Genomic DNA, 70255 nt, shown 5'->3' on the forward strand with positions numbered 1-70255 from the left:
TGGCCCTGAATATTAAAACTTGGTACACCGTGTGCTCTTTAACCCTTTGAAGGGCAGGTTTCCTGGAATGTTTATTCAAAATTCTAAGTCAGTGTGTTCTAGAACTCTGCTGCTTTCTATTACCAGCAGTGATTGTGACATCACCATTAGAATGTCCAGTCAAGAACATTCTACTCGAATATATTTACAATCCTACACCTGATAGGGTCAAAGGACAGGAATGGAGACATCAGCAGTGCTTTTTGGCATCGTCCATCGGGTACAGAGGTGGACCGTGCCTGCCCGCCCCCTCCGCAGCGGCAAGAGGCGGCCATTTTGCGCTTGAGCGGGCCGCAAAACCAGGGGAGGATCTCAGCACCGTTTAAGCCTTTCCACACAGGAGGGGAAAGCCTCCGTTCCCTGAGCCTGCCTGTTCGCCTCTGTGCTGATGATGCTGTCCAGTGTAAAAGCCTCATTTACAGTCCCGCGCCGGCTGCTTTCTGTCTCCTCAGCCAACAACGCATGCTTTTGTCATTATACGTACAGATCGCTTAAATTTGAATACTTTGGCTGCTAAATTCACAAAACAAAATTAATACTCATGTCAGCAAGAGACCCTTGGAGCGCTCCAGTCCAGGCTTGGCACCGTACCGGATACAGCTGACAACCTCTCTCTCTCTCTCTCTCTCTCCCTCTCTTTTCCTCTCTCTCTCTCTCTCTCTCTCTCTCCCTCTCTTTTCCTCTCTCTCTCTCTCTCTCTCTCTCTCTCTCCCTCCCTCAACTTGGCAGTGGATGCAATACTTGAAATGGCTGAACCATTTCTAAAAGGTGTTAGAGCTCTGATACACGCTCAGTGGCTTTACGATGGTGAAAAACACGGGTTTGAGGATTTTTTCCAACGCCTCCTCACACCCACAAACTCGAATGACACTCAAATTAGTCCCCCAGCTTGGTTTTTGTGTGGTTGTGCGTTTTAAAATAAGAGCAGTACTTCACAAATGCGCAGCCACAGCCAGTGTTGGTAGCACAGGACGTAAATTGGTATTATTATGTTGTGATGTCATATGTTAGGTTCCAATGAAATGGCCTAATTTAGGGTTGCACTTCAAAACTAAAATCTGATCTGATGGGGAAACTAATCTAGCAGCTGTCCCATCTGGATCCAGCACCACGTGGGGGTGGATTAACGCGGTGTCTCCGCGAAGCGTCGTGGCTAAGGCCGACAAGAGAAGAATCCGACAAGATGGCCGCCCGGCTAACACTGGCTCCAAGGCTAACCGCACCGTCTGACGCCCCCCCCCCCCACCCCACCCCCACCCATTGTCTGATATTAGCTTTGAAGCGTGAGGTGGAGAGCTGGCACGGATCGCAGATAACACCCACCTGTTTCCCACGCCGAGAGGACGCGTTCCTGATTCGACTCCCGCCACCCGACCCCGGCCTCAGGCCGTCAGACCAAAGCGTCCGACGCCTCACTCAACTCAACTAAAACAAGTATCCGCACATAATTATTTTATTTCTTTTAAATACGCCCTTTTTTTGCAAATTGAAAACACGCTCATTTCTAAAAATACGCAGATGTGCTTGCAGATAGTGCTTTCCAAAGCCCAGCCCCGAAAAACACCTGCTGTCATTTATCCGAAGCGTTATCTTAGTACACGCCCCTTTTTCACACCTTTTCACACCTTTCACACATCTCTCTCGCGAAGCACCTCTCGCACGTTTATCTCTGCACGGTGGTTTTTCGCAGGCCAATAGAAGTTAAATAAAGCCGTTGCCTTTTTAGTGTGACTTTGAGGTTGTTTTTTTTTTTGTTGCATGTTTGCAACCAAAGTTACCGACAATGGGATCGTGATCCTGGATGCAATCGACTCTCGTCAACGCTTCGACCCGTGAATACAAGGAAGTGCTCGATTTTTTTTTAATTTCTCGATCGCGAAATCGAACTCGCCAAGCTGTGTAGAATAAGCACGGCACTTTGTGTTTTGGCACGCCCAAAGTGTTTATTTAATCCAGGCCAATGCGTAGGAGTATTTCATTTTGTAAAAGTATTTATTTTGTATGACTTTCCCCACCTCCTACCACCCCCTCCCCAACCCTCAACCTCCAGTTGTTTAATTTCAGTTTTAGTGCAGATGTCTTGTAAGTTTTCTCAATGAGGTTTCACCTTATTACTTTTCAAACGTCTGTGAAATACTGTAGACTTTGAGAATGCTAGTTAAAGACTCAAAGCCTGACGTGAGTTATGAATTGTTTTCTTACGAACGTGACACTCTATACATGTACCACCTGTGCTTGCAGCCTGTTCAGACTGCACCAGATGTTAAATTCAAACAGTTACAAAGTACCAGGCCTAGAGACAGGTGAATGTTGTACGATGAAGGCTCAGGCTCTGTGCTTCTCAACTTTAAGCCATCGTGTCCGCGAGAACAAGTTGCCTAGGAGACGCACACAGAATGTGTTTGTAAAAGCCGGAGCCCAGTAAGTGCTCAATTTTAACCATGAGTACCATGGCAGTTTGAAAGGGGAACAGACAGTCCAATCACTAACCATGCTTGTTTTTTAATGGAAAAAAATGGAAGAGGGTTCATATTTTCATAGTACTTGCAAAAATTTTTTGGCAGACACGAACATTAGCGGTGTACTTTTTTAAACACGTGCTGAGGCTGTAGGGCTTGAGAGCTTAATTTATGACTACTGAACCGAGTAACCTGTTTTTCTGCTTGCTATTATCAAGAACAATAGCGACACATACAGAAATGAAACAAAAGAGAAAAAAATGAAGGAAACTTTCAAAAAAAAAAAAAACTCCCAAAACTTTATCTGAGGCAGCTAGCTTCCTCATCACAGCTGAGAGTGTCCAGTTTATCAGATTTCTTTGTTTACGTCTTGAGGCCTGCCTTCCAACGGCAGCAAGGTCTTTGACCTACAAGCGGAATCCAACTTCTCAGTGCTCTTATATTTCTTACAGCTGCTGTACATCATGGCTTCGTTTTTTAAAGGAACATGGGGAGAAGCTCCACTGTTTCACATGATATTATAGACATCCCACTGAAAACCTCCGTTTCCAACATATGGCTGTGTTAGATTCGGCAACAAGGACAGTTGAATTCAGTATAATTTCGAAATCAGTATAGTTTTGCCAAAGAGACGTACTCATTACATTGTGCACTGTCCTGTGTAACAGCTATCTAGCAAACACATCCTACTCAATCCCCAGGTCCTCACAAAGACGGTTGAAAACTAGTGGTATGTATCACAGTATGATGAACTCACAATACAACATATAATAGTTTAGTATTGTGGAAATGTACAATGTGTTCTCCAAACCTTTCTTGTGTCATAAAAAAGCACCAATTCTTCTGCATTTTTTATACCTTAAACAGGGTTTTTTCTTGGGGGGGTGGAGGGTGACAGGACATTGAGAGTATAGTGTATAATTAACAGTATACTGCATGTATAATAAACTGTTTATGAATGCAAAGCGAGTTGTAATCAGATAGGAGAAGCTTGAGTGTTTCATTTTGGCACTTCTGCCACACCTTTTCAAATTGGTGTGGAGAGATGATATCTGCGGTTCATGTGTGAATTCTGCTGCCTAGCAACATGAACCAAAACACAGATGCACCAGTCCCTTATAGGGACATCGCTCAAAAAAACACCAGTTTCTTATTGGGATATCGCTCAAATACCATCGAAACTTTCCGAAACTACCTCTTACCACCCTCTTCTGTTGACCTCCATCTATGCGGAGTTGATCACACTCGTCGGTTGCACTTCAAACCTGGAGAACATTCTAGACTTTTCCCTGCACCTGCGCTAGTATGTTGTCGATTTGACATAATCGTGTCGAGTCATCACCCTTCATTTTTTTAACGCAAATTTTTTTTTTCTCTCAGCCAGTTGTACCTCAAGAGCCAATGCCTGCACCTGTCTGAAGATCACTGTAGGTGAAGCCTGTGAGCTAGCAACTCTTTCCTAAGCTACCTGCCACGCAGTACCACAGGACAGCTGGCGTTGATCAGCAGTAAGTTGATTTTCTCACGGAGGGCAGTGTGTGGGCACCCAATGAGCTGCCTGGCGGAGCTGACGCACTCATATCCAGGGGAACCCGGACTTAAACCGGCCCAACCACTGGTGGGACTGTCCCCGCTCTGTCTCACTGCAGTGGGCGCTCAGTTCTGATTGGCTGCAGACATGGCCTAGATTGCAGATCATTCAGCTTTACCTGCAGTTACGACAAGAGCCTTTACTGACCAAGAAAACCTCTGCGTTGTTTTAAAAGTAATTTCTTTTTTTTTTTAATGATGTGTCACACAAGTCCTTGGACAGGCATTAGGCATTTCTGTCCTTGAATTCAGTCCTGTGTTACAGTCCTCAGCTACATTCTTATCCACTGTACACTATCTTCAAGAGAAGCATTGCCTTGTATTCTGTCTATCCCAGGGGATGGGGGGGTGAAGGGGGGGGCTTAACTGGATACATTGTCCCAGGCCCTGGAAGGGCGGGTGGGGGCAATACTCTGTGAACTTGTAGCAAATATCATTGTCTCCGGCCGGGGAATATTATAATAAAATCATATTTTCCCGGGAATTTCACAAGCAGCAATTAGTCTCGGCTCCCCCCCCGCATTTCATCGCGAAGTTTCCACGGGGAGGCAGCTCTTCTGTCATCCCCGAGAGCTCGGCGAATCAGCCGCGCGGCGTCCTGGCGTGGCTCGGACCCGCGTTTCCCCCCGCCGCGTCGCTCCCCCCACCCTCCCCCCACCCCACCCCCGGTTCCCCCGTTTCCCAGGTCCTCACATCTGCGGGGCGCGGGGCTCGGGGCGCTCTCCAGAATGTGAGAATTTCGGGCCCCGGCTTTTCCCAGCAGTCGCTCGCGGGATTCGCGGTGGACGGGGGTCCCACGCCGCCCCTAATGTGGAAACAGTCTGGGAGTATTTAAAGGGCCTTCTGGTGCAGGGGAGATCGCTTATTGCTTTACCTCACGCAGGAGAGGGAGGAACAATGACGCTGCGCAGGGCTCGAGCTCTTCGGGGGCTCGCTAAGCACCGTAATTATTACTGACTAATTGGACGCTGGGAAAAAAAAATCGCTCTCTTTTAAGCGATTACTGCTCAGCGAACGTAAAAAAAACGTTTATGTTCGTCGAGGGTTTGCACTGTACTCCAGAACTGAGGCAAATAAACAACAACTCGTGGGACTCTGTGTCTCTTTCTCGTGTTCGTTCTTTTCTAGCATCTGCTCTCTCTGATCATCGCAAACCTCCGGAGATCCCTGACTGTGATTCCAGGCTGTGCCGGGGCAGATTTCCTTGAATCTCTGTGAGTTCTGTTCCTAGACAAAAAAGAAGAATAAATTCCAAAACTTGGCTCTCTGGACATCCAGTCATTCCCCCGGTTTAAATGGCTGTGTAACCCTAACCCACCCCCAACCCCTTCAGCTGATGTGTCGAGCGTTCTGGAACAAAATGGCCGCCGTGCATCCAAGGGACCAACTGGACAACGACCCCTCTCTCCTCTCTCCTTCTGGCACAGACACTGCAGTCCTAAGAGTCACTCCCCAAAATCCTTCAGAGAGCTGAATGTCACCCCCACTTTGATAATATTTTAGGAATTCAGGGTTCACGTCGCTTTGAGTAAAGGCATATTAGAATTACTCAATCCTCCTCTCATGTTCTGAGTATTGTGAGAGAAGTTCTCCTTATCTCTGTATTCAGTGTAGAAATGAGTTCAAGCTTGGGACCTTCCCCAATGGAATTTTTTAGTTTGCTTCTGGAGAATGGAGTGAAAAATAATGTTTTTTTTTTTTTACCCAGTGTCATTCTCTTCATTCTTCAATGGCACTGTGTGTGTGTGCCTGTGTACATGCATGTGTGCATATGTGCATGTGTATGCGTGCGTGTGCACGTGAGCGTGTGTTCTTAAAGGAGTGCATCCCAGTATGTGCTTTACAAAGGGAATAAGACAGCGTAGTCCTTCTCCGCATATAGTATTCAATCCCTCCAAACGGTCTTTACCATTCCATGGCTCTGGTGAAGCGGTAATGAGAAATATGAGCCAGTGCGATTGTAAGGGGATACATGCGAGGGTCACAACGTTGCAGACAATGTGGGGGCGGAGCCAGACCGCGAGAGAGAGAGCCCTGGCAGCAGTCTTACGCCGCGAGCTGACCCGAGTCAGACACCGACTGATCTACGCGTACGCCACAGACCCGGTGCGCCATCTAAAAAAAGGAGCGGCGGAGAATCTCCATTTTGTCCGAAAAGCACAGAGCTGTCACGGTTTTCACGTTCTGGGACCAGAGTAACCTCGTGCCCTCCTTGGTGTCATTTTCCCACTGGCCGAAAACCTCGGATTGGTCGGACCATCCATCATGTGTGAAGAAAAGCAGAAGCTTTAACAATGTGGTCTGGCGCTAGGAAAGCCAGCGAAAACAGAAAAGCACACAGAGCTAGAAAAAAAAACATGATATTCTCTGAGTGATTTGTGATTAGAAGTTGGAAAACATAAGAGCCTTATCTTCTAAATTAAGGCAATGTTCTCCTTTCCATACCAACGATAACAGCTGGTGACTACCAAGCGTTAGTCTTCGCACTGTTCTTCAGATTTGTACTTTCCACTCACTGCCTCTCATAGATGATGGTGCTGCCTCGTTAAAATCATGTGGTAGGAAATGACATGCGTCCATTCTAAAGACAGAGTGATGTGCCAACGCTGTGTCTATGGGAACAGGTTGAAGACCAGTTACTGTTGAGGTGCTAGGCAGGCTCGTGTCCAGGAAGACCCTCTTATTCTCAACTGCTTTACTCTCAAGTGATGGAAATTGGCCTATCAGAGCAGTGTCCCTCAACAGATTAAAGGCTGTTTTTTTTTTCTTGTGTAATGCTCTGGTCACTTGTGTTGTGGCTCGGGGTTGCCTAGTGATTGGTGTCGAGCTCAGAGTGGTATCATGGGAGGATGAGTTCATTTGTGTTGCGTGAAGCACGCTCCCACGGGCTCAGCCTGTACTTTGACTTTTTCAAAACTACTGATTCCTTTATTGCACCAAAGCTCTTGGAAGAGTACATTGCGTGTGTGTGTGTGTGTGTGTACGTGTGTTTGCGAACAAGCGTGTGCACGTTTGTGTGTAATGTGTGTGTTTTGCTTTGGGGTGATTTCTCAACATCACCGTGTGTTAATGGATGTGATCACATTATTCACGGGAACCTGCTAAATATTGAAATGACACCTTACTCTCTAAAAATATTTCTCAGTTTACACACTAAAATAACTCCACATTCCACACAGAACTTCTGGTTTCATCCCTACCACCAGAGGGCAATGTCAGAGGATCACATTACTTCTTACTGTTCTCTTGCAAAGTAAGGGAAGTTCCCAACCACAAATAATGCTGGATGCACACAGGATTATCCCAACCGGCTGAATCATGCCAAATGTCCTATCCACACACCTCAAGCACAGTCTCGGCAAGGTTGACGAATGCCAAAACCACCACTGACAAAACACAAAAAACACACTTCTATTCCAGACACTCCATGTGTCCATGTTCTATTAATTTGGCCTAGTTTACATTCCCCTAATGATGTGACTGTTACTGGCAGTTGTCTGTGGATTCCGTGCTCCGTGTCCCCACACTACGATGTCGTCTCTGTTGGCTCGTTTACACACCTGCAGTAATCAGAGAAAATCGGCGTACAGGTGTGCAAGATCCGATAAGAGAAGGTGACAGCAAATGAGCGTCTTCTCGCCTTCAGAGATTCTGAGTCATCCCCGCGACTTCTCAAATGAGCAAGAGTCTGTTATCTGGAAGAGGTGTGGCACATACCTTATCTTCGCCGGGCGCAAATGACACTTGTGTGTGCCTGTTTGTGCAATGCTTGAGTTCCATTATTGCTCAGGTACAGGTGTGAGGCTGGGGCTCTGTAGAATATTCCAGGTTGTGGCAGGACCCTGTTTGCCCCCGTTTGCCAGATTTATGGGTGTAGCAGAGTCAAGATTATCACATGTTGTAGGTGGGGGGGCGGGGTCTGGCTTGTCTGCACTACCAGGCAGTAAATCAGAACGGGGGGTGGGGGGGGTGGGGTTGGGGGCAATAGTTACACAAGGCGAAAAGAGGTCAGCCATTAGGATGCACATTAATCAGTCTGCCATAATAGTCTGTTTCCTCTGTCATTTTTACTGCTGTGTGTGATTTAGGTCTCATCTATAATAGTGTCTTAAATATTTTATGAGATGCAAAACTACACCTGTGCATATTTGAATCCTTGTGTGGGTTTTTATATATATATATATATCTGTGTCTAGGAAGAAAATTGGCACTTGATTTCAGGAAAATTTCAGGAAATCTCAGAGAAAGAACAGTTGAAATTCTGTTAAAGCATTCAATGTTTTAGCTGGCAAAATGAAAATGCAATGAAACATTTGTATAATTAGTTGGCTACCTGAACAGTTGCCTTAGCGTACAGCTACTGCAACGCAACACACGCAATCCTCAGTGGGCTCAGTGTTTATCTGTTTTACAAAACAGACAGCAAAAATAAAGAATGAAAAACTCACTCCAACAAAAACTATTGAAAAGGGATCTAACCTGGCAGAACTTTGCATCTCCACAGTAACTGTTTAGAAGTGTTGTTTTTAGAAAGAATATCACCATGTGGGAAAACCCTTTGGTTACTTATCTGGGCGAAAAGTGGAGTGGAGATTGGAAGGGGACACAGAACCAGTCAACTCCCTTTAGATAAGCTCTGCAGCAATTAAAACAAGTTCAGCGTGAGGTAAGGCCAGGGCCTTCTCCTAGAGCTGGGAACAAAGATTTTATTGCTTTAGTAGTCCTTGTTTAAAGTATTTCATCATTATTATCTTTAAAAAAACATATCTACATGTCTGTTATTCTTTGAGGTGTGATCGCCGCAATCCAAAAATATACCTGTTTGTGTGCAAGTTCTGAATGTTCTTGTTGGCTGGAGAAATAAACTTTTGGGGCAAAACTGTTTGACTATTTATATTTGGCTATATTTATAACTCCACAAACATACCACCTGCCATACACTGGAATGTCATCGTACTCAGTTAAATGGGAAAAAAAATGTCCCCGTCACTGAAGATCAACAAACCACCATTGAATCACTGGGCTATTTAAAGCTGAAGCTCTCTAACTGGTCATTCTGTGATCTCTTCCGTCGTTTCGTCTGTGAGAGCTACAAACCCGTAAAAGCGTTTCATAGATTATAGCCTGCAAAATTTCAACGTTGAGGCCTCACCAGACGTCTGAGATGACTGTCAACTTAGGCTGAGATCTGCGATGGGCTGCCGAGATGATACAGAACATCCAAAAAATGTTAACGGACGTTTTGCTAGTGTGATAGTGCCACTCAACAAGCCGAGAGAGATCCCTATAAGTGTTTGTGATGCTATGTTGTTCTTGTAATGTAACAAGATCATGAATGTTCTGTTCTGTTCAAATACATTTTGTTTGTATGGTTCTTACTGAGACTGCCAAAAATATGCTCTACAGGAAAACAGGAAAACTATTTTTGGCGAGTATCATCCTTGGCATCACAGTTTTGAGTTCATTATCAGTTTTTCATCAGATTGAGCCTGGAAGAGGAGTCATACATATATATAGAGTCAGTATAATGGTTCGGGGGCAGGGCTTGGAATCTAAAGGTTGTAGGTTCAATTCCCATGTGGAACACTGCCATTGCACCCTTGAGCAAGATACTTAACTGAATTGCTTCAGTATGTATCCAGCTGTCCAAATGGATACTATGTAAAAACCTGCAAAAAAAAGCTCTTTGAGACTCTCTGGAAAAGAGCAACAGCTAAATCCCTGTGATGTAATGGCAATGAATGTCTGCTTCCTGCAACGTGTACATATTTTGAGACAAAACTGCGCTGTGAGTCATTTTAACATCGTTTTAGGTCCAGCGCAATTTAAACAATGATTCTGTGTACTTTATTTGATCTCCATATTTAGTTAAAATATTCTAATCATTGTTGCCCAGCTCATAAATTGACCGTGTCAATGTAACACGGGTCATTTATAATGTTCTGTTCACAACGGTTTTCAAAAAGTCTGGTTAACACAGAAACGGCAAAACAACACGTTACTGGATGATTGCATGAGGATTTTTATGGGAAAATTTGTGGGAGTTCGGCAATAGGGTTTTGAAGTGAAAGAGCATCAGCCAGAATCTCGTATTACTGAATTAAAGAAAATTATATTAAAAGCAAATCTCTTCATCGTCTTTTGTTTGATGTTGCTTTTTTGTGGCTGACCTGGTTAAATTAGCACTCTTTCAAATAATATTTATAGATGTGGCCATTATTGCAAATAGAATTGGCATAAAACTATACAAACCTGTCTAATGTTATGTAAAAAAAAAGCCTGTAACCGTGGACAACATTCAAAAGTAGGACATAGAATGTCAAACGCTGTGAAAATAGAAAGAGTGGCAAAAAAAAAGTTGCAAGAGGGAAGAAAAAAAGGGTTGAGAAGCCAAGGGGCTCTGGCAGAGGGATAACTGACCCTGGGTTTCACAGATGGAGGATCGAGGAGGGTTTTTTTTTTTTTTTTTTTGGGAGAGTTTAGAGTGCTGAACGCAGCAATTCCAAAGCCTGGCTGTGCTGTGTGAACTTTCTGTACTCCTGTTTAAAGCCCTCCGTGTTCTCTCTGAAAGATCCGTGAGCACACGTCTTATTCAGACACTGCCTCACGATTCCCACCGGCCCGTCCAATGAACTGGGCCGAGCCAAATCAGAGGAATTTTTGCTTTTCTTTATTTTCTTGTTTGACGTTCCTCTTTTGTGTTCAAGTGTGTGTTGATATTGGCTGAGTGTGATTTTCCCCAGTGTTTTCAGAACTGGTCTTGTGATGTGATGTCATTGGTTATATCTACCACTGTGCCACCCCCTCTTCATTGTGTGTGTGTGTGTGTGTGTGTTACATTTAAAGTTGCTGTGCTCATGTTAGTGAGATTTTTTTTGTCAGGTTGATATTTTTTTGTCAGGTTGGTATTTTGTCATATTATGTCAGTTGGTATACTTTACTCCATTGCATTACATTACAGGCATTTAGCTGATGCTCTTATCTAGGGCAACTTACACAACTTTTTACATAGCATTTACATTGCGTCCATTTATACAGATGGATATACGGAAACTTAAGCAATGCAGGTTTTAAGTACTTTGCTCAAGGGTAAAGGCAGTGTCTTGCCCAGGAATCGAACCTGTGACCTTTAGGTTACAGGACCAGTTCCCTGCCCATTACGCTACACTGCCGCCCCCAGTGTACTCCAAACATGGTCTGTCCGCCTGGACGGCAGAAGACATAAAACTAACAAACTCTCTTTCCCATAATGCAATGATAAACACGGATTCGCAAACAGGGAAAGTGGACAGGTGTTTGAGGGGAGCGCTCGTTTTCGAGTAGGCGGACCAGCAGCCTGTGAGAAAGTGATCTGTGGGGGCGGAGGGGAGCCCCTCTGATTGCACACAGATGTCAGAGAGACCAAAGGCTGACCGGAGAACGATTTCACTACACCCCCCAGGCTCCGCCCATTCTATCGTAGGACCCCGCCCCCCTCGACATCCAGCACAGCCCGGCCTGAGGTCCGTTCACAGCTCCTGACTGGTTTGGGGATCGGGGTCTTGCAGATGTTTGGGGAAGGCGGCCCAAACCTTCGGCCCGCGCTGAAGCGAAAGAGAGGAGCGAGCACAATAAGACCGGGACACTGGACAGTGACCAAGGCCCCGCTCTGAACCAGCTGCTCACGCGCTCACCCACGCGCTCCGCGTCCACTTGCACAAACACAGCCCCGCAGGCATGCGTCCCTATTCACCGTCAAATGAAAACACTGCACAGTCTCAAAAAGCTCAAGAAAAGAAAGTGAGTTTGGTACAGAATGTGCGTTTTGCGAGTGAGATTTAGGGGAAAAAAATGGATGCAACTAATTCTTGCTCCCCTGTCGAGTTTGAGAAAATTAGAACGTCTAAACTTTTTTGTGTTTTCCCTCAAAAGACCTTAATGAGTTCACTGACCCGGCTGCCCTCCTCATACAGATTGCAGTGTTCAGTGTCAGTGGCCTTCAGCGATGTTGTGTGGAATAATGAACACATTTTTCAGTTGAAACAAACCCTTTCCTGACCCTACTGCCAGCCCCTCTGTACGGAGGCTAAGGGTTTGGCTTTTTTGTTTGATTGTTTTTAGGATACAGAGAAAGGGGATGTGGGGGAAGTAGGCCTAATGGTGAACTGTGAAAGATGTAATTAAAAGTGAAAATTTCACAAAGCACTAAAACATCCCTGACCTGAGAGAGAGACAGCCGCTTATGCAAAGTGAAAGTGAGTCTGTAAGGGTGGGGAGAAGAATCTTTTACAAGCTACACAGTTTAAGGACGAGAACTGACCTTCTGTTCTCTCTGAACTTGTCAAGTTATCATCTCTACGGTGATAGGGAATAATATAGTCCACACTTGATGATACTGATCCTGTTTCTGAACCTGAACTTACAACCTTATTTCCCACAGTTTAATAGCTGTTGAATGTTCAACAACGTTATATTGCCGCAATATGTTATTTGGCTTTGAAGAGTAAGAGTCGACAAGGTTTTCATAGGAAACTCTGAATATGGATGAGAACTGACCTTCAGACCCTTTTCAGTTTGTCATATTTCTAGCGTCTCAACATTCAGCCACTTGATTGGTCCACTCGGGGCGAAGCTGCCACTTGACGTGAAGGGAAAACATATTTGCACAGGTGAGGAGAGGCGGTTTTTCCCAGCAACACAGTTTAAGGACAAGAGCTGACCTATTCCCTCCGAACTTACTGTATCGTTTTGCCATCAATCTTCCACGAGCGCAGTACTCAATTCACCAAGGACCTCCCCTTCCACTGGGAGTCATGTTAAGTTATTCCATGCAGGAATAGCTCTGAGAAAAACAATATTAGTAAGCTGTTTTTTTCTACTTCTAGCAGTCGAGAAATGGCTTATAAAAAGAGGGAAGGAGGTGTCCAGGTCTCCTTCCTCCAATGAGCTGGAGTGTGTCTACATCACATGACATAGTTTAGTTTAGCTTCTTGGTAAATTTAACAGCGGCCTTGCTCAATATAGCACAGTAGTTGCACCAGAGTTAGCTGACTAGCTAATTTGCATTTGTAGACTCTGGGCACAAACAATCCCACTGGAACACAGTCCAAAAGACATGTCAGTACCATACCAGTTCCAGGGAAAATGTGTGGTGCCACTGATGAATAAACAAATTAACAAGTCAGAGTTAGGATTACGTTTCTCACAGTCCTGTGTGTATAATGGATTTTGAATTGCTACCAGTGTTTTCCTGGCACCCCAGCCAAGCCATTTTTTTTCCCTTGTCTTGATGTGTTTTAGATGTGAGGCGATTGGACCGTGAATTACATTTTAATGTCTGTGTGTCAGTATGTGCTTTTTTTCGGTGCATTAGAAACTGGGCCCACGCTGACCCATCCGAAATACCCGTTATTTTTTAAAACGTATTTTATCTCAAGATTTACAGCGACGACCCGAACCATACGATAAGTTTATTGTCCGTGTACCCGTGCTCCGAAATACTTCTCGGGTTGAATTATTACGCAATTCGCTGCAGATAACTCCTTTCAGTGCGGGCTGTAAATTCCCTGGATCTCGGTCTTCGCCCCTGCCGTAAAAGCAAATAGGCGCTCAGCTCCGCACGAGTAAATGATGACTCAACCAGCACAAAGAAAATGTGCTTCAAATGTTCCCGTCGAGTGTGCATCACGAAAGGGAACCGTTTCTGCCCGATTAGCGTTCTTCATACGGGAACAAAAAACGATAGCAACTCCAAGTAGCTATGCTCAAGTTCGTTTTACGAAAACTATTCTCTGACTTTTTTTTTTTCTTCACTGCACACAAGTACAAGCAGCACTGCCTGTGATCCCTCTGTTTAAAGTATACAGACCTCCCGTGATTAGAAAGTCGCTCCCTTTGACCGGAGCGGAATCAAATGCTCTGTGTTTTTGGAAAGGGAAGGGACAGTAGCGCCCTTGGCCAGGATCTCTGCCGTAACAAGACCTCCAGTAGTGCCGTTAGGGAGAGGACAAAGCCAGATAAAGACTTTTGGGAGAATTAGAGAAGAAAGGGTGAGAGAGGAAAAAGGGAGAGAGGGAGAAAGAGGGAACAAATGGTCTTCTGTTGCTTCTTCTTGATTGATCAAGTGCTAACGTCTGATACACTGACTCTGGTGAAATTGCTGGAGTAGTGGACCCTCTGTGTGTGCACTTTTTGTGCCTGTTAAAACTTATTTTTGGTTTATGTTAGATTTTTATTGCCAGTCCACCAGGAGGTTAGAGGGCCAAAAGTTTTGAAAGATTGATACAGAGAACTAAGAAATGTAAATGAAAATTAAAAAGTTGAAATTGAAACACCTCGAAATCGAAAATAAAATAAAATAATAAACCAACCCAAGGGAATTGTATGAAAATTATGACTTCAGATATAATGTAAAAAAAAAATGCATTTGCTAATTTTGTTTGAACAAATGTCTTGTTCTCAGTTCATATTTTTCCCCTTTCACATACAGAAATTACATTTGGCTCCCTGATGCCCAGACAGAATACCTCCCAGCGTGTTTGGACAGTGTCTTAGCGAGAGCCAGGATTGAGCCAGCAGTCTTGGTTCATACTGGAGCTAATGCCACAGGTAAGAATGGTTTTGAAGTGGGTTCGGTAAGTAGAAGTTTCTTGTAGAGAAGGGGAAAAAAACATGTTTGACTTGGGAACTGATTAACAGAAGAACCTCCATGGTGGTCCTTTCTGGAATTCTGCCGGTACTATGTGCAAGCTGAGGGAAGCAAGATTTTTACACGTAGATTAAACCCATGACAAAACTGATATATTATTTAGGTTATTTTAAGGTACAATAAGCTGCTCTCGATATAGGAGGTACCAGTGGTACAAGGCTCATTTTGGAACAGGTTGGAACTGTACAACTGAGAGGGGTCACACAACAGAGGGGCATGAGTTTATTACTGGGTCACCAAAGTGTACAGTTTGAGTAGCTGAGAAGTATTTACATTAGGCAATGAGGGGGAGTGGATCGTTAGAATTAAAGGTAGTAAAGTTCAGGCCTGATGAGAGGTGTGGAGGGTATTCTTAATTGTGAGGGAATTGAAAATAAATAACTACACGCACACTAGTTTGTTGCTGTGGGTAATCCTGAATTCTAATGGGGTGGTGTGCATTAGCTTCCATTGCTTGAAGGCTTGAAGTGTGAGTTCACACGCATCTATAAAGGTTAACAGGAGTGTGTGAAGCATAATACCAGCTCGACCCTGTTAATAGATTCATAGTCATGAAATAAGCTATGATTCATAGTTATGACTCAGTTATTGGAGGAAGAGGACCTGTACTCTTCCCTCTCTCTGTTTACTTATCAGCCATTGCTGAAATGCTAGAAGTATTAAAAAAAATAGCTGGCACATTTTACAAGGATTTTTTTTCGTTTTTTTATGCATACACAGAGCTATTCTTGTATTAAAAATTCTTACCAAGACTCTGAGTGGAAGCAGAGATCCTTGAACTCTAGATTGTTGGCAAAACGGCGAGTTCAGAGGGAATGGGTCAGTTCTCGTTCCTTAAACTGTGTTGCTTGTAAAAGCCTCCCCTGCGCCCCCCGTGCAGATATGTTTTCACTTCGCTTTCCCCCTGAGTGGGCCTATCGAGCGACTGAAGATTGAAACGCTGGAAAAATGACAAACTGAAAAGGGACTGAAGGTCAGTTCTCATCCGTAATCTGTCTTCCTCACACTGTAAAAAGCCCTTGCTGGTTCTGACTCTCTGAGGCCAAATGACATATGGCAGCAGTAAAATGTTGCTGAACATTTATCGGTTATTAAACTTTGGGAAAACACGTTAAAAAGTTCTGGTTCAGGCTCGGAACACATCCTGGGCACACTAAATTGTGCCCTATCGTTGTGAAAAATGTATCATTTTTTTTTAACTGCTAGCACTTGTGTGCTTTCTGGAGTGGAGAAATACTCCTATATTTGCATTTCATTTCTTTTTAATTTTTTTTTACTAGTGTGACAGACACTGCCTTTGGGGTCTAATTAAGACCGTACGGTACACGCTGTCAAAGGTATTGTTGTGTTAAAGGGTGTGCATTTCCGACTTAATTTCGCCGCTGTTTCTGATTAAATGCACATTAAACGGATCACGTAGGCCCCAGAAGCAACACCTATCTGCCAAGACACATGTACAGGTACTGTGTGGGCTTACCAGAATTGGGGGGGAGGGGGTTTACCAAACACTATCACAGAGCCCACACACCCTCCACCCAGCTTTTACAAGAATAATGTCAGATTTCTTTTCTTTCTTTATTTAAAATGCTTGTGCGGAAGGGGGGTTTAGTGTAGTGTGGTTATGTGGGGGAAAAAAATACATTTTAACGATCAGGCAAATCCAGGATGAAAATAAAAAAAAACACATGCACACATTTTCTGTTCACATAGATTTATTTAATAACATAACATAATTTGAAGTAAAAATAATAAAATTACAATTTATAAAACTTTGCAATAAAAATCAATGATGGGCCCGCATCAGCCTTTCTTACTATTTTTTTTTCCTTTTTAAATCTTCAGACAGGCTTAATATTCGTAATATTTGTATAAAAATGGACACCGATACATTTAATATGCTACGCAACTCTTATTTGTCAACAAGTCACAAGCTGTCTGCTTTTCATATTTCAACCTGTATAAAACATAAATTATCTGAAAAATATTCAACAGCTGTAAAACAAATACATAAAATGATCTCAATAACATAAAAATACAGACACTATAAAAAATACAAAAAAAAAAAAAGCAACAAGGATATTTTTAAAAATGTCCCTTGTCGAATACTCTGTGGTAGGCATTTGTGTGGTTCGCGATGCACGATCCATGATCCACGCAGTAAAACTGCTCATGTTCTTGCTAAAAAACAGCCTGAAGCACTACAGGAAACGGTCGCTGGTCTGGTTTTATGAACGTTGTTACACAAGGGAGCAAATTCAGCAGGGCTTCCCCATCGCAGCAGCCCTCCAGAAGAATGAAGCATCTTTAATTCTGATCTGCTCAACAACTTCAAAAGCACGCCGTACTGAATGGTTTAGCATCAACTTTAAACCTTGTATTCGCACAAGGGCGTCTTATCTGTAGGTAAATTAGCTTTTTTGAAGATTCTTTGGAGCAACGCAACCAGGTAAGCTCCACAAGACTGACTGTATACCAAAGAGAAGGTGTCAGCCTGATGGACAGGACTACCCAAAGTTGTGGATGAGCAGACTCATACAGACCAGGTGCGGAGCAAACCTCAGCCCTGGGCAGTACACAAAAACCGAGAGTCAATCTGGAGGAAATACTGTCCTGACAGAAATTACACTACTGGCAAATCCAACCACGATAAGGAATAAAAACACCACCGAGCAAGGACAACTTAAGGCAAAGCAGTTTTTGGTCCCCATTTAGAAAAATTCACAGGCCTTTGGTTTTGATTGATACTTTGGCTGACCGAGGTCTCTTCACAAATTCTTTGTAAAACACGTACAAAACAAACAACAGTAACTGTGACGATCTGACGGGTAACACTGAGCCATTGTAAACAATCACATTTGGATTTAAGGTTATAGAACTTTGGCTTTTCATGCAGGACGTCTGTATGGAAATCTTCCCTCTGAAAAGAGGCTGGACATGGGAGACTTCCTTATAACAGACCATGCCATGCCAGAAATCTTAACAATGGCAATAGACACAGTTTTGTCCAGACAACTATTTCATAGCATTGATTGCAAAAAACGTCAGTATCCACTCCATATTCATAAGCATATAGAATTCATTGTCGCAATACACTTTTTTAAAAAGCACTTTGGTAAAGAAAAAAAAAAGAAAAAAACCCTTCCTCTCATTTCTGGTTAGGATTGTATCACCAAATCTTTAGTAACTTTTTTTGTCATTATTGTGGTACTTGAATAGCCACAGAAAGCACAAAAGCACAGTTGGAAACAAAATTCCCTTCAAGAAAAATTTTACCCTATCTCTGTTGAATTCACTCAAGAAAAATGCTACTTTTCAATAGCTGGTGCACTCGAAGTCATCTCCCCTCAATCAGCTGTTGATAAAGCAAAGAACAGAGGCCACATCTTGATTCAGTTTATCACTCTCCTTCTCTAGTCTTACATAAATATCTATTGACCTCCGCAGCCTCATACACCCCCATTCCCACATCCCCCCCCCCCCCACTCCCACAACAGCACACTGCTACCTCACAAGTCAATTCATTCTTTCCAGGAAAAGAAAAACTTTACAAAAGCTGTTGTCCTCATTCACAAAGCTCTCTGGTTGAACACAGTGTAAGCACACAAGGTCACTCAGTTTTCCAAGGCCCTTCCTCTGCTACAATAAAATGGCGGTACAGTACATTCAATCTGCTCGAGCGGAGCGTCCCGCTGCATCAGCATCTCCAGGATATGGCTCAATTAAATCAGCGCTACGTTCGACACCGTTTCCCTTCTCTTTTCATCCTGGAAACATCTACAGAGGCTTGCCTTAAGCGTATGAAAGAAGTGGCAAAGTCTTGGTACGCTAACCGTAGCCTTTGACGCTAGCTTCTCTGACACACTTTTAAAATGGAGCCCTTCGTTTTTAAAGCTCCAGATGGTTGGTTTTAAGGCACAAATGTGTGGCTGCGGATGCTCGAAGCTCTTTTAACCCCAGTCGCCAAAAAGCTGACAATGTGTTAAGGACACCCTGTTTTTGAATTCTTTTTTTTTCTTCCTTTTTTGAAGAATGTGTGCTTAAAGGTGATAGATACAGCTGAAAAGCAACTGCCACTTTCAGTTTTGAAAACCAGACTCTCAGTATGACTGCTTTCTCTAGGGCTCGTTTAACGCTTATGAAAATGAGTGAAACGGCCCGTTATCTCTAATGGCTTAGAATCAGTTATTTAAATTTGTCTAAGTTTCCCCCTGAAACCTCAAACACTAACTCAGTTGCCTCCTGGACAAGAAGTCCTGATTTTAATTCTGATTATTTCCTTCATTCTTCAGTGTAAACTTGCGAGACAAAAGATGCTCTTTAAACTGCATGAATATACCTTGGTATAAAAGAGAGAATCCAGATTTGTTAAGGTTTTAAGGTTCATGGCGTCTACATGCCAGCAATGTTATTTGGATAAGCTTAAAATATCATAGTACGTAAAGTTGTGAGTGCTAAGCACACTGGGTACTTTTTTGCTTTTCCAATTTGCTCGAAAAAAACACTATTACATACGTTCTTCAGATTGTAAAATCGCAGCTACAAGCCATCTTATGCCATTATATCATCATCATTACTAGTATCATGTTCTGAGACACGCCACTTGTGTCCTAGTCCTGTGGACGATGCTTTCGAGCACCCCCGTGTATATCCTACAATTATTCCACAGAAACAAACAATGTAAGAACCGATGAAACATGGAATTTGTTCAGTCATAAGACAGGAGTTCAGATGATAATACTGGCATATAATATATCAAACATTAAAAAAAATAATTTTTGGTCCCAACTGAAAACTGTGACCCAGCTTCTGTTGAAGGAGCATTGCGTCCAGGGTCTAAAAAAAAAAAACCCTCCCAAACTTCTAGCCTGCCGCCATGTTTGCTTTCTCGTGGAAAAAAGGCCTGCCGTTTCGATCTCTGTGGATTTACCTCGCGCTACCTACGTGTGTCACGTGTGTCCGTGTTTAACTGCAGTTCAGAACTACGCCCGTGCACGCATGTCATGCATTTGGTCCCGGATGCAAAGACGGCAAAAAACCAGTGCACCTTTTCATGCTCAAATTCTTTTCTTTTTTTGTTTTTTTGGTGAATTCCCTTTGAGATGAGCGCCGACGGAAAGATGAAAACTGAAAAACGAACGTCAAAGAAAAAAGAAGGAGACGCCCCTCTTCCGGTCCTGTCAAGCCGTCCACAGTTGACTGACATCCATCCATCCGTCCATCCGTCAAGCCCAGGCCAAAACCGTGCTCGTTTTGGGTTCCCCCCTTCCCCCCACCCCCTTCGTCCCGCGCGCGCGCTCACTCGTCCGCGTCGGGCTTCACGTCCAGCATGGCGTGGAGCTCCTCGGGCGCGTATCCCAGCAGGCTCTTCAGGTCGCAGACGAAGCGGTAGACGTAGCGCTTGCCCGAGGTCTTGTGGATGATGTTCTTGTCGTAGTAGTAGCGGAGGCCGCGGCTCAGCTTCTCGTAGTTCATCTTGGGCTTGTTTTTCCTCTTGCCCCACCTGCGGGCCACCTGTAGGGGACACGCCAACGCCGGTCAGATCGTACCACACCGTGTGGGAGTGGGGAGGGGTGGGGTGGGGTGGGATGCACCACACACCGTTCAGTGTCAAAAACAAAAAAAAAAACCTCCCAAAATTCTAGCCTGCTATCATGTCTGCTATATTGTACCATGTGGAAAAAAGGGCCTGTCATTTCGATCCCTCTGGATTTACCTTGCGCTACCTACGTGCATCACACCTATTTGTGATGACCGAAAACGGCCATCTTAACAAGCGTTTCGGTTTTGTAATGAGAATTAAAATCTTTTAAAATCTCAAGTCGACAACGGTAGCGTGTTTTTAGTTAACGTTTGCTTGACAGGGGAAATTCTCTTACCCCATTGGCAAATCTTGAAAAAATGAGTCAAACTGTCTGACCTCATTGGCCATATGCTTGTCTCATTTAGCAAACAAGTAATCAAAATAAGATTTTAAGTCTAAATACAAGACTAAAATATTTGCTGAAATTGACCTGTTTTTTTGGGGGGCGGGGGTTTGTAGTGGACCGCTCTCATGGCCTGCCTGCACCTGCTCCACATCGCCCCCTTCCAGAACAGTGAGGCCCTGTACTTTCCACTGTAGCCAGGGCCGCCATCTTTATCAGCACAACCCCCAACCAACACAATGTCTTATTAACACTGAGGAGATATTATTGTGAATATATCCTCTTGTATTTCCTCTAACATGCTTAACTAGTTAATGGTCGATCCTATCTTTTCACATTTGTGGTTTCTGAGTATTTACCACCGACCTCTTACTGTTGCTCTTCACCCCGATTTATGCACTTGTCTTCTCACTGGATAAGAGCGTCTGCCAAATGCCAGTAATGTAACGTAATGTACTGCAAGATGCTCAGCTCATATTTATTAAACATTCATGAACAGAAGTTGCTCCAACTGTGAAATGGTAAAGCAGCTATGAACTCTGGCAATCTGCTAAAAGTTGCGCTCCCTGGAATGAACATCAGCCTAAGCCCATTGCAATCCATTATATTACAACTGCTTTTAGCAGACGCTCTTTATCCATTGCGATTTATAAAAGGTATTCCATTGCATTCTGCCTACAAAAGTTTTAGGCAACGAGCAGAAACGATACCAAGCCATCAGTATCACAACTGATAATAGTTGTCAAAACATAACATAAACATGCTTTACTCAGACCTTTAGCACTTGCAAAAGCGTTTAGCACACGCAAAACCAATAAGACAACCAACGATTGGGTCAGAACAAATACCATGACCAATCACTGGCCACATTATTGGTTTTGCATGTGCTAAAAGGTTTTGATTAAAAGCTTTCATAAATCAGGTCCTAGGTGTCACAGTAGGAGCTAGAGGGAGATTGAGGATGCAGGGCTTAAAGCAGAAAATTAGACTGAAGGCATTGTGTTAGCACTGGCAGGTCCGGTAAATCCATTTTAAACGCTCAGAGCTCGGTGGCCGTCGAGCCATGGCGCAGTCCGACGCGGACGGGGCGGCTCGCGACCTCGCGACCTCTCACCTCGTCGGGGTCGGACAGCTTGAACTCCCAGCCGTCCCCCGTCCAGCTGATGAAGGCCTGGCAGGACTTGTCCGTCAGCAGCTCCAGGAGGAACTGCCAGAGCTGGATGGGCCCGCTGCCTGCAGGGGGGAACACAAGACGGCACATCAGAGACGCACAGACGGCACTGACCCCATGGACCTCCAAGCTACGCTCCCCCCACCTCACATCAGACATCACACTGCCCGCCTGTGCACTCATACTGGACCACCCTCTCACCCCCACCAGTCTCCAGAACACGATCGTTGGACAGAAGCTTTCTACACACCGCTGTCTGTATGTGGAACAGCCTTCCAGAGTCATGTCATTGGACACATCACAGAGACTGGTCTTCAGGTGACCTGAGGTTTAATCACCTTATTATTTAAAATGCATTGCTTTTTTTACACAAGAAGTCATCTTGACTAATGCAGAATACACAAATGTTTTATTAATTGAAAACTAACGGGTGCCCCTGGACTGGAGCATTCAGCATGGAATAAAAATGGCCGTCTTACACCAGTGAATCTGTGGGAGGAACATCCGAGGTTCGGTCCGCTGACTTGTCTCCCTCTCCGTCCCCTTTTATTCAGTCTCCCATTATAGCTTCCCACCGACACGTTTACCACATGAGGCTGTGTTATATCACACAGGCCTGAGAAAATATGTTACCGCCTATAACGACGCGCCATTTCGATGGGAACGAACTCAACGTTCGTTTTACTTATCTCTTTTTTTGGCTGGACCGCAACAGCGGGGCCAGCCCTACAAACACGAATGTCTGTGACTGACTGAGTGAGTGACTGAGTGAGTGATGAAGTTACACCATTGGTCGGCCGAATCATGTGTGTTAGGTCCAGCCATATACTAGGTTTTAACCTGGTCTTGTTTTGGCTGAAGACTAGCGTGCAATCTGAGCCGAATTAGACGCCGTTCATTTTGTTGGTATAGTTTTTTTCACTCTCTCTCTCTCTCGCCCGCTGAACTCCCACACCTCTGTCTGCTCTTTTCACTGAGCTATTATCAGGTATGGTTACACTTTTATCTTGTGGTCTGATCAGAGCACAAACCACGAGGATTTTGAACATGCCATCCGTGTCTCATCTCACAAAAACAACAGATAAAAATACAAGTTCTCCCTTACACCATAATACCTCAGAATAAGTCCTCTTTTTTTACAGCTCCTGAAAAACCACCCTCCGCAGTTTAACAAAATACAACATGAAAAGCAGATGGCGGTTTGGATCTCTCTCTCTATTAAGACTTTTTTTCCCAAACCATAGCATCCCCCTAAGAGGTCTTATAGAAGAATATCCTTAGAGGATCCAAACTTGGAAGAGGCTCCAGAAAGGTTAAACCTCATTCATTTTGGACAGAAAGTTCTAGGCTCTCTGAAGACGTTCTTGTTCTTTGGTGGAGATGTTCTAGTTCTTTGGTGGAGACATTCTTGTTCTTTGGTGGAGACATTCTAGTTCTATGGTGGAGATGTTCTTGTTCTTTGGTGGAGACATTCTAGTTCTATGGTGGAGACGTTCTTGTTCTTTGGCGACGAGCAGATGGCCTTTAAAAAAAAAAAAAACTGTCACTGGCATCTGAAGCCGAAGCAGCTTTGTGAAAGCGATCGCTTCTCGGAGGGAGTCGTCGGTTACGCTCAGAGCCGCGAAAAACAAGAAACCCTCAAAGCTCAGCCGGCGTTTTTCTCGCGTCCGCTTTTCTTTTTTTTCTTTTCTCTCTCTTTTTTTTTTTTTTTTTTTAATTTACCCTTCTGCAGTTCGGTCGTTTCATCTTCCACAAAAGAACTCTCGGTTGCGTCTGTTTGTGGTGCAGAGGCAGGAAAACGAGGCTCACGCTTTCATAAACTGTTTTTTTTTTTTTGTTCTTTTAAATTCGATATATTTCTAGTATTTGTCATTGCTTTGAAAGAAAAAAAAGATGCAACGGATTTCAGTCGAAAGCTGTACTCACATTCTTGACCCGCCATTGGCTCGTAATAAGTTATTACAGTAAATAATAAGAATTATTTGTTACATTACAGGCATTTATCCAGAGCGACATATAACAAGTGCATTAGTTCAAGGTGCAAAAGAAACACACTAGAGTGAAGTAAAGATCGTAGTGCCAGAAGTGACCACATAGATCAGGACTCCAACCCTGTAGAGTAACCTGTTCAGCAAACAAACAACAATCCTGCCAAGTACAAACTAGCACTGAAATCACATTTGCCTAATCAGAATCAGACGAAAACAATCCTGCCAAATAAAAACTAACGTGATCGTATTAGCCTAACTACGTACATTGAGCTAAACTATAGGCTAGGGAGGGGTGGGGAGAGGTGTAGCCTGAAGAGATGAGTCTTTAGTCTGCATTTGAAGGTAGTCAGATTTGTGCTACCTAAAAAGCCTAACTATCACATTAACTTTGCACTTTCACGGTTTTCTCCCCCCTTTCTGTTCCCCGTCTGAAAACACGAATTTCTGATAGACGTGCTTGTAAAATTCATGAGAAATGACATGACTTTTCTACGATCTCATAAAGTCTCATTTCAGTGACACGAAGGGAAACTGTGACTTTTTATTTCATCGCATTGCGACTGATTCAAATAAGAGCGTGTGCAGTACTAACCAATGACTGACAATAAATAATTACAGCTACAGTATGTAAGTGATAAGGCACATGTAAATTCAGTTAATACAGTTACTGTTCATAAAGATTTAGAACTGTATTAAGTGGTATAAATGAAATGCAAATGCACACAAGTGTGTACCATGTCATGCTAACACAATTAAGTGGGCCCTATACTGTACATCATAAATACAGCTTCCATTTTGAACCATACTCCAGTCCAATCTGCCTTAAGTCTCTGCATATGCATATTAAAATGCTCTCAAGTTACGCAATTACACTCAACATATCTTTACCTCAAAGGACACAAGTCGAAACAGGAACTAAATAATAATAATTCACTCAAAAGAACCTGCCCAAATCCAAGATGAGGGACAAACCAGCGAATTTAAAAATGTGCGTTTTGCAGAAACAGTGCAAAGGCTTATATTTCTATGTTTATTGCATAATTATTTCTTATTTAGATTCATTAAAATGTTTTGGAAAGCAGAGTGTAAAGAAAAAACTAGGATGTACTACTGAGACCTGAAACACTTATTTATTTGAATGTAAAGTTAAATAGTCAGTACCCCCCGCCTCCTGTTCCCTCCGCCCAAATTGTATTGCATTAGTTATGTAACTCCCAAGCGTCTGAAAGGCTGATCATGTAATTTTCTTATTGGTTGGTCTGTGGCTATCTTATCCACGGTCCCCCATGAATCTAGAATGGAAAGTCTGATCTGGCCTCTCCACCGCCATGTCAGTCTTTGTGCTGAACACAGTGGAAGTACCTCCAAGCAAACTCTCTGGCCAATCATCAACTCGACTGGCTGACTCATTATCCAATGAAAGGACAGAGGGTCGATCATTCGCTGAGCTAGTGGCGTATTGCTCTTTCACTTAATGATTTCGATTCCAGTCGACCTAGTCTACAGCCCGGCCATGCAGTAACTGCCATATAGAAAAAGTCTGATCCCTATCTGAAAACGAATCTGGAGTAAATGTTTTTACTTTGACGGGTACATTACTTTTCCCCTTTATATCTAGGCTCTCATCTTCAGCACATTTGCTGCACATGCAGAGAGATGTTTAAAACAGACAGCGTAAGGCTTTTGCTCATTTTGTTCTTGGTTTAAATCCAATTCGGTTGTTTCTGCGATGTAGGTTAAGAGGTCTAAGATCGATAGATAAATTTACCACTGTGTGCGCGTGAGCGTGCGTGCGTGTGTGTGTGTGTGTGTGCGCAGTGAGAGTGAGTGTGTCCAAAAGCACAGGCAGGTATCAGTCTGCTGCTCCAGAGTTGCTAAGACAACCAGCAAAATAGGTCAATAAGTGGAGCAGATGATGAAGCTCAGATAAAAACAGGTCCGATGGAGTCCGCATTGTGTCCTTTTAGTGCTGCATATGTCAGTCAGTAAGAGACGGAAGGGTAAGAGGACAATATAAGTAAGTAAGAGTGCTTTCAATACAGTGCTATTGGTACATTTGCAATTTATCTGCACAGACTGGAACAATGACTACATACTTTGTGATATGGGCAAAAAAATTAAGAAGGTAAACAGAAATTGCCGTCGGTTGCATGTCTATATACTTGATTTCCACTTAATGTGCTATTAATACAGTGACCTCAGGATGTCTCCTTGTGGTTTTTGTGGTTGATATCTTTTTAAATGACACAAAATTCAGAAACAGGACACTTGACATAGCAGCATGCAAGCAAACTGCAGTCCTCAGAGGGGGCAAGGCATCATGGGATACATTATATAAAGCACTAAAGAAACAGAAGTAAACCACAGATTTGTTAGACTAACCAGATACTCAAGCCCCTGCACCATTCTCTCCTTCTGAACCACAGGAGATTCTGGTGCTATATTACAGTGCAGAGAATCTTTTGCCACAGCACATTGTCATTGTTCAGGTCCTTAATGGAATTTTAGGAGATGCATTAAATTTAAATGTTTCAGCTTCAAAGCCAAAGGTCGAGATCTTCAAATGTTAATAATACAGGGCAGCTCTGAATCTGCAACGTTTCATTTTTAATAAAATACCGATTCATACCCAATTTGCCAATTTTTTTTGCCAATCAACTGCTTTAATTGATCAGTTAAGCATTGAGTAACAAGATAAGTCAACACGCTCTGTGGCTCTCCACATCCAGGTCTGAGGACCTCTGGGCCCATAGGATCCGCGGTTTGACCGGGATAAAGCCCCATCGAAGCCAATCGGGCCCAGGGGGGTGGGGCGATTTTGGGGGGTTACCTGTGTAGCCGGCGAGCGCGGCGGCGGGGATGACGGGCTTGTCCTTGTTGAGGTCGGCCCTCTCCCTCACGTAGTCCTTGAAGGTGCCCTTGGGCTTGTGGCCGGCGTTGAGGGCGGCGGGGTAGTCCTCCGAGTCGAAGCTCTCGTAGGAGGGCACGCGCTGCAGGCCGCCGCCGCCGCCGCCGTACGAGGACTGGCTGCCCCACGACTGCGTCAGCCGCTCGCAGCTCTCGTAGCTCTCCGTGCTCTCGAACGAGTCCTGGCCCCCCAGCTTCCCTGCGCGGGGGGGGGGGGGGGGGAGGGGGAGGAGAGGGAGGGGGAGAGAGGAGAGGAGAGGAGGGAGAGGGAGAGGGAGAGGGAGAGAGGGAGGGAAAGGGATATTAGAGAGGGAAGCCATGTGCCACAGCAGTTCTGATACCACGACCCCCCTGTTTCAGAACGAGTATGTTCAGACAGCATATTCGGAAGTAGCTTCGAGCTTCGACTCTGTGTGGGTCATATTCAACTGTGGATTCTGACTGTGTAACGGTCATATTCAAAGATACATTTTTACATTGTTGGATTTATACTCAACTGCGATTTCTGACATTGCAAGATTGATATTCAACTCTACATTCTGTGTAAAGGTCATATTCAACTGCGGGTTCTGACTTTGTAACGGTCACATACAAAAATGCATTTTCACATTGTTTGATGTCTACGCAACTGTGAATTCTGGCCTTGCAAGATTTATATTCACCTCTGCATTCTGTATAGAGGTCATTTACAACTGTAATTTTTACTTTATGAGGTTCATATCTAAACTATAAATTCTGACTTTGCATGGGTCATATTCAGTTCTACAATGAGTCAGTAAGGGTCATATTTAACACATTCTGACCTTTTTTCTGACACTGCTTTCCCTATCATATCTTTAGAGGTCGGGCGTGATTGGCTGGAATGGGAGTCACTGGGATGGACTCTCCCTTTTCGGCAGTTTCAGATAACAATTAAAGATGCCAATTTTGAAGCACGATCGGCTAACCCAAACCACCAGTCCATACCATGCCACCAAGGAGTCTGTAGACTGGGTAATAGCTTTGCAAATGCCAGGCCAGATCAGAAGCTCAAACCATTTTTGACAGGCACCGTGGTTTGTATAGCCGACACAGACAACCTTCATTTTCCCCCCCAGGCCGAGACAAGGGTGTACAAATCGCAGGAAAATCCGCGCTCACTTTGTCCTGTCAGATTTCTTTAGCGTTACTGGAAGCGAGAGACCGTAGCTCTTCAGAGGACCTCAACAAACATCACCTCGCCAAGGAACGAAAGACGATACGGCGAGGCCGCCGTTGCCAAAACTTCAAAATAAAAGCCACGCAAAAGGTACTGTGACCGCGCTACAAATCCTTTCCCACGCCGGAGAAAACCGCTCCGTTCGGCCAAATCCCGGATTTATGATACGGGAGAAAATAGTAATAATATCTCTCTTTCTTTATTTTTACTGAAAATAAAGTAAGTGGAGGATCTGGGAGGGATTCAGCCTGGCTCTAGATTCAAGCCATTTAATAGATCGTCCTAATTGTTTTTGAGTGCTTTTCAAAGCTGCAGAAGAAGAAGACGAAAGAAGGCACAAGAAGAAGAAAAAAGAAAACAAATGTAGAGATGGTTTAACTACTTATTTTTTTCTTTCCCTCGTTCTCTCTTTCTTTTCCCTTCTCTCTTTGTGCTGACTTTCTCCTGGAACTCGTCGCGCCTGATTATTATCTTCAAAAAAAGTGACGCGTCGAGCGGGAGCGCAAAGCAAAGTTTCAGAAACCCTAAAGGTTACCCTCCTCGCACCTACTCTTTTACATAAAGCGGGAGGTTGTCACGGCGACGCAAACAACCGCCCTCTCTCTCTCTCTCCCGTCCCGAGCCCGTCCGCCGAGGCGCGCCCGCCAGAAGCGCGGCCGAGGCGAACGAGGCCCTCCTCCGCCATTTTGTGTCTCGCCGGGCGTCCTGACAGCTCGGGACGCCGAGCCGAGGAGGGCCCACGCTAGATCACGCTAGCGCGGCCGAGAGGAACGTTAGCCGCCATGATCAGAGGTTAGCGAGCGCTAAGCATCGCTCTCGAAAAGGGGGCTACTTTATCTCACAGACCTACGGCAGGCGGTTAAAAACTGCCGGCGCTTCACAGCGAGAGCGACAAGCTTGCGGCCAATCAAACGGCACCGGGCTCATCGATCGGGCCGCACCGGGGCGCTTTGATTCTCAAACGGCGCGTCCTTTAGCGCTGCCTTCGAGCTCCACGGTCTACGAAGCGAAACCGAACGACGCAGTTTCGGGCTTGGCGGGCCGACCGCGACCGAATGGAATATTCATTTAGCGTCTGCTACTCTCGTCGCGCACGCATGCAAATTAAACAGACCAGGGAATCTTCCTTTTAGCACTGGGGTGCAACGCACGGGCTGTTTTTCAGTGATGTTAAACACAGTCTTCAGTGTGCAAGCATGTCTGTGGTTACAAAACCAAAGTATCAAGCTATTGTTTTCCTTTGCTATATATACACACATTTAATAATAAAATAAATATACATATTTTTTATTTACTTTTTTAACCATTGAGTGTTGCACATTTATTCAGTTGACACATTATTATTATTTTTTTATTTACCTCGGCTGATGCGGCCCACACACATGTTGTCGGGGGAGATGACTTCCTGTTTGATGGAGAAGTAGTCGCCGGGCAGGGTGGTGGGCGGGGCTTCCCGCAGGACGGCGTTGGGGTACACGTTCTCGTACTTCAGCGTCAGCAGGTCCTCCGAGCTGATTGGGTGCAGGGTCTGGTAGGATTCCGTGACGAAGCCCGGCTCGGAGTATTCCGAGGGGGGAACGCACTGAGCATGCTCAATGCCATAGGCTAGAGAGAGAGAGAGGGATATAGAGAGAGAGAAAGAAAAGGGATGTCAATTGTTCATCAAGTAACCTACAGTATGACTGGGCTCAACAGTCAACTGATTGTACATCAACAAGTTTAATAATAAGTTAAAAATATTAACCATGAGGACAAAGGTGGATTTTTGAAAACTTTCATATGTTTCATAATTGTGCTAAAAAAATAATTTTACTTCTACATAGGGGAGATGTAGTAGGGTTGCACTTACTGACAAAGTAATCTGAGGTATAATGAGATTCCTGAAAGGTGGAGGTCAGGCCGTTGACTGGGAAATGCTTTGAATCTTCTTGAAGAAAGATAAGTAAATGTTAGGAAATCAGCAGGTCTTCATCAAAGCTCAAACATTTTTCTTCTTACATAACCACAAAAAAAAGACTTCCGGGGAATGCATTAGACTAGCTCCACTCATTCTGGAGAGCACCTGTGGGTTCGGTTAGGCATGTTGCTGGCATGTGCAAATACCACAGCGTCAAGCACGTCAACTGAAACGTAAACTTCATAGCAAACTCACAAAACTATTTCACATATTCAACATAGCGCCTTTCATGCAATTTTGCAGCCCACCGTGCAAATGGGGATAAACGTTAGAATAACCACAAAATATAAAAATTCAGCAATAAAATTAAAAAGCAGATACTAAAATTGGGAAATGAAATTTGAAATAAACATTCAAAGCAAAGTCATTTAAAAGCAATTACTCAAAGGTGCGTGTTTTAGGTGGGTGTCCCTCTATGATCTGCTTGGGAAGGGTACGCTAGGTGGGTGTTCCTCTACGATCTGTTGGGAAGGGTACGCTAGGTGGGTGTTCCTCTATGATCTGTTGGGAAGGGTACGCTAGGTGGGTGTTCCTCTATGCTATGTTGGGAAGGGTATGCTAGGTGGGTGTTCCTCTACGATTTGCTTGGGAAGGGTACGCTAGGTGTGCGTTCCTCTACTTTGGAAGGGTGTGGTTCTAGTCTTTGGGAAGGGTACGCTAGGTGGGTGTTCATCTACAATCTGTTCGGAAGGGTGCGCCGTCATTTAGGCCCGACCCGTACCTTTTTGGAGCATCTCTAGATGCTCCCACAGGATGTCCCCGACGAAGTCGGGCGCCAGGTCCAGGAAGCGCTCCTTCCCCAGGGCGCAGAGGCCGGCGCCGTTCACGCAGAACTTTCGGAAGTCCACGTTCTTCAGGCTGAACTCATTCACCGTCCACATCAGCCACTCCGCCACGTGACTCTCCGTCCACTGCCGGGGATCTGGGGAAAGAAAACGGTCATCGGTTACGTTTTCGGTAAGAATGACCCCCCTCCGCAGGTCACACGCTCATCATACAGCGCGACCCTCAAGTTCCTTATACAATGTTTTCGAAATATTAATGTGAATCGCGGCTTGTTTCTGTGAACAGAATGCGTAAAGGTTTTGACAAGCTGACATCATGCGACCGTATCTAGGACGGCAGTGTAGTATAATGGGTAAGGAACTGGTCTTGCAACCTAAAGGTCAGAGGTTCGATTCCCGGGCAGGACACTTAAGCAAGGCGCTTAGCCTGCATTGCTTCAGTATGTATCCAGCCGTATAAATGGACGCAATGTAAAAGCTGTGTGAAAATGTTGTGTAAGTAACTAACTGCCCGCAATGTAATGTTTTCTAAATATGAATCACTGCTCATTTCTGTGAATAGAACACGCGAAAATTTTGACTAGCTGCCATCATGAGACCGTGTCCACACCAAAAAGATAAAAAATGTGCACACAGAAATGACCAGTAAAACACATTCTTCGTGGGTCACATGCTCACAAGTGCGATCTTTGTGTCTTGAGCACGACGCATTTAAATACGAATACAGACAGCAGTTTGTTTTTCACGAACAGAGGGCGTAACGGATTTTTACAATCCGGCGCTGATGATGCAGTGTCCCTGTTCAAAAACCCAAAAAGGCGCTCGTAGAGAACGACCGTCCCGACCCGCATTCTTCGCAGCGCACAGACTCATGTGGCGAGCACGCTCCAGACGTATGAAAATGAATCACCGCTCATTTCGAGAGCAGACCGCATAATTATTCCGGCACGCTCGCGTTAAGAAGGAGGCCCGTATCTTTGCCCCGGAAAGTATAAACGGCGTTCAGAACAAAACGGTCGCCTCAGAGTCTTCAGAGCAGACCCCTGATTACACGCCGTTCGGTACCGCAGACAGTGAACAGACGCTGTGGTTTACGGCGGGTCCCGATAAGGCGCTAAGTAACGCGGACGGGCGAACAGGCTTCACGGTCTCTCTTGTCGAGCCTCGTCCAGGCTGACCCAGGCTCCCCCGGAGAAGAAATATCTCACGAACAGCCGGGAGCGATAGCGGCGTTTTTTTATGGCATCCTTCAATGGATGAATCACCGTCTGCAGAGGCTGCAAGTCTCCCACAAGTCTGTCAACTTTGTTTTTTTTCACCCGTCACTTGACGCATGCAAGAGCTCTTAATCATTTTCAATATTTGAATATTTTCGACATCAGGAACCCACGTAGCATTAAAGAAAAATATGCCTCATCCACCTACATAAATAACCAATGCAAAACATTCACACAACATCTAGAAAATTATATTTACTCTTGTACTGGACTCCTCGTTTCCCTGTATCTCACGTCTTTCTCACACATTCTGAATTCTGGGATGTTTTACTCCACTAAAAATCGAAAATTCAAAAAACAGAGACCGTTTAAAAGAGAACCGAGAGACTGGGAAGTTCCTGTGTTTTTCGATTTTTCGCTTTTTCACGGACAACATTCCCAAAGGCTCGCCCGGACCTAACCAGCTGGCTGCACATACTAGCACCTAAACAGCGCCTTTCTGTGTTGGAAGAAGGTTTAGTGCAGGGATGGCCAGTTCAGGCCCTGGAAGGCCAGTGTGTATATGCAGGTTTTTGTATCCACCAGTTAGCCTGGCTAAACAAGCTACTTGGCTGTATACACCAACACTGCTCGTAGCTCATAGGTTAGATCAGAGCAAAATGTTCCATTTAGGCACACAAGAGCAAGTCTTCGGCTGCCATTCATGCGCTTACCAAGAAACGTCGCTAAACTGTCGGATGGGAAAAAATGCTAGGGCTAATTGAGTAACTAAGGCCACTCGTTGCCTAGATACGGCCCTCGTCGCCCGCCTCTGTTTTGGCGCTTTACCTTTGGGTATTCCAAGCCGCTGCTGCTCCTTGGTGAACCCGCTGAAGGTGGCCTTCAGGGCCTGTGACATCATCTCTTTACTCCCGGGCGTGAGCAGCGGAACGTCCCCGCATTCCAGATCTGTCAATCAAGAGAAAGAAGGCAGTCAGCGAGCAGGCGAACCAGTTAACGCACACCTAGTCTGGCTTCGTAAGGTAGGGCTCCGGGGTTCTGCAAGGGCATTCTGGGAAATAACGGCACAGTCAAACGGAGCGACACATTCACAACATTCAGATGAGGCCAGGGCTGCTGATGTCGGGCAGGTCTGAATTAAGCTCATCACTGCTTTTCTACCACACCAAAGGCCCGTCTGGTCAAAATCACGATTGCTTAGTGGTCATGTTCTGTTAATACTATTTATGTTAAATTCCCATCAGTCATTGTCACATAATTGAGCCTCCTTGAGTTCTCCCCCCGTGTAAGAACACAAGTTTCCCTTGTCCTCCACCAGCCTGCTTGTTTGACAGACAAGGCCCATACATATCACCGCTGACTGCCCTGTCAGAATCAGGGCTGTTTGACCCCTGACCTCCGACCCCTGGCAGCCCGTCCCAACCGCCAGACCTGACCCAAAAAACACACCATGTGTGCGGAACGGGACCCCCCGCCACCTCCGCCGTTCACACACTGTTACCAAGAGCGCCCCAGTGCTCGCTGATGACATTCGGGCCTTCTGCGAAGCCTGCCTCCCTGTCGGCACAGACAGGAGGGATACTGTGGCCATTGCGCCGCAGGGTCAAAGGTCAAGGGTCAAAGGGGCAGGGGCCGAGCCGGTGATGTCAGGCTGGCGGGAGCCGGCGGACACACTGGCCAGTGTACTACCGCCATGGCCGCCGGGCAGGCAGCAGGAGACAGAGGACCCCTTTGAGGGCTCGGGCGGTGCCTGATGATTTGCAAATGCTTAATTAGATTCACCAGCGTAGACTGAGATGGGCCACTGGGGTAAGAGGGTGAATCAGGCAAAAAATAAACCCGCTGTGTGTGTGTGTGTGTGTGTGTGTGAGTGTGTGTGTGTGCGTGAGTGTGTGTGTGTGTGTGTGTGTGTGTGTGTGTGTGTGTGTGTGTAGAGACAGAAAGAGAGAGATACATTATGTTGTAAGCATTATGCATGTATAATGTTGAGCTTAGTTTAATGCATTTATATTAGTCGAGAGGTTGCAGAGCTAATATATATATATTTTTTAAAATATATTATTACTGTTGGTCTGTACATCATTTGCTTAGGCAAACCAGTGCATGTCATGCCAATAAAGCACCCTGAAGCTGAATAATTGAATTAAGAGAGAGAGAGAGAGAGAGAGAGACAGAGAGACAGCCAACTGTTCATCCTGTAGCCTACGCTATGACTGGGCTCAACAATCAGCAGACCAGATATACAGAGACACAACAGAGACAACATGACTCCAGATTGTATAACTCCAGGATTCTCCGCGCAGAGTCAGAGCGCCGTTTCGTGTGACAGTGCGGATCAGGATTGGAAGGGGGATAATCTTTCACCTGCTCAGCTGCTAACAGCGCTGGAGAGGGTTATTAAAGGCTTTGTGTACCTGGAGCTACGCCAGAGCCAAAAGCCCAGGAGATGTTTGCCGATTAGCGATACGAAGCAGGGGAAGCTAGCGGGGGAGCTAGCGGGGGAGCTGGTGGGGATCAGCGATCCCACAGGGCAGACGGGTTCGATTTTTTCCGCCTATTTTCCTTACTATGTCTCTCGGACGCCCAGATGTTCTGACGCCTCAGAGATACGTATCTGTCAGCGAGGGGTGGGGGGGGGTGGGGGGTGTGGCTGGGGTCATGAGGTTCACGGGAGTTTCCGTCGCTCCACAAAAGACCCGCCCCGTCGGGGACGCACATAACGGCCGTGTCCGCTTCCCCCCCCCCCCTGAGTTCTTCCTGACAAAGCCCCCCAGCGACCGAGGTGAAGTCCGGTTCGCCGACTCGAAACGCTGCGCGTGACCGAGGGGTGTCGCGTCATGGCTACCCCGCGGCTCCTCGGCGGCGGGCACGTAGAGGCGCTCGGCCGCGCGTTTCGGGCCGTTCTCAGGCCCCGCCCCGCGTTCCTTCGGACCGCGGGACTGCACATCGGCGCACGTCGCGCTTCGGCTTCCTGCCAAACTCGTCGAAATAAAACAAGAGGCGTACGTTTCACGTTCGCCACGCAGGCCCTTTTTTTTCCCTGGCGTCCCTCGACTGAAGACGTTCAAACGGAGAAGACACCGCCTCCTTCCTGTTTCACGATCCTGCAGCCGGACTACTGTTGACATAACACAATTAGGCCTGTTGTTTGGTAAACACCTGCTGGATTAACTGGATGAAATAAACATATTGGGATTGAGAAGCTAGCGTCCATCACCCAGCACAGAAATGACTCTCTTCATTGTGATTTCAAGAGGTGTGAAGCAGTCACAGGCAGGGCGGTGGGTGTGGGCGGCGGCTCATCGGGTACGGTCTGCCTGCACTTTCCACACCCCCCCCCCCCCCCTCCCCAGTTTCACCTCTACACAGCCTCTCTCAAAACGCACCTCTGTAATCTCACTTTGCGGTTACAAGGGGGAGGCTTCACACAACGGTCAAATGGCCTCTTTTTTTTTTTTTCGTTTTTTTTTATTTAAAAAAGAGGCCATTTGAAGCCTCCCCCTCGTAACCATTATTTTTTTTAAAAAGAAACAGCCTGTTAGTACTTGACACACTTATTTATTTAAACATATCTAAAAACTTTGGTGACTGGGACTAAAAGATTGTGCCAAAACCCAACAATTCACTCCGATGCCCACGTTTGCAAACTGAATCACCGTCAATAGAATTTGAGCATTTCGCTCACGTGATTTACGATGAATGTCTGAAGTCTCTTGATAGCAAAACTAAGAGCTGAGCGCAGTGAAACTAGGGTTGGCCTCTAAAGGTCATTTAACAGTTTCTAGTCCCACACGGTTAGCCTAGCGGTTCTGCAGTGCTCCGTCTACACCAGCGCCTCAAACAGACACAGGCTCAACGGTTACGAGACTGAAAATGGAAGCAACGACCGTTTGGAATAAATGCTGCGAGCTAGAAATTTTGCAGGCATCTCATTTTCTGCGCGCCGAGAGTTTGAGTCGTTCGCGGCGTGCCACTGACGGGAGACGAAAACAACATTCCGGAAAATTCCGTAAGAAAGCCGCAGTGAGATGCAAGAAACGTTCTATTAATGGCTGCAGCCAGCTGGGCTTAAAGTCAGCAGGGATGTGTGTGGGGGGTGAGGGCGGGGGGGGTGGGGGGGGGGGGGGGGTTGAGCACATCTTCCCTCGCCGCGGAACCGGACAGTCGGGAGAGAGATCAGAGATGGCGGGGTTTCCGCCCCCGCGATTACCCTGGAGACGGGGGTGGGGGGCGGGGGGGGGTCAGAGGGGCCCCTGGACGCCTCTTTGTACCCAGCGCTCTCTCAGTCAAACGCAGCTGCACACGCACAGCCTCCGGATAATGGCCTGGCTCATTAGCTAATGATTATAGGCTAGACTCCTCACATACTGCCCCCCCCCTCCTCCCTGCCCCCACTCTAATGAGCCTGCATTCGTCAGCCGGGGTAAATTAATTACCTACAACATGTCGGCTCGGGAGGGGGGGTGCAAACTAACTTTTTTTTTGCTGATGAAGGCAATATGCTCAAATATGCTTCTATCTCAACTAAAAAAATTAATTAATAAATGCTGAGCATGGATCTTTTATGAATGTTGCATAATATTGGTCCTCAATGTACACAACAACGAATGGGAATTGAGGAGAATAACACTACGGTTTGGACTAACTGAATTGAGTGTGCATGCGTGTGCGTCTGTGTGTGTTACAAATTGTGCACAGTTTAATTTGGGCCACACATACACATATACTGCAATACATACACACATATATGAATAGAGGCCTGTGTGTGTGTGGCTTGGATTCGATGGCCTGAACGGGGGGGTAGGACACTAGGACACAGTGGGGGGGTTGGGGGGGGGGGCGGCAGGAAGGGCACACATGAACCCAATTAGCCGCGACTCCACCGCACGCGGGGGCGGGCGTGAAATCGGGATTCCGCGACCCCGCTGTGAGGCTGACACCGGGGGGGGCGCGGGCCAACGGGAGGGGCGTCCGCCGAAACCGCGAGGGCTCCTCAACCGGCTGGCTTTCGGGAACGGGAACAATGGGTCGCCTCTGTCCGCTCCTGCCGGGCCCGCTCCTGACCTCACGCTCTCCGCATCATGTGACCCCGCCCGGGAGCCCGGCCACTTCACTCTCAGGCAGGAGCGAAAAAGGAAACCTGCTGAGTACAGCTATACTGTACATAGCAGCGGGCGTGACTGTGTGTGTGTGTGTGTGTGTGTGTGTATGAATGTGTGTGTGTGTGTGTGTGTGTGTGAGAGACAGTACATGGGTGTGCATGCAAGTGTGTGTGCACATGCACGTTGGTGTCTATGTATGTGTCTACCTGTCTGTTTGGTGTTTCTGTGTATGTGAGCATGTGTGTATGCACATGTGTCTGTGTGTGTGTGTATGAATGTGTTTGCACGTGCGGTGTGTCTGTGCATACATGTGGATCTGTATGTGTGTTTGCAGGTGTGTGTGTGTGTGTGTGTGTGTTTATGTGCGCTAGACAAAAAGCATCATTCAGAATAGGAAAATGTCAGTTCTGATTTATCCATCCCCTTGTCAGTTTCTTGGGCTGTTCAATGCGCTTCTCTATTCAAACTCACAAATCTTTCGACTCCCTGTGCGAACGACGGCTCGCGGTGCGACCCAGTTTCTGAGGCCGAGCGTAGGCGTGAGCGTGAGCGTGAGCCCGCGGGCTCGGCGCCCAGAGCTCTCCGCACGGCCCGCGTCTACCGCCCCGAAAAACCCCTCTTCGATTACCCAAATTTTCACGAAAGCATTTCCCCGCAGAGCCGGAGTGTGAACTCCTCAGAATTCGGCAGTGACGCCGATTCCGGGGGCTAACGCTAACAGCGGGGACCGCCGACTGCAGGTCTCAAGGCCGGGGAATACGAGGAGCAAGTCCCGACGCAGTTCCAGGGGAATCCCTGGCAGGGGGGAAATCCATCCCTTCTGCTTCTGACTGGAACTGGATTCCCAATGTGGACGGGAACCAGACCAGCTTGCCATCTATAAACTTGACAAATCATTTGCATTCGATTTCGCAATTTTAGTACCACAATGAGGGAAAAAAAAAAAAAAAGCTTTCGGTTATAATGTTAGATTCCATACAAAAACAGAAACTAGACTATCTGGCATCGAGTTCAGACAAGCATTACAAATACCCATTCGCTGGATAAACACGGCTGCTTTAAGACTGTCCACGTGTTAGCGTAAATCATACATTTTTTTATTGTGTTTCCATTCGCCGTTGTTTGAAATGTGAAATGTTGTTTTGTTAATGACTCTGCCGCTGTCCTGGCAGTCTCTCCCTTACAAATGAGATTAATGAGACCGCAGAGACCGCGGGGTTGCATAAAATAAAATAAAACGTCGGATAAAATAAAATAAAATAAGAACCCCTCCAGACCGAGCTCCTCGGGCGGGGGGGGGGTCCAGTGGAATTTTCCGGGCCGAGGCGGTCCCGCCCCGGAGTGGCGTTCTGTTCCTACGGCCCCCCTCCCCGCTCCCTCTCCTCAGTGCCCCGTGGTCGGGAGCACCCCCCCCCCCCCGGCTGCACCGTTGAAGAACTGCCGGCTTGAAAAGGGCGTCGCGCCGGGTGCTCCGTTGGGGGGGCATGTGAGCGCGGGGGGCTTCCATCTTCAAACGGTTTCTGCTGACCTATGACCTCCACCACCCCCCCCCCCCGCTATCGCCCCTAACCCAGTCCTGTTTCCCTGCACAGACGCTGTACCTCACAATCTGTAGAGTTTGGCACAACTGAGGCCTTCTTATCAGAGACGTCCTAAATGAAACAAATTCAGGAAAAACTTTTTGCTGTATTACCACCCACCACCAGCCAACAGTCTCTGTATTTATGACGGACGAAAAAAAGGCTGACAGAAAATCCCATTTTGGCCATTTTGCAGTAACTACCGAGCATCATTCCAAAAAGGATCACATCGCAAAATACAATACAAAGATAAATTTCATGAATAACAAAATGTACCGCACACACACACACGTACATATTGTTTTTTTATTGTCTTGATGCACACGATTTAACATGACTAAATTGTTTATATACATGTCATACAATTTCACATTACAATAAAACAGTCTATGGTTTCATTGTGTGGAATTTTCATGCACATCTTGAGAAGTATGCTTATATACTAGGCTACTAGGCTATGTTTTATTTACATTCACATCCATGTCCTTCCTTTGTTCTCCTGCTCTCATGCTAACGTGCTAACAGCACCCTTCGCCAGCAGCTTGTGGGATTTCCCTGCTTTCTCAGAACAGAACCGAAAATGGAAACTGGCACGCCCCTCTCCTGCGGTGATGTCACGTAACAAATCAGGCCAACCCCATTACACAGTCGGCGGGTCCAGTCACGGAACCGGGCTGAAGTTCCCCCCTAGCTCACACCCCGCTCAGAACCAAGACACGCACAACAATAGCCATCCGAGGTCAAGGGGAACTACTGAATGATGATCTGCTGCTAGGCAACAGGGACCCGACATACAACTACAGCTATTACTCACTGACAGAGGTGTTCAACTTCACTGGTAGGCCTCGGGGAACAACGCCAGGTAAGCACATGCTCAACACTACGATGTCTACGAGCACACCATGTCCCTGGAGATAAGTCACAATTTCCACTGTGACACAACTCAGATGAGCAAGACACACGCCCAGCCACCAAAACTGGGGCATACAGGATCTAGGTCTAGCATGCTAGTCTAGCTAGTTCTCTTATCATGGCTCCCAACAGGTGCTTTAAATGGGACGGTGTTCCTAACCGCTAGCCGCTAACTCACTAGAGCGCACAGCTGCAGCAGTGCACCCCCACAGAGATGCAGCGGGGGCCCTAGAAACACGCTCATCACTCAGGCTGAAGAAGGCACAGGGCCTTGTTTGGACACTAAAGCAAACACTCAGGCAGACAGACAAGAGCTCTGTTTACGCTCTGTTACCCTCTCCAGGTCGCCTCCTAGAGTTTTATAAGAGGAACCCCTCTCGTTTATTCCAAACCTTAGCATTCCTTCATGCCTTCTACAAACAGCGAAATGAAGAAAAAAAAACCACAATGGCCCACGCAGACAAAACCCAGAGCATGAGCTACAATCGTTATACATTTAATCTTTTACATTACTTTTTTTTTTTACAAGATACCATTTTAAAGGCCATGATCCTGCGATTGTAATTAAACAAATTGATTGCCTCACAGCTTGTTTGAAAACAACTGCAGACCTTAAACAGATCGGCCCTTGGACCGCCGCGCTTTCGTTCTCATGTCGAACGCCAGGCATTCCGCCGGTAATTTGCCGTCGCTAACTTAAGGCGCGCAGCTTTTTGTTTTTTTTTCGCCGGCGCGAAGCAGCTGAAACACGAGCTCACGGAGCAAATTACCCAGGGCCACCTATCTAAAAACTTTTTTTTTTTTTAAAAAGCACACAGCCGTTAAAATACAGCGAGAGACCAGAACGGAAGTAGAAAAGGATGAATGACTCTCAAAGCCGAGCGCGGAGAAGGGTCGGAGTCACGCACGGGCGTTTGAATGGAGATATTTTCTTTCTTTTTTTCTTGTTTTTTTTTTGTCAATGGAAAATCACGGGAGTTCGGCGCGGAGCCTGCGCTCCGTTTCTGGGCCTGACTCACGCTCCTGTCACCCCGCGTTGCGTGAGGCAAGTAACGACGTCGAGCATGAGTCCGTAGCCCGAGACCACGCCCACCCCCCGCCCCCCCCCCCGAACAGTTTAGTCAAAAGATTACAGCCGGGCGAGTCACCCTGCCGAGAACGCTCGCTAGCATAGCTTGCCCTGGCTGAGACACAGTGGAATTGCGCGCGGTGTCATCTCCCTGGAAACAGATGTTGCATAAGGTCGCGTTTGCTGTAAAAGCTTCTCCATAACTGCCAATCTTACAACGACCTCTGACACAAATATACATTCCTTCGCGCTCGGTGAACTCTGCTCACGTTCAAACTTATCCCGCTTTTTTTTTCTGTATTTTGTGTACACCAGTTGACAAATATCACATCTCAAACAGCCATTAAAGTGTTTTTTCTAGACGTTGGGACTGTAGTGTAGTTGACCGGTGTCCACGGTGGACTTGAGCGAAGATGAACCGTAGCATTCCTTACTGCAGGCTGTTGGATCTCCTCCAGGTAGAAGAGGTAGCAGGGGTTGTAATAGGCCACTTCTTAACTGCCTAAACAACAAGCATGTGTGCAGCCATCAAAGGAAAGAGGGACGCGCGTCCCTTTAAAGGGTTCCCCCGAAAGCGTACCCCCCCCCCTCCCCCAAAACTGAGCCTGCTGACAGCCTGCAGATTCTCGCCCAGAGCCGGGCCAATCCCACAATGCACCGAGGCACTGCGAGCCCGACCCATAAATCCACAGGACCGACCGGCGGAGTCTGCGGGTCCTGTTAGGGGGAGCTAATGGCCTCGTTACAAAACCCACTTCAGAAGCTGATTAAAAAAACATGCTCTGCTCCATCAGCACAAAAAAACAGACAAACGCACAGACAGGCAGACAGACATGCACGCGCACACGTACGCATGCACGCACAAGCATACACATACGCAAACACACACACCCACCCACACGTGTATGCATGCGCACACACACACACACACACACACACACACACACACACAACAAATCTTGGCGATACAACAGAAGAACAAGTCAAGGTTCAATTCCATTACTTAGCCTCCACTGTAAGACAAAAACCAGCAAAAACTCTGCAGAGAGATGTTAAAAACAGACGAGATCCCACCTGGGACTTTACAGGAATCAACTATCCCACTGAAGTTTTTTTGAAAAAAAAAAAAAACACATCCACAAACGTCTCAAAAACAGACACCCATCACGACCGACACGCACGAGGGAGGAGCAAACCACGGGAGACTGACACCCATTCTGCCCAATGGGAAGCCGTATCCGGGCAGGAGAAGGCGGAGCCTCTGATCAGCTGGGCGGTGGAGTGTGGCAGTGAGAGGACGCTGGCCAGTGGCGTCAGAGGAGAGTTACTCATCGGCTCGGCACACACAACTGCCGTGAGTCAGAGATTACCCACGCTGCACAGCAGGGGTGAGGCAGAGTATCTGTGCCAGGGTCAAGGTATGAGGTGGTGTGTGAAGGGGGGGGGGGGGTGGACGTGGGGGGTGAGTTACCCCACCCTTCCAACTTATTCCATGTTTTTTCACCCAGGGGGATAGTGTAGACCGATTTTTCAACTCGTGACCGCTGGTACGGAGGGCGCTAGTACTGCGCTAGCGCGCTTCATTCATCTGTGCTGGGAACCTCTGAATGGATCTGTTTACAACACGGCGCGCACATGCGGCTATCGGCTTGGCCTTGCGTGTGAGGCAGCTCCAAACAAAGCTATTGTTCTGTCAGCGTCCCTGACCCAGACACACACACACACACACACACACATGTTTACTATTTAACGCTGTGATGCATCTCTCAGTAATGGACCGTCTTTTATGACTAAGCTTTAAAAGGCACTATAAAAACCCTACAGTCACAGGAGAGGTATTCTGGGTGCGGGGATTATTTCTCTTGTGCACACACGCGCGCACACCAACCACACACACACAAGCCACACACATAGAGAGATTCAGGCCGCACATACACACACACACACAGATTCAGTGCACACACACAGACTCAGTGCACACAGGCAAGCACACAAACACACACACACAAGTGCACACACACACACACACACACAGACTCAGTGCATACAAGCACACACACAAACACACACACACACAAGCACACACGCACACACACAGACTCAGTGCATACAAGCACACACACAAACACACACACACACAAGCACACACGCACACACTCAGACTCAGTGCACGCATTGCGCACACACACACACACACACACACTCAGCAAGGTGGTCAGAGACGCAGGGCCAGGGAGGAAGAATGCGGCTAAGCTGCCCACTCATGACACATCACCGCCTCACCGTTTCATCCCAAGCCCGAGAAGACAAACGCCTCGCCGGGCACGCGGCCCCTCCTCTCCTTCCTTTCCCAGCAGCCCCGCCAGCGCCAAACCCTGCGCCAGCCACCTCCGTCCCGTACCGGAATACCGTATTCCCTTCTGGAAACGCGGGTGCGTTCGCCCATCTGGGCGACATACAGCTCAGGAGGTAAGAGCGGATGTCTGGCAGTCGGAGGGTTGCCAGTTCGATCCCCGGCCCTGGGCGTGTCGAAGTGTCCCTGAGCAAGACACCTAACCCCTAACTGCTCTGGTGAATGAGAGGCATCAATTGTAAAGCGCTTTGGATAAAAGCGCTATATAAATGCAGTCCATTTACCATTTATCTGACCCCGGTAAACCCCAGTTCTGGGTTGACATAAATCAAAAATGAATTGAACAATGGCCTCACCGAGACAATTCACAAATAGGGTTCCCTGGCAGCTCGTATTCAGTGTCCTAAATCTACCTTTGGATCCACGTCTTTTTTATTAAAAAAAAAAAACAAATAAATGTAGGCCTGTAACTCAACGCACTTTAGCAAATTCCTAGAGCAGAAACGATTTTCTTCAACGACGATGATGGGAGAAAGCAGAATCGTTTTACGATCGAGAAATACTAGAGGCCAGCGAGGATAAATCAAAAGGAGGAGGATTCGGGAAAGGACTTTAACCGAAATAAACTGGAAAAGCAGAGGGTCGTCCACCGAATCCTTACATAACCGTTCAACAGCGGGTCACCCAATCCTCAGCAAACGCCACCCCGCTCCCTCCGCTGGTTCTGCTCTCGACGGTACCTGCCCCCCCGCCCCCTCCCCTCCCCTCCCCAAGCGCGGTTAGCACGGTAACGGTCCCGTCGCGAAGAGGGCCGTGCCCTTTTTTCGAGTTTAGGCAGGTGCGCCGTCTTAATCAGACAAGGAGCGGCCCCTCCACATCGGCCCTCCTGGCCGCCGAGCATTCCTCGCGATCGGCCGACCCTGACAGCCAGAAAAACACTGAGCCAGCAAGACGGACGGAATGCGTGTCATCTTCACACACGCAAAAAAAAAAAAAAAACCCAAAAAAAACAAAACGGCAAGTCTTCACCAGGGAGGCGTTTATAGGTTCACTGGAAGAGCTTATGTCCGTCACCGACGTGTGACTGTGTACACAGAACCTTTTTACAAGCGTTTGCTCAAACCGGGAACTACACACTTTTACTTGAGTTAACTGGGGAAAACTATTATGTCTGCCCAACCCCCACCCCCCACCCCCTCTATCACCCCCCCAGCTAACCCACTGTTTGTGCTCAGTTCATAGACGGCAATGCATTTTTGAAATATTTGACCCGCCGAAATCCAACGACGGCTAGATGGGTTCGCGATAGCGCGCACATTCTGGACTGTCGGTGAACCCGCGCCAATTCGTGTGTCGAGGGTATGAGGAGCACTTGTGCTGAAAGCATCCTGAGCACGAGCAGCATTCACGGGATCAAGGGGGTCGAGCTGAGGGCAGCGGAGACAGACTTGTTTTTCACCAAAAATTTTCAATTCCAAGAAAAGAATTGTACTTCTTTTTTTAATAACAATTGAAGTAATGTGTTATGTGTGGATATGACCCAGGCGTCAATCTCCATATCAGTCGTCTCCTCAGACAATATGGCCCAGAAAACTCCCAGTTTGTCTTTTTCATGACATTTCCATCTACCGTGTACCAAAATAAACTCGCAGTGCCACCACAGCCACTCACCGGTTTGTCTTTACTGTCGCCAAATAGGTTAATGATCTGCCCGTCTGGAATCTGGATGGATGTTCTTAATCAGTCTCCAGGGAAGTTGTTTCGGTGTGACTCACCACGTTTCTGAGAAACGGCCGGCTAGTTAGGCAAAGCAGCTAGACATGTTGCATTCCATACACCTCAACTACCCACGCTGGTCCACACTGTCTGTTGATCTAACCGCGTCATATTTGTTTTTTTTTTTTGTTTTTTTTTTGTGGGTGTAACAAATTGACCAAGATATCATCAAATGCCTTGAATAAGTACAGCAGCATGAGGAAGTCTGCTTATCCAAACATCAGGTTGCCTTATGCAAACATTAACTGCATTTCACAATATCACCTTATCTACTAGACGTTGCGCGTGATATGATAATCCAAGTATAAACTTAACATTATTAAGAAATTAGCCACCTAACATGTTACTCCTCTACTGACCACCCTTGAAAACTCAGTGTCATTCCTACTGACAGGCAGGCAGTAAAAAATACACCCCTTCTTCTACTCCCCAGCAGGTGGTACAGATGGCACGGCATGTAACGGGCACTGCCACATTTAAAAAACACACACACACACACACACATACACACACACACACACAGCAGTCAGCCAAGGAGGTTTTTTTTGTTTTTGTTTTTTTTAAACCAGCTAGGCTTCTCTAGGTGGCGGTGAGACACCCTTTCAAAAAGTCACAAACAGTAACGCCTTGAAAGCTATCTGTGCCCGCGTGCCCGCACGCGCATGTGCGCTCGCTCGCTCGCTCGCTCGCCTACGCACACACTTCTGTGGCAGAAAGCCAGCTAAACTGGCACATCAGATCTCACGGCAGCAGCGCCTGCGTGTTTTTAAAAGCCCCTATGCGGAGCTACGCCCCGTTGTACCCTTCCACGTTAACATTCCACAGTACATTACATTACATTACATTACAGGCATTTAGCAGACGCTCTTATCCAGAGCGACTTACACAACTTTTTTTTTTTACATAGCACTTTACATTGTATCCATTTATACAGCTGGATATATACTGAAGCAATGCAGGTTAAGTACCTTGCTCAAGGGTACAACGGCAGTGTCCTTACCCGGGAATCGAACCTGCAACCTTTCGGTTACAAGCGCAGTTCCTTACCCACTGTGCCACACTCCGTCCAGTAACCGGGTACGCCGTATCTCCTGTTCAGCGCTGACACCTACGTCGCGGCGAGAGAGCTACAAGGCTTCGCACTCCACACGACAACGGTCGTGCGCTCTTAGGCCAAGCGTCGTAGTTTTTGAGAAGTTTCAAGAAAACACGTTTCGAGAAATACGGTGTGAATAGCAGGTTCTGTGGTAGGGTTGTGGGGGGGGGGGGGGGAACATAGGCCTACTTAATGTGAAAAGGCGGGGGGGGGACATAGGCCTACTTAATGTGAAAAGGCAGGGGGGGGGGAACATAGGCCTACTTAATGTGAAAAGGCACTTCACACCAATTCAGTTTCATCCCCAGTAGTTTGAGGAAACCCATATCGAGAGATGATTCTGCAAGATAGTGGGAAGTTTTTCAACCGCACGGTGAGCGGCGGCACAGTTGCTGGAGTGCATCTGCAATGTGATGCGTGTGCACCTTTTTGCAGGTGTGTACAGCGTCGCCGGTTTGCTAGCACGCGTCGTTCTACAGCTCATCGAGGGTCTGACCGCGTTCTTGTTTCGGTTGGACACGGTTGTCGCACGAATGGAAACGACACACGCAAGTAACAACGTGCCACTTTCACCCATCTGTAAAGTCACTCATCTTAGAACAATAGGAAAGACATACATGTAAACCAGAGGCCTGCGACTTAGTCACTGGAGACCAACTCAGTCTGGTTGTTATTTTTCCTTTTTAGATTCACCTTATACCATTTCCAACCCAAGACACTCGACCAGAAGAGTTATTTTGTTTACCATCTCCTTCAGTTACGATTAGTGAAAGTGACTGATTGAACATAAAAAACAGCAGACACTGCAGGTCTCCATCGCCATGGTTGCAAAGCTCATAGACATGCATCCTTCATAAATATAAAAACATCACGGGACAGCACCTTTGGTCACGCAAATGTGCTCCCCGGTAATGCAGGCCGAGCCCCATAGCCGATTCATCACAGGCTTAAAATTCAGCCACATCCCAAGGCAACCATGACCAGGAGTCCACTTTTTTCCCAGGATGCAACTGGCTACATAGCACCACAGGTAGCTGGGCTATAGGGCAGCCAGGATTCCTCTGACTACACTAGCACTGGCTCCTCCCAACAACTTGGCCACAGCCAATGACATTCACCGCCCCTCTGATAGACGCTTGCTCTCCTATAGTACTGTGTATTCTGTAGCGTGGGAAACATAGCAGCTGGTTTGCAGGATAAGTGTGCATTTCAGCTGTGTTCCAACTTACATGTTACATTACTGAGCATGTGGAAAAGTGGTCATTAGATTTCTGAATCCTAACTCGGAAGGAAAAGGAAAAAAAAAAAAAGAAGAACATAAAGTAGACACTCCCTGCAGCAGTGATCCTGAGGAAACAGGGTCACATTTGCAGGGGCTGTGCGCAGGAAACAAGGAGCAAAACAAACGTCTGCTTCTCCCTACACCAGGGCTGTCCAGTCTTATCTGAGAAGGACTGGGGTGGGTGCAGCCTTTTGTTCTAGACTAGCACTGAAACACCTATTCAACTGTGCAGCTATTGTCTTCAGTGTTGAATCAATTTATTAGTACTGGGCTGGAAGAAAAGCCTGCCTAATATGGCTGCCCCCACCATGACCCTACCCCTGCCCAACATGGCTGCACCCACTGTGACCCTACCCCTGCCCAACATGGCTGCACCCACAATGACCCTACCCCTGCCCAACATGGGTGCACCAACTGTGACCTTACCCCTGCCCAACATGGCTGAACCCACAATGACCCTACCCCTGCCCAACATGGTCGCACCCATAGTGACCCTACCCCTGCCCAACATGGTCGCACCCACAGTGACCCTATCCCTGCCCAACATGCTCTGACTCCACACCAGTGGTCCTCCCTGCCCGCTGTCACTATGCCAGATCGCGTGCACTGCAGTCACTGCACGTTACTCACGCTCAACCGCTCTGTCAACCGCCAAATCTGGCTGCACACAACTTTCACATTCTGTAGGTGTCTCCTGTGTCCTGCTTTGCATCTGCACAGAACTGACTGATCTTGAAACCACGTGGACTGCTAATCCCCGTTGTCTGAGTTAATCCATGTTAGCTGAAGATCAGAGGATCTGTGCAGATACTTTATAAATCAACCAGTTGCAATGTGCTTAGCAGTTTAGCAAGGCCAGGTAAGCACTGGGGTGAATACCTGATGAAATTGAACCTCATTGATCCCATGTATTGCCACTGTGCTTTAAGCTGTGTTGTGAAAGGTTCTGACAGTAGACTTGTGAGAAATGCTGAGTGTGCACATCCCTTTGGGGATTAGACTGCAAGGCAATAACATCTTCCGTCCCTGTCACTTCAAAGGGCTCACTCTAATCTAAAACTGAGAATAGGACGCTGAACTACAGTAATGTACTTTATGTCATGCAGTAGGCTAAACATCATGTAGTCAATGTGTCCTTCAAAGGACTATTGCAAGGAATCAACAAAGGCTAATCTCAAGTGAGAAGATAAATAAAATAATTCGAATTTCAGCATTTTGGTCCATAGTAATAATTCTGTTTTTAAACAAGATTTTCAAAGCCATCTTATCACATCAGTTATGAACTTGTGCATTAGAAACTTAATTCAAACTTTGACAAAAATGTCAACACTCCAGCTCATCAGAACTGTGTTGCAAGTCTTGGTCACGAGGACAGGCTGCAGTCTAACATAAGTATTACACAGTAATGTTTGATTGACTGTTCATTAAATATGATCTGGTTTTGTTTTCACATAACAGGCATGAAGTGTGAATTCTTAGTTAAAGACATTTCTGCGGAAAGGGACTTGCGTCATACACAAGCAAAGGCAAGTCTTTCAATTTCGTTCAATTGTGCCTCTATAATTGTTTAATCATGGTGGGTCAGAGATTAAATAATCATGTAGAGCGTGTGCGCTCCCAAGAACCAAGACCGACCACATCAAGCAAAAATACATTTTTAACCGAGTGAAGAAGAGGGTTAAACGTCACTGCAATGGCCATTACAACACTTCAAAGGCAGCATTCTCGAGTTGTGCAACGGACACACATTAAGGCACGAGTTATGCTTATTGTACTACAAACATAACAAGCGTACGGACTTTTGTTTTTACTCAACACAAGTTCTACAGATTTCTATCCTGCGTAAACCTAAAGATACACCTGTGTGTAATCTACATTTCAGCCTGCCGTTCACCAATTTCGCTGACCCTTCAATTTCTGGTAACTTTTTTTTACCAGTCCTCAAATAAGTCTATACGTCTTTGGATGTGTAAACTGACAATCAACTGGTGATTGCATGCAGACTAGGGAATTCGACTGAGTTTCCAAAAATCATGTCTTGCCGATCGGTAAAATGTGTTTTGAAATAAAGTGGCCACATGAAATAACCCTTTAATAGATGCACGTCTTTACCATTATCACACCATACCAATATCGATAATGATACAAAGTTGTCAGACAGTTTTCCGCCGGGACAGTACACAGGTAAAGGCGAAATCAAAGCCCAGGTTGGCATCCCGTTTTAGTATAAATTAAGCACTTAAAACCCACCCAGTTTACACAATAGTGTGGCTAATTGCACTCTTGTAATTTGGAACAGTGAAGCCTGAGAAATACAAAACACCGCTGAAAGCTTCAAAACTGCAAAAACAACTACAGAATAATAATGCGCGCTATTAATTAAACTTTAATACAAGCAGCAGGATACTCACCGTCCACCTTTTCGGACTTGATTATGGTTAACGTTGGTTTCATGTCGACAACTGCCGTCATGATCGTCAGATCAAAAAGTTCAAACGAGGTTTTATAGTAGTCCCAAAACAATAAACCCGATATATCTCCTCTTATCCGAGAATAACTCGCGCAGTACCCAAGTGATGTTGCAATCGTTCCCGGACTGTTCTTCCAACTCAGTCCGTCTTCTCTCTTATGATATTCAAATAAAGCCTCCTCCAAGCACGGATCTCGCGGTTCCTCGTTCACACAGTCATACCAGCCCGCTTGGCTTTGTCAGCTCGACTCCGTTGCACAGCCTATTCCGACTTCGAAGACGCTGACCCGCATGTCATTCATCCTGAATGGGCGGCGTTACTATAGTGCGCCAAGTGTTTCACAGACTCCAGTTACGTTATTGCCAGCTCTTTCACTATGAGTAGTGCTGTAGTAATATTCCCGTGCCGGGAGGGCATCATCAAACCCATGCAATTTATGTGATTGTTGCGCCATGGAATTCCATTAACGTTACGCAAAATACTAACAAAACGCGGAAAATATGTGTTGTGTAGTTTGTGATTATGTCCAAGAACATTACGCAATCAGTATGCGTAATAGCCTACACTACGTTTACTTGAAAGTAGGATGAGAAAGGACAAGCAGAAGGGACACAAACGAGGAGCGTGCAACATTCGCTATGCCCCAAGTGCACTTCGATCTTGAGAAATAATATATTCCATTTACCTGTAAAAGCAAAAATTTCTTACGTTTCTCAAGTGTACAACCAGAGGCGGGCTTTGGTTGGGAATGCGTGGTTCGGTTGAAATTACAAACTAAATAGTTTTGATTCCTTTTATATTCATTTTGTGTTGTGTTTTGTGTTTGTCAACAACAAAAAAGTTTTGACACAAAACATCCTTGGCAGTAGAAAATTTGAGCTGCACGTGCTACATTTGTTTCAGAACTACACGTATAAAAAGAAATGAAACTTTTAAAACTAAATGGCTCTTCTGTTGGTTTATTGATGTATATTCTATTTTGGTGCATACTCCTCCAGGACTTGCAGCATATAGCTGAAAAAAATCAATATCATTTAAACAGCATCAATATCCGGACCATACAGATCCCACATAAGCAGTGAAAGTGATTGCAAATTCTATTAATTATGTATTGGCATTTATTGATTTTTGGAGAGTGATCTCTCTGAATTGCCATTAGCTAACCCATATAGTGTTCCCCTTGACCAAATATGAGCTGGAAATCTTTAAGTGGTGTTTCGGTTTCGGGTTTTAAGAATTTGCGAGGGTTTTACAGAAATAGGTTCATCCCTCTAACCAGTGAAACACGCTGTTACTCCGATGTCTTTCTAGTTGTTCTGCACAGTGCTGATTTCAAGTGAATTTGATCATGTGAACTCCTTTTTCCAAGTAAGTTCTTTTGCGAACCTAGCCTGGAATTCAAGTCACTGAAGTTCACTTGAATGTTCTATCATTCACGCGACAAACATTCATCTGCCTTGCCAGCATTTGTGCATTAAAAACGTGCTTCATCAGCAGAGACCGATGTGTTTTTGCTGCGTGCAGTTAAAATTCCTCCTGTATGAATGCGCTGTGGACTCCTCGCACCTGCGCCGCAGTTTTCAACGGCTTTCTGAGCGGAATGGTTCTGTTCTAAATTTAGAACCTCCATAGGGACTCCTCCCTGGGTGTGGGCTGCCCCACGGAGGCCCGTTTCAGAGGGTCTCTTTTGCTGTTGGCGGTTCTGGAGCCGTTTTGACTGGCTCCCCTCTCCACTCTGCCTAATGTGGCCCCCGCACAATGCACCTCTTGTGAGTCCGTGCCCACCTGGCTCCTGTCCCGTCTCCCGCGGAAACAGCGGGTGGGCACGGTCCTGTCGGCGTCTCAGGATTCAAGCAGAGGGACCAGATTTGGGGTGGGGGGGGGTGGCAGCAAACAAAGGGATAACTTTTCCCAAACAACCAACCGGGACAATCCCTCCCTTCATTATTTCCGACAGACACCCCGCGCAGCCCGTGGGGGGAGCTCGCTCAGTGAACCCGGCCTGTCATCGATGAGTGATGGGTCTCAGTTTCAGCGCCGCGGGGCGAGGACACGCCCCCCTCGGCCTGGCACAGGAGCGGGCCTCTGCTCGTGAGGTTTCACAGGCACTCTGAAAGCAACGCTCGCTGGCCTGTGCTAAAGGAAGAGACCGTTAAACCGACGCCCAGCCGCAAGGCTGGCGTTTCGCTCCTCCATTGACCCTTTGAAGAATAGGTCTTTTTTTTTTTGGAATGGTTTTTCAGAATTTCCACTCAGTGTTCTGGAACTCCATTGCTGTCAATCACCAGAAGTGATTGTGACATCAGCATTAGAATGTTCAGTTAAGAACATTCTAATCATGTACTTGTGACCTCACACCTTAAAGGGCAAAGACGGCCTTTGATGGACAGGTGTGTGCAGGGGAGGAGGGCTGGCTTGGCGGTCACTGGTGGGCTCAGGTGCAGGCAGGTTCCGATTGGCTGTCTCGTTCCTGTTTTTGGGAGCCCTGCCTCACAGCAAAGGGAGCAGCGGGAGAGAGGTGGGACCTCCACTCTGTCCTCATTCAGGATTTTCTCCCTCTCTCTTTGTTTCACTGCTGAAGGAAGTGTGCGGCGGGCTGATTAGCATCGCTGTTTCCTCTTTTCCCATAACCTCCGGACCCGAGTCGGCTGTCTGTTTACTTTCAGACGTAAAAAACTGCAGTGTGCTCACGAGGACGTGCCCCATGTCACCAGCGACCCCCCCCCCCCCCCCTACACACACACACACACACACACACACACAGACAGACATACAGACACACACACACTCACACGTACACATACATACACACACACACACACACGCACACACAGAAACACACACAGACATACACACACACACACACACACACACACACACAGACAGACATACATACACACACACACACTCACACGTACACACACACACACACAGACATACACACACACAGACGCACACACGCACACACACCAGCCCTGTGACTGTCTCCTGCCCCTCTCTTCCTCCAGCTGCACAGCAAGTCAGTCACATCAAATAAAACTGAGCCCAGTGGACCCTCAGCCCCAAGGAGCCAAACCACAGCTGTGTGTCACAATACGGGGGTCAGGGCGCAGGCGCAGAGTGGGAAAAACACAAAACCCAAAAACGTAGATTCAAATAAAGACTTTACTTACAAAACAAAACAGAACAAACAAAAGGCCACGAGGGGCAATTCCAAAAGAAAACTCAAAAACTAGAAAACACGTAATGGAAATCAAAACACTCAAAACAAACAGAACTTGAAACTCTTGAAAACTCAGAAGCGTAGCAGACACAGGGAACAGAAACATTACGGGCAGAACACAGACAGGGCTGAACACAGGCAGGTCCAAACGCAGGCAGGAAGAACACAGGCAGACGGAACACAAGAACACAAGCAGGCAGATACATATACGCAGGCAGAAACACAAGGAACCAGCACCCGAGTCAGGCAAACCCAGAACTTAAATAGTTCACGTGTGTTCACGTGTGTGCATACACTCATATGTGAACAAAATGTGCCATGTATTTTGTGTATGTGTCTGTGTGTATGTACAGTGTGTATACTCACATGTGAACAATAAGTACCACATGTTTTGTGTGTGTGTGTGTGTGTGTGTGTGTTTATGTGCATGCTCACACATGAGCATCAAGTACCTTATTTATAGTAATATGTGTGTTTGTGTGCGCCGGTGTGTTACACACCTGTACGTGCAGTATGTAGTACCGAAGCTTGCATACTGCGCGTACGTTCTGCTCATGAGTGTGACATCACAGAGGCCTCCCAGCAGGACGCTGAGATCAGGCAGCAGCAGTATGAGGAAGAGGGTGGGATACGTACCGTCAATATGGCTGCGGTGTGACACCCGTCAGATAGCTTTGAGTGACGCCCAAATGACTGTGAGAACTTCAGTGAGATCGCACCGTGTGTGCAAAAAGTACCCACAGTAAACTTAAAAATAAAATGCATCTTTCTTAATCAATATTTTGAACAATCGTGTTTTTTTTTATTGTTGTCGATGTTTATTGTCACGGCTTGACTACTGTGATATATAAATGGTGGTCGACAACTGTAATTATCTACTCCTTTTCTCAGTTGGAACCTGTATCCCTTTACTTCTCGATCTGAATTAAATTCAGTCTTTCTTTTTCTTTTTTCTTTTTTTGCAAATACATGAACTAGGCATGTTTCCGTGGGCTTAATGGCTGGCACACATAGACATCATTCACAGGTTGTGAATTCCTTGAACTTAAAGAAGGAGAAGTATTTGCCGCTGTCTCGTATTTAATTGGTCGCTTTCCAGAATGGAAAAATGCCTTTGGAAACCACAGACTTCCACATGCCACCAACATGGGGATCATCGCCGGCTGTTTCTCCACATCAAACAAGAACTGCTGCGGTGTACGTTTATGGAAGTAAACGAAACGGGGCGAGGGTCAGCAGTCTGCAACGTTTCAAGGAAATATTTTAATAAAAATGAAAGCGAAAATGTACAAACTAAAAAAAAATCTATGTCAGTAAACTCCCCCTGATTCCACGGAGAGCCACGCGGTCTGGTGTTTTCATTTTCACCACAAAATCAGCAACCCAAGAAACCAGGGCCCTGGTTCATGATGCAGAATTACTGAGTCAGCTGGGTACTGAGTGAAAAACCCAGAACAGCTCTTTTTTTACTTCAGTCCATGTTCCAGATTCTGGAGCATACCGGGTTTTACACAGCACAGTTATCCAGCTAACTCTGTTGCCCTGCTTCGTGGAACACCCCCCCCCCCTCCCCTCCCCTCCCCTCCCCTCCTCTCCTCCCTCCCCAGATGATGTGAGTTAACCATGCAGTCAACTGCTTTCTTTGACCAACGAGGTGCTGGTTAGCAACGAAAACCAGCGGCTCCACGAGGTCCTCCAGGCCCAAGGTTGAGGGCTGACGCTGAGAGCGTTTTTCACTAGCAGCTTATTTCTGCTTTGGCAACGTTTAGTTAGAGGCCCTGTGCACTGGACAGCTCTTGGGAGGCCTATTTCAAAGGGCTCCAACAACAAACATCATCCAGCACCCTGGAGCATAGAAAAGGCCAAGCCCCAGAGGAGCCAGGGCCTGAGGGGGGGGAGTTTGGGTGGGGGGGTGGGGACTGCGGTACTTAGCAGCCTGAGAGCGGAGGGGTGACGGGCTAGCGTGTGGAGAGCAGCCCCTCCCCAACGACGTGCATACCCCCCCCCCCGCCCCCACCTCCCCAGCATAAATCTCCCTTCAGAGGCTCGGTCAAACAGCGGTGACGTCAAAGGCGGAATGTTCCCGTTAAAAATAGTCCGAAAAAAATAAATACGTTCGCAAGCGATGCGGGGCCGACGGGCCACTTTGGGGGGGGTGGGGGGTGGTTGATGTGAGGCCTCTGGAGAAGGGTGCAGGTCCTGGGCCCCGGTGACCCCCCCCCCCGAGGAGCACGGCCAGAGAGGCCTCTGAGGGGCCTATGTAAATGTGCCCCGTACTCCAAAACACACACACAAACACACAGCCTCCCTCAGCATCCTGTGTGTTCCCTGAGCATTTGTGGTGTGTGTGTGTGTGTGTGTGTACGTATGTGTGAGTGTGTGTGTGTGTGTGTGTGCGTGTACGTATATGTGAGTGTGTGTGTGTGTGCGTGTACGTATGTGTGAGTGTGTGTGTGTGTGTGTGTGTGCGTGTACGTATGTGTGAGTGTGTGTGTGTGTGTGTGTGTGTGTGTGTGTGTGTGTGCGTGTGTACATATGTGTGAGTGTGTGTGTGTTGGTGTGTGTGTGTGTGTGTGTGTGTGTGCGTGTACGTATGTGTGAGTGTTCATGGTCTTCTGAGTCTGTCCCCTTCTCCCAAAGCCATTGTAATTCACTTATTTTGTCCATTGCACATGTTAAATATTTTACCGACAATATCTCATCCAAAAGGGAGAACTTTTTGCCAATGGACACCACCAGCAGCGCCATCTACTGGCTGGGGTGGGTAGTCCTGCTATGAGTGACGGGTGCCAGTCACACTAGCCTCACGTTACACGTGCTATAAGTTTGACCAGGGTAACACTGTAACGTGAGACACAGTAAGCCCACCCAGCTTCCACAGACCGGCGCTTTGTGAAGAAACCAAACGTCGGTTTTGTCTTTTCACGAGTCGTGGTCCCGCGTAGGCGGGGCTCCTGTCGGAGGCGGCGTCTCGAAGCCGAACTCGAACGCTGACCTGCGTCTCCGCGCCGGCCGAGGCGGAATCGCGGATTGCATCAGATCCCAAGATTTTTTTTTTTCGGCGGGGGCCTAAAACTGCGACTTCCTCCTTTCCAGATGTGCACCTGCCACTCCACAGCTGGACAGCGCAGCACAATGGAGCCCCTGGCCCGGACAGCGGGGCGATCCCAGCGCCGAAAGCGCTTTATTTGGCACGTACGAGGACCGAGACGGAGATCTGTGATCGAGGGAGAAGTCCTGGATTGCACCTCAAACACATCTGTGCAGTCCCACGCTGTCCTAATAAAAACTCATTTAAAAATGTTAAACGTTTGTTCTGCGTTTGTTTTCTCGTGAGGTTTGACTGTTATTTAACACGTCCTGGTACTTCTGCAATGTCTCTTCAGCCTGTCGATCACAGAGAAGCTTGTTTGTGATATCTATATGCTTTTTGGAGGGGAAGTTGCAATTAATGCAGAGGAAAGCGGAAAGACAAGAATGAAAAACAGAGCTTGCTGACTGTTTTTTTTCTTTCTTTCTTTTTTCAGATTTTCTGTTGATAGCAGAGTTCGCTGGCGGGTCAAGGCACCCTTTAACGCTGTTTATGATGTCTGTAGCACTAGTTAAATCTAATGAAGCCAATTGTAGAAAAGCAAACTGTTAATAGAGTATAATAGAACATAATATCTGTACATTACATTACATTACATTACATTACAGGCATTTGGCAGACGCTCTTATCCAGAGCGACGTACAACAAGGTGTATAACCATAACCAGGAACAAGTATGATGAAACCCCCCCTGTATATTTTAACATGCAAAATAATGTGCATCGTAAAAGCTGTTATGGATTGCACACTGAGAAGTGATGAGCTGGCCAAAAATGGAGAGTCGCTCTGTGGTTTTTGCACTCACACGAGATCTGACCCAAAATACGTACTGAAGCAGAACAGAGGCTAAACTGCTTCTTGAACAGCCTCATAAACGAGATGGGTTTCCTCAATTCGATGAGCGGCTTTGCTGCTTCTGCTCAGTGTGTGTCGACCGTCTGCAGAGGTGGAAAGTCCAGGGGTCAGAAAGTAAAAGTCCTGCCACGTGATTTCTCCACCCACGATCACAGCCAGCTGATTTCACTAAATTAGTTCTGCCTCCTGGCCGAAGAGTGATGCTAATTAGCAAATCCAGGCGACTGGAACTGAACACCGGGATGGACTTTTACTTTCTGAGCCTGGATTTCCCTACTCTGATTATCTGTCCACTTTTCTCATTTTAAAAGAGCAGTTTATCGTTTCCATAGGATTCAAACACATTTTGAGTGATGTGTTCTAACTGGCATTCAGGACAGCCCATCTTATGAACCCATCTTGAGAAGAGTTGTTCTTCCCATCTTCAGGGCAGCAGTGTAGTATAATAGGAAAGGAACCGGTCTCGGGTCCTAAAGATCAGAGGTTCGATTCCCGGGTAGGACACTGCCATTGTGCCCTTGAGCAAGGTACTTAACAGTACAGCTTCAGTATATATCCAGCTGCATAAATGGGTGCAATGTAAATACTATGTAAAAGTTGCGTAAGTCGCTCTGGATAAGAGCGTCTGCTAAATGCCTGTAATGTAATGTAAAAAAGTTTGTTGCCTTGTGTTCCACTGTTAGTCACCGATTTAACACCTTTTTAACACCTGCCCACCAGCCTGAGCTGTGGCAGTAAAGAGACACATGTTTACACAAGACTTAAAGTGTGCAATATTAGAGCCATATACGTCATTTTGTTTCCAGATTGCACAAATTAAGTTGGCGTGTGGGGCAAAAAAAAAAAAAAGTGCCTTCATGTCTGCGTTCCGTTCACTGATGTGGGTTAGACGACACGGAAATATTTGCCAGTCAAAATTATCTCCGCGTCTTATTAACAGACGACTCGTGCACGGCCTTGAAGATCCATTTTTCATAATCCAGACCAGACGGGCCCTCGAGGTGCGGAGGGAGTGACACTCAGAATGAGCGCGCGCGTCGAGGAAATGGGTTTCAGACCGAGGGGACGGCCCGAATGAAAATGGGGACATTTAGTGTGACAGTGTCCCCCGTGGCGATGACCGCTGGCTCCGTTTCAGCTTTAATCCTAATGGGACCCCTGTGGAGCTCCGCGACTGGTCCCCCCCCCACTCCGCCCCCCACCCCCCCCACGCCCCTGGGGAGGCTGCCTCCGGACCCTCGTTAGGCCGCGGGTTTAAGGAGGCTGCCTGTCTGACGGGTTTCCTCGTTAAAGCCAGAAGGTCTTTATCAGCAGAACGTCAGATTCCCGGCCTGATACCGAAGCCGGAGGTCGCTAACGTGTCGCTAACGTGTTGCTAACGTGTCGCTAACGCACGTTCAGGCCCAGAGTGTGTCCTTCTCCTCCTTCAGGACAGAGGCCAAACCTCATCTCTCACTCCGAGGCTTAATCATTGTATTGTTTATTGTGGATGGTTTTTTTTTTTTAAAAAAGGAGTTTACAATGTTTGGAGTGTTGCTTGCATGCAAATCCAGAAGCTAAATGGCCTGTTTTATGGGACCTTCACACTGGTGATATGATTTAATATCACTAAAATGGCCCTAATCAACTTTAGAGATAAAAGGGTAAATGCTTTAGGTGCATGCACACACACACACACGGGCAAGCGCACACACATGCACACACAACCACAGGCACACTCACGCCCATACACACGCGCGCACACACACACACTCAGACATGCATACACAACCACAGACACACACAAAGATACACACACACATACACATGCACATTAACACGCAACCAAACATACACACACAGTCACAGACGTAAGCACAGGCAAACACACACAAACACAGATTAAACATACACACACAGTCACAGACGTAAGCACAGACAAACACACACAAACACAGATTAAACATACGCACACAGTCACAGACGTAAGCACAGGCAAACACACACAAACACAGATTAAACATTCACAGACAGGCGCGCACGCACACGCGCAGAACTCGGATGCCAAACAGAGGGGCGTGTGATTTATGGCGGGTTTTAGCAGGGGGGGGTCCAGGTGGCCAGCTAGAGAGCCGGGGCGTCTGGCACACCGAAACCGGATCTCCCCCCCCCCCCCCCCGTAACTCACGGCCGGGTTTTAGGCGCAGGCGAGAGGAGCAGAGGACGGGCCCTGTTTCGGGTCAGGATGCCATCAATCACAGGTCGTTCACACAGCCTGGGAAGGCATGGGGGCGGAGCTTGTCCTCTGGATACCGTAACCTGGGATGACACCGTGACCCTCAACACAACAGACTGGCAAGGCTACCTGGCAAGGTAAAATGTGCCATGGTCAACATTAGAATAGAATAGAATAGAATAGAATAGAATAGAATAGAATAATTTCATTTTCCCAGGAGGGGAATTTCAGGTGATGTAGCCAGCATACATAAAATTAAATATGTAATTTCTATTTAAAAACATATTCCAAAATAAAATCACAGAAAATGCATTTAGAGATTCTTAAATTACATTACTATTATTAAAAATAAAAAATTAGCAATTATGTTAAAGAAATTCTGGTAAGAATTTCCATGCATAAATTGCATAGAACTTATATGCAGTACACAAATAAAGAAAAACTTAGGTTGGCACCCACTAAGTCTTTTAAACCTATTATAAAGGGGTTTTTTTTCTTCTTCAGATTTGTGTAGTCTTAACCAGGAGTTCTCACTTACAGTTCTGACTCAAGTAAATACCATAGCAAGAAATACATTTTTACGCGGTGACTTTTATTGTAGCGTAACAGAGGAGTGCACTGTAATTGCTCCTTACAATAAAGAAAACATTCGTGACATTCTTTTTAATGGTGCATCTTTATGGCATTCCTTACTCGGGAAGCAATGACTGCGCCGTATTCCTGGAAACGCCGAGCGCATGACGGTGTCTTTTAAAAGACGAGGCCGGGTCAGTTTCGTTTGGGTCTCACAGGAGCCAGCGGGGGACACGGGGAACGGTCGTGTGTGCGTACCGTAAGACAGGTTCCGTAACCACGCGGCAACGTCTGTCTCCGTGGATACGTCCTCCGTTTCTTTAAGCCGAGGCATTGACAAAGTTTCACCACTGTAAACACCGCCGCCTACGCTTGTATAAAATAAGAGTCTTGCCGGAGATATGCGAGCCAGTGATACATGGCGGGATGTTCTGGTAGGACAGACCTTCCCCCGCACTATCCCCCACAGATGGGGGTCAATTCCAGCTGAACTCAGTCAGTTCAGAAACTACAATTTCAATCCATGAATTGAAATAAGCCTATATTGATGAGGATTATTTAAAAAAATGATTGACTGATTTTCAGTCCATTTCTTGAACTGGCTCTAAGACCTCCATACTGAATTCTGTGTAAATTGAGCTGAAACTGACTTGACCCTGGGCATCTCTAGAGGAGAGTAGAGACCCAACCCCCGCCCCGCACTCCTCCCCCATCCCCCACCTCCACCCACCCCCACCCTCAATGACTTGATGACTTCTCAGCTCCAGTCTGTACCTGAGAAACCCAGAGGTGTTGCTGGACCAGGGACAGGACACTGCTGGTGCTGCAGCTCACCTTAATAGTGAAGGTCTACATCGTTGGGCCTTTACCCTTACACAACAAAATATATTAAAAACTCATACATTACATAACACATTTGAATATATGATGGCAGTCAAAATATATTTGCCAATATATTGTCATTTTTAATTCATAATGCAGTTCTGTTGGTTATATTCAGATATACCCCACTAAGACCAAATTGGTACTAATCAGTATATTTTGTAATAAATTATCTATATATAAGGGTTGGGGCAGGGGGGGGGCTATGTTGGGACTGCTTCATTTTTTTTTGGATCCCGCAATGACAGTCCCACCTCCACTGTGAGTTTGGAGGACGAGCCTCAGCATGGCATAGCTCTGGCACCCTGCTCTAGACACTCACGTTAAAAACCTGTTTGTTTCTTTTCTGTTTCGTCTTGTTTACCTCGTTACACCTCCCACGGACAGCTGGAATGAACACGTCGCCCTGGCGATTCGTTGCGCCCGGTTTGCGTGCGTGTTTACGGTCCGCCTCGCGACGCGTTTGTTGTTTTTTCGTTCGTCGCAGAGGAGGACGGAGCGAGAATTCTTTCCATGGGAGTTACGCAAACAGGGCCCTGTCGCACACGATGTTCGTTCAGCGCTTCAGAAGGTTGTCTGAGGAGGGTTGTGTTTTATTATGTTTAGACTGTACAACAAGTGTGTGTGGAGGGAGTCGTTTGTGTACTGACAGCAGCATCTGTGCAGAATAAGGAACTAAAAAAACAGAACTTTGTTCATGGTCATCACTGAATGTTGATCAACTATCTAGGCCTTCTCAGAATATCTTCTTTTTTTTTCACAAGTATTCTGGTAAAAGAAACCTCAAAATCACAAGCATGCAAACATATTCTGTACACATGCAAAGAGGCGCACACGCACACTTTGGCAGTTTAATTAGCCCAGTAATGTACTCCCTCTGCCCGAGCAAATATGTGGTCAGCATTCTGCTGGAGAAAATGGCCGACATGCATCACCCAGGTGGGCGCTACACAGTGGTGATGGTGGAGACTGCGCAATGGAGTTGTTCCAAAGACCTTGGGTATCCACTTATTGTACGTCGCTTTGGATAAAAGCATTAAAATAAATGTAACGTACTTGTAATGCAATCTGTTATATATGGCAATTATTATAGCAGAGATCATGGCTTTTTAGAGTGCTATGCTAAAAAGGGATCTAGGAATGACAATCCGTAACCATCTGGGTTACAAAACCCAGCGAAAGCCAGTTCTGACAGGCTGGCTTTGCACTGTCAAATACTGCAGCCCCAAAGCTGTATGCCTCAAAGGTTTTTGAGTCATTTTGCAGGAAACTCTTGTACATAGTGTTTTCCAGCATGCGTAACATATGTACTTATTTGTGTAAGACTACGTACAGAAAGTCATTTGGCAGTGCAGCAGTCTGGCTTTGTGGTTAGAGAAGACTGAGCTTCGACCTGGATGGTTGCAGGCTTGCATCCCAGGTGAGGCATGACAATTTTACCCTCGAGCACAATAGCGTGATGTAGACTGAGTGCATTTCAGTGAACATCCAGCTGTCTCCAAAGCCATTGCCGTTCGCCTACAAATGTTTCCCTCAACAAAGCCACGGATTTCACATTACAAGCTCTGCACTGGAATTGCATAATGCAAGTGATGTATGTCAGGGTGGAGTCCAAGGGTTGGCCTCTGAGAAGCATAGCGATGGATTTTTACCGCTCCAGGGTCATAGCAGTATTTAATGCCAAGAAAAACAACATCAATCTAAAGCCAAGCTAGCTAGGGTGATGACATCACAGAGAGGGGGTCTGAGTGGGCGGTGCCGAGAGTGCGGTTGGCCGGGACAGAATGTGACTCGCCCCGTTGTAAGCAGGAGGGTCGCCGTGGAGACGGCTATCAGCCGAGGGAATCACCAAAGATTCCACGATTGCAACATGAATGAATAACCATCATGAAGTTATACAATATGTTGCATATTCGCAAATAAAACACATACCGTAACACCATTAAAAAGTTATTTCTTTCAACCACTCCCTATCTTTTCAGTTGTACCCCAGTCCATTGCTTAATATTACAATCATGCTGACGCTAGCAGGCTTGTCAATCTAAAAGCATTTTAATCATAACCACACAAGGCGTTTGTTTCTCTCTTCTGATGTGTAATATCCAATAAAATGGATGACGGCAGTCCAGATATTTCTGTAGCCACAACGCTGCTCTCCTGAGAGGTGGGCATCTGTTCAAAAAACTTCACTTTTGTCTCTCCATTGGCCCACTCAATCACAGAAAGACCTTTTTTATCCCCAATAATATGTGTTTATGTCTAAGGAAATTTAATATTTAATTAGTATAGGCAATACTTTGCGCATCCTAATGTGATATGAGAGGTTTTAACTCTCTTTCAGCTGCAGTATGGCCTGATTTTCAACATGGATTTCCCACAGTGAGCATGAAGCAGTGTTCATCGTTTCATATTCTTCGAAAACAATAAAAAGTGTGTGTGGTAAGACGCAAGGGAATTCACATATTATCACTCTATGAAATATGCGGTTCAGAGTTTGAGCAATTCCACAGCTGAAGCTTTATATAATCGTTCTTATCTCTCTCGTTTTATGTCGCTGTCGTGCAATTTAGGAGACGTGATGTCCTCCGATGTAGATTTTATAGATTCTCGGAGCTGCTTTCCAGTAACTTTTTTCTCCCACGCGTTGTTTTTCATCTAATCTGGCCCCCTGACGCTGGATCTGAGCGGACTTGGCGTTAACAGTCTGAACGCCCGCGATCTCCCCCCCCCCCCGAAAACACACGAGGACTTCTCGCTGCGGCCACAGCATTTGTACTGCTGGAAAAAGGAAAAGGGCTGGATGAATTACAATTCTCCCCGAATGCTTGCAATAACTCCCACTGGCTGCCAGATGGGAAAGCACTTTTCAACAATTTACTGCACCCCTGGAACAGGATAGGTGTGACACAGGTGCACCCTGCGGTAGCCTTACCTGTCGAGCCCATAATCTTGAGACCTATGAGCCTGACCCGGTTAACACTATCATGTGGAGATACATAGGTAGGTCCAAATTCTGCAAATGTGCTTTGCTAATAACCCAACAGAGGCAGGGAAATCCATTCAGATACAGGAAGTACTCCCTGGAATTGTGTTCCATTCACCTGAATTTGCTAATTAGGTAGTGCAATTCTGCAGCCAGGAAGTAGAACTAATTTGTGAAATCAGCTGGCTGAGAGGAAGAAACACATGGCAGGACTTTTACATTTTCCGACCCTTGGACTTTCCACCTCTGTAAGCCAATGGGTCATTTACTTCTTCAGCTGAATCTCCATCTCACGTAGATGGGGCTCCAATCAGAGGAGGTGATTCAAGCCAACTCAAGCCATTGACCAATATATATAAGACTAGCTGAAACCTGCTAGAGTCAGTCAGATTGCAGGAAGTAAAATCTCTGAACTAAACAGTACACTCCGATTGCAGGTCCTCTTGAGAGAAACCATTCTGGGGCCCAGACTTGCACATAAGCCTTGTGGCTGAAACAGGGGCAGGCTTTGAAGTGGCATCTCAGTTACTCATCATTTGGGCAATTTATTCTGACGTGTCCTGGTTTAACAGTCAGTATGACTCTTATCGTTGTGTTCGTGGCTGACCCCCTGAGGGGGGGGGGGTGACGTGGTATTGGGGAGGTGGGGGGGGGGGGGCAGCAGAAAGGAGGGGCTCCTCCCACTCTTTTTTTTTGTAGAGGATCTCTGCGTCCTTTGATAAGTTGCCCAGCTCCTTTCCCCAAAAGAAAACTGCACCGCAGATGTTGCTGCAGCCAACGCCGACTACAAAGAAGGAGGGCTTTATGAGGAAAAGGTCTATTTTGGGGCCCCCCCAGTCCCCCGTCCCCCAGACACGGCGCTCTGAGAGGTAGCTTCCTCATCCCATAGCCAAGGTTTTCGCTTGATTTCCTGTGCAGGGCTATTTTTAGATTAAAGGCCATTTCTAATGAATAAAACAGGGATGAAATATGCAATGGCAGCACTGACATCTGACCACCAGGCTCGATTAAAACAGAGGAAAGGAGAGGAGTTTATTTTAATCCTTTTATTCCTCCATCGGTGCTTTTGTACGTCGCTCTCAATGCCGTTCTTTTTTTTCTGTGAAAAAGCCAGATGGTTTCATTTTTCGTTTTTGCCAACAAAATTGTTCGAAACGGACGGATACGAACAAGGCTACAAAGGCAGTATTGAGTGGCACACTCATGGAGTCTGTGCTCTTTCAACAGCTTGACTCTTTATATGGCACTCCAACATTTGACTGACTTCAGACCTTTCTCTGAAGGGGAGTTTTGAACATTGTAAAAAGGTAACATAAGAGCACGCCGTGCACGCGATGGCAGTCGAAGGCAGGTCCGTTTCCACGACGAAGAACCGCGGCCCTCCCGTAGCGCGGCCGCAGAAACTCACGCCAGGAATCGCTCCTCAGCGCCGGAGAAGCTAAACCGCTTCGCCGCGATCATTTCAGCGATCGACGTTATCTGCAATCAAGGAGAAGGTCCCCGGCGGCAAGCTGCTCGAACGTCTCGAACGAGGGCCCGTTAAATCCGGTAGAGCGCGGCCCGGTTTTCGACGTCCTCCGAGCCCGTTAGCGAGCCCGTTAGCGCAGTTTCACGTCGGGAGCGCGAGCTACGGGAGGGGAGGACGGTAACCTTCCGCTCCGGCGTAGCGCCGCCACGGGGACAGTTTGTACGGGGTCATGTGACGTGCTCCCGTGCTCCGCTCCCCCGGCGAAGCCCTGATCCTCTCTGAAGAGAACAGATTGCACTGATTGGAGCTGATTGCGAGAGACAGGAGTGGCCATTTCATTAACTTTGTTGTGACTAGGCCCCCGTTTAGTTACTTTTGTCCCTGGAGCTAACAGATGCTCCGAAAATTGAAATCTCCAAAATCTACAGCCCGGAGCACAAAATAAACAACGTGTGGCATATGAAACGTGCAAAACACTCGACCGTTTGGGAAGGAGATGTAAAATCCTCGGAGGACAAAAGGGCATTTTTCAGAAGCATTGAATTTTGAAGTGTTTGGATACTGGAGTGCTGCATTTGTGGAAAATGTTTTCTCCCTCAGCAAAGAGCGTAATCCTCAGGGAAGCGTTTGAAGCGTTTGAGAAACTCTTCATTGATAAGATCACACTACTGGCCAAGTAGGTGCAAGGGTGAAATTTTAATAAATGTCAGTATCGTCATAGAAATCTCCCTGCACAGCAGGCAGGCACTGATGACCGTTTTTTTTTATTTTATTGTTCCTGGCTGTGTTCACAGGTCCGCTGAAGCTTGTACGGTGGCTTCAGTCCAAACGCAATCTGGAGGTGGCCGGAGAGGATAGAAAACACTCAAAATCGAATAGAGGAAGTAAAAGGGAGAGGATTGAAGAGCAAGTCCCAACAACTAAAAGAGAAATTGGCGGGGGGGGTCGTGGTGCTGAGGGGGGTTGGAAGCGAGAAGAGAAATCCCAGCTCGGTTCATGGCCCAAACTTGGCAGAAAATGAAACCCGAAAACTGCAGCTAATGAAGATGAGGCGGGGGCGAAGCTGCGCCTTGTCGGGGCTCGGAGAGCTCCAGGGTGCACTGCTTGTCCCCTCCTGGGTTAAATTCTGCTAAACAGGGTGCTGTATCTTTTTTCGTTAACTGTACTTGGTGAATAAAACAGATTTCTAAATTTAATTTATGATTTAGTCTCCCTATCGTGACGCGAAGACAGAAGCTGTGTGTTTGTCAGCCAAACTTGTTAATCGGGTAAAATGGCTGAAAACAGGTCAAGACCAATGCTCAGTTAAAGGGGAAGTTTTCTGCCGCCTCAGTTTTTTTAGCTCAGCAGCCGTTGCTGGCTGTAATCAGTGGTGTGCGAAGAAGCAGCTGGCAAAAGTGTGTTCCGTGAACGTCTACGCTCGAACCCCGAACGGGCTGTGGGGTTCACGGGATCAACACGGCCACGGTCGCAGATCAATGGACATTCCAAATCGGGGTGGGAATTGGGCATGCTCAGCCCCACGTTGGGTGCCAAAAAAAATTTTTTTTTAAATAAATAAAAATATAAAACCAGGGCTCCAGCAGGAGGCAAGTTCTGAAATGACGTGCACATAAACAGCATGTAGGCCAACCGCCTACTGACTGCACACTAATGTTTCCATTTTATTGATCACCCACAGGACACGTGGGTTATTTCAACTGGCTTGAAAAACCACGTCAGTGCAAAAGTTCAGGTTAGAGATTACCGCTAAACGTAATATTACTATTAAAATATAATAAGACGAGTATGTTAGCTCCTGCGGTGCTGGGGGTGTCGGCGTTAGGCCTCAGGCACCCAAGTGTGAGTCACGGGTAAGCTCTGACTGGTCAGAGCGTAGAAGTGGGCGGGGCCTGTCGGTCGTGTTCAGCGGCACGTCTCTCTCTCCTTTTTTCGGCAGCTGAGCGAGGGACGAGTTGGCGGGAGATCGATCCTCACCCCCCCGCGTCTGGTCAGCGTCCCAGCCCGGAAGCGCCGCTGGCTCTCGGCTTTGGCCCCGGGCGCACAGGCGCGGACACCGGCCTTCCCCCCTTTCACCCAAAACAGCAGGCCTTGGGTTTTTTTCGGACAGCACAAGGAGTGCCGAAGAAGGGGGTTTGGATCACCACCCTCCCCCTTTCGAGCTTTGGGTGGGAGGTGGGGGGGGGGGGGGTGGGGGTTTTTCCCCAGACCCTTCGGTGAACCCGGTCTCCCCGGAGACGGACGTGCTCCCGCTGACCCTGAGGACGGCGGGGGGTCCAGTGAACCCCAAACAGGCAGCGGGCCCCGCGTGGCGGGAGGAGATGTTTACAGACCCGGCTCTGTAATTAATCGCGGGATCAGCACGCCGGCGCACGTCTCTCCAGAGCTCAGCGCCGCGAAAGGGGAGAGATCACGTACCTGTGTAAACACAGTGACTGTCTCACACACCCCACACACCCCCCCCCCACACACACCCCACCACCCACACGCCCCACACACACACACACTGCCTCCTCATTCCACCTACCCCATCCCACCACCCACATGCCCTATCACCCCCCTCCCCCACCACCAACCCCCCATTCCCCAAATCCACCTTCTATTGCCCCCCTCTCTTGGGTATTTTAAGCTTGCCTTGACATTTTAAGGATGTAGAGTCTTTCCTGTGCAGCGATTTCTGTGAGGAAACAGACGGACAACCCCCCACCTCCCCCTTCCAAGGTCTCTGTCTTTTTCCTCTCCTTCCCCCTCTCCCAAATTAAATTCTTCTCCTCTGTTACATTTTTTTTTTTTTTTTTAAACATAACCAGCAGGCTCTCGTAAGCAGTGTGTCAGCATGTTTTCTGACCCGGATGGTTTTTAACATGGCCTCTCACCAGTCTACCATACGGGGGGCCCCAGCTCCCTCACCCCCATTCTCCCACTGAGAACTCAGGGCCTAAACCCCTCCTAATTTTAGTCGAGCACCTGGATCTTCTGCGAACGCTAACTCGGTCACAGTCAGCAACCTGGAGACATCTGATCAAAGCACCGCCATGAGTCGGCGTAAACAACGGGGTATATTATGGTTAGCTGGCGGAAATGCTATGGGCGGTGTGCAGACAGTTCGGAAACGCTGCTCCTATTGCACGTCCTGACCCAATGTATTTCTCTCGTCTCTTCAAATGTATTTCCTGATCCCTGCAATAGGTTAATTTCATTTGAGAGTTATAACCAGAGATCATTCAAGAAGTTTTCAAGTCAAAATTCAAGAGAAATATTTTCTGTGTTTTCTTGTAAAAGCCCACTGTTCCTTTTCTGTACGCTGTAGTTACTTTTGTTGAAATGGACTTTAATTCCTTCTCTGTAAGGTTTGCTCCTTTTTAGTATATGATTGATGGGGCAGAAACTAATGGTGCATATAATGTTCTGGCCGTTGCCGATTGGTTTTTCTCGGCTAAACTGCGCCCTCTATCAATACAAAATTAGGTTTGCAACATAAATCTTGAAAAGGTTCACGTTCGTGACAACTGAAAAGGGCCATTTTCGACTGTTTCATTTCGCAGAAAATACAATCGTTATAGCATATGGGTTTGTTTTACTGCACAATGGCCTTTTCTTGTTTGTGTGTTTAGTTTTTTTTTTTTTTTTCCCTTATCTATGTATTCATTTCTAACTGAATATCTGGCACCATGAAGAAAGATGGAGAAAACAGCACAACACGTGACCGTGCGTGATTGTGCCTGAGGGTAATTTTAGCTTAAAAGTAGCTTCTTGGCCGCTTTCTTTCGCTTTTGTGTCTTTGTGACGGAAGAGGCAGAACGCGAGAGGTCTGCGAGGGGGCTCGTGCGCAGGGCAGGCTACGCCGAGCGGGAAGAATGCTGCGGTTTAGCCCGGCGCGTTTGCGGCACTCGCCTCACGGTCGCACACAAAAACAACATCAAACCGTTTCGCCTCTCGTCTGTCAGCTTTGACGCAAGGCTGTTTCTGTTTTTTTTTTTTCACCACACACTCTTAGTTTGGATGCGTGTTGTTGTCCTGGCCTATTTTTCTTCAGCTCAAATTGTTTTGAAACCCTCTTGTCTGACTAGTATTACATCTGCAATGCACAAGCTTGCCTCTTTTTTTTTTTTTTTTTTGCTTGAAGGCAAACAGGCGGATGGAGGTGGACTGCGCGCGAGCCGCTCTCGCTTTTCAGAGGCCCAAACACCATGCATTCATAACGTCCGTTAAAAATGGTTGCGAATAAATGAAAAACACGTATTTAAATTTCCTGCCCGCTTGCTTCACTTGCAATACTGAGACATCTCGTTACAGCCTCCATGAAAAAAAAATAGAAGGAGGAGTGGGTTTTAAAGCCCTGACTTGACAGGGTGCGAGAGGCTTCCCGGACTTGTCAGCAAGGCTTTTTAAAGCCCCCCCCTTCTCCATCTGTCTTGGAAACTGAAAGTGCGGCGGTCTCGAATCGAATTTCTCGGGCGATGTTCCGTGACGGGTCGTGCTGGCTTGTGGCGGAGAGCCCTCTAGTGACCAAACGGTGGAAGTGCACGCGTCCGATTGAGGGCTCGACGGCCGGCTCGCTTTATAAGATCCAGATTTTAACCGTCTCGAGGCACAGATTAATGAATTCTGCGGTCTGCGGAGCAGCCCACATCAGGCCCGGTTTGGCAGATGTGTCTGGGGGACGAGGGCCTCAAAGTAAATGTCTGGGAATGCATGGCATGAGACACCAAAGAGCTACAGTGACTTCCAGGGGGCAAAGGGCCTTTTATTGAACAAAGGAACAGGCCGAAGTTAAAGGCTGCGGCATACTTATTGTATTATGCGTTTTTATTTAAGAATCGCGGGACTGAAAGGTGAACGAATTTGAAGATTTATTGGCTCGCGCAGTTTAATCTGCTCACGGTCTACTTCGCGTATTTATTTCCAGCGCGAGTCTGAAATGCATTTCCTTTGTGTACGTGCACGTGCGCGTGCCTGACAGTTATCCTTTGCACAGTTCCTCGTTCGCATTTAGTTCCCTGGAGTCCAAACTTAAGGACGCAGCGATGATGACGTTCTTTCGGCAGGACCACACACACACACACACATCCACGCGCGGTCTAGCGCACAAATGCGCAAAAGCCACATGGAAGAAGCTGCGAAGCTGGTCCAACGGGTTCATCGGCAGTGCAAATCCTTCCACACAGCCAAACAGCGGGGCCTTAGCGCGAGTGCTAAACCCGGGCTTACAAGCAGCTGAGACACGCGGTCGCGTTCACTGCCTACTTCACTCTCCCTCAAACCATCAATCCCTGTGCAAAGACTCAGCTTTAAAATGACCCCAGACAGGGCTGCATTTTATTTATCCAACTGCAGTGCAGTCATTATCTGACATCATATTACATTCTGAGTGGTTTATGTTTATAAGGGTATTTTTTG

At 46.7% G+C, this 70255-nt stretch overlaps 1 protein-coding gene across 2 annotated transcripts; it reads right to left on the minus strand.

Moving 5' to 3' along the window:
- Positions 1-16469: 16469 nt before the first annotated feature.
- LOC135263999 (protein C-ets-1-like) lies at positions 16470-49941 on the minus strand. 2 transcript variants are annotated; one of them, XM_064352551.1, is made up of 8 exons: positions 49507-49941; positions 32754-32873; positions 30645-30845; positions 29816-29893; positions 29326-29571; positions 26692-26967; positions 21814-21932; positions 16470-20286 (listed from the first exon to the last, which is right to left on the minus strand). In XM_064352551.1, exons 1-8 carry the CDS (start codon positions 49565-49567, stop codon positions 20071-20073), a joined length of 1317 nt encoding a protein of 438 aa, XP_064208621.1. In that variant the 5' UTR covers positions 49568-49941; the 3' UTR covers positions 16470-20070. The 2 variants fall into 2 exon arrangements, with proteins under 2 accessions (XP_064208621.1, XP_064208622.1); XM_064352552.1 differs by having other exon boundaries at positions 29816-29890; positions 49507-49940.
- Between the last annotated feature and the right edge of the window lie 20314 nt (positions 49942-70255).

The sequence above is a fragment of the Anguilla rostrata genome, chromosome 9 (assembly GCF_018555375.3).
Source record: "Anguilla rostrata isolate EN2019 chromosome 9, ASM1855537v3, whole genome shotgun sequence".
NCBI classification, from domain to species: Eukaryota; Metazoa; Chordata; class Actinopteri; order Anguilliformes; family Anguillidae; genus Anguilla; species Anguilla rostrata.

What these genes read in the sequence shown, in the direction of transcription:
- LOC135263999 (XM_064352551.1), bottom strand. Translation starts at nt 49,567, where the DNA reads ATGACGGCAGTTGTCGACATGAAACCAACGTTAACCATAATCAAGTCC. An exon ending in CAAGTCCGAAAAGGTGGACG is followed by an intron (nt 32,874 to 49,506) that starts GTGAGTATCCTG and finishes CTTGATTGACAG; the next exon opens with ATCTGGAATGCGGGGACGTT. An exon ending in TCTAGAGATGCTCCAAAAAG is followed by an intron (nt 29,894 to 30,644) that starts GTACGGGTCGGG and finishes TCTTTCTTCAAG; the next exon opens with AAGATTCAAAGCATTTCCCA.